Source organism: Camelina sativa, chromosome 16, assembly GCF_030686135.1.
Source record: "Camelina sativa cultivar CO46 ecotype springtype chromosome 16, ASM3068613v1".
NCBI classification, from domain to species: domain Eukaryota; kingdom Viridiplantae; phylum Streptophyta; class Magnoliopsida; order Brassicales; family Brassicaceae; genus Camelina; species Camelina sativa.
This window is the reverse complement of record NC_141895.1, coordinates 8584388-8644329: the sequence shown is the minus strand read 5'-3', so window position 1 is coordinate 8644329 and position 59942 is coordinate 8584388. Positions and strand designations below refer to the sequence as shown.

General features: G+C 39.0%; 4 protein-coding genes and 4 pseudogenes across 7 annotated transcripts; all 8 read right to left on the bottom strand.

The window, feature by feature from the left end:
* Nucleotides 1-6171: 6171 nt before the first annotated feature.
* Nucleotides 6172-10295, bottom strand: LOC147925311 (uncharacterized; annotated as a pseudogene).
* A 189-nt stretch (nucleotides 10296-10484) lies between these two features.
* LOC147925310 (uncharacterized) lies at nucleotides 10485-11708 on the bottom strand. Its single transcript, XM_087492569.1, has 2 exons — nucleotides 11544-11708; nucleotides 10485-11480 (listed from the first exon to the last, which is right to left on the bottom strand). Exons 1-2 carry the CDS (start codon nucleotides 11706-11708, stop codon nucleotides 10485-10487), a joined length of 1161 nt encoding a protein of 386 aa, XP_087348695.1.
* Nucleotides 11709-12576: 868 nt separating this feature from the next.
* LOC147925309 (uncharacterized) lies at nucleotides 12577-14906 on the bottom strand (annotated as a pseudogene).
* Nucleotides 14907-26719: 11813 nt separating this feature from the next.
* LOC147925308 (meiosis-specific protein ASY2-like) lies at nucleotides 26720-28814 on the bottom strand. The gene is made up of 3 exons (XM_087492568.1): nucleotides 28340-28814; nucleotides 27508-28259; nucleotides 26720-27433 (listed from the first exon to the last, which is right to left on the bottom strand). Exons 1-3 carry the CDS (start codon nucleotides 28812-28814, stop codon nucleotides 26720-26722), a joined length of 1941 nt encoding a protein of 646 aa, XP_087348694.1.
* A 1167-nt stretch (nucleotides 28815-29981) lies between these two features.
* On the bottom strand, nucleotides 29982-40662 carry LOC104750226 (DExH-box ATP-dependent RNA helicase DExH4, chloroplastic-like; annotated as a pseudogene). The gene is made up of 28 exons (XR_015584029.1): nucleotides 40248-40662; nucleotides 39960-40170; nucleotides 39820-39864; nucleotides 39431-39580; nucleotides 38945-39349; nucleotides 38448-38666; nucleotides 38050-38161; nucleotides 37447-37635; nucleotides 37265-37341; nucleotides 36956-37078; nucleotides 36757-36843; nucleotides 36499-36599; nucleotides 36109-36166; nucleotides 35440-35541; nucleotides 35201-35353; nucleotides 34742-34846; nucleotides 34069-34209; nucleotides 33879-33968; nucleotides 33745-33801; nucleotides 33388-33432; nucleotides 33191-33289; nucleotides 32968-33108; nucleotides 32742-32812; nucleotides 32378-32447; nucleotides 32110-32196; nucleotides 31771-31959; nucleotides 31463-31661; nucleotides 29982-30066 (listed from the first exon to the last, which is right to left on the bottom strand). The product of XR_015584029.1 is annotated as a DExH-box ATP-dependent RNA helicase DExH4, chloroplastic-like (transcript).
* Nucleotides 40663-41121: 459 nt separating this feature from the next.
* Nucleotides 41122-53262, bottom strand: LOC104750225 (DExH-box ATP-dependent RNA helicase DExH7, chloroplastic). 3 transcript variants are annotated; one of them, XM_010471992.3, is made up of 35 exons: nucleotides 52890-53262; nucleotides 52691-52796; nucleotides 52419-52612; nucleotides 52219-52272; nucleotides 51546-51696; nucleotides 51055-51461; nucleotides 50598-50816; nucleotides 50154-50265; nucleotides 49556-49747; nucleotides 49362-49438; nucleotides 49031-49153; nucleotides 48816-48902; nucleotides 48490-48590; nucleotides 48296-48353; nucleotides 47777-47842; nucleotides 47198-47283; nucleotides 46928-47111; nucleotides 46285-46431; nucleotides 46082-46183; nucleotides 45842-45994; nucleotides 45275-45379; nucleotides 44752-44892; nucleotides 44581-44670; nucleotides 44445-44501; nucleotides 44101-44184; nucleotides 43793-43891; nucleotides 43582-43722; nucleotides 43356-43426; nucleotides 42937-43006; nucleotides 42629-42721; nucleotides 42287-42496; nucleotides 42000-42092; nucleotides 41675-41797; nucleotides 41453-41580; nucleotides 41122-41341 (listed from the first exon to the last, which is right to left on the bottom strand). In XM_010471992.3, exons 1-34 carry the CDS (start codon nucleotides 53187-53189, stop codon nucleotides 41500-41502), a joined length of 4377 nt encoding a protein of 1458 aa, XP_010470294.2. In that variant the 5' UTR covers nucleotides 53190-53262; the 3' UTR covers nucleotides 41122-41341; nucleotides 41453-41499. The 3 variants fall into 3 exon arrangements, with proteins under 3 accessions (XP_010470294.2, XP_087346795.1, XP_010470293.2); XM_087490669.1 differs by having other exon boundaries at nucleotides 48490-48538; nucleotides 52890-53219; XM_010471991.3 differs by having other exon boundaries at nucleotides 41318-41580; nucleotides 52890-53230.
* Nucleotides 53263-56386: 3124 nt separating this feature from the next.
* On the bottom strand, nucleotides 56387-56901 carry LOC147925307 (uncharacterized; annotated as a pseudogene).
* Nucleotides 56902-56997: 96 nt separating this feature from the next.
* On the bottom strand, nucleotides 56998-59412 carry LOC104753521 (uncharacterized). Its single transcript, XM_010475765.2, has 7 exons — nucleotides 58949-59412; nucleotides 58870-58873; nucleotides 58665-58773; nucleotides 58454-58531; nucleotides 57906-58084; nucleotides 57049-57814; nucleotides 56998-57002 (listed from the first exon to the last, which is right to left on the bottom strand). The coding sequence occupies exons 1-7, from the start codon at nucleotides 59410-59412 to the stop codon at nucleotides 56998-57000; spliced, it is 1605 nt and encodes a 534-aa protein (XP_010474067.2).
* Nucleotides 59413-59942: the final 530 nt, after the last annotated feature.

Here is a 59942-nt window from a genome sequence, read left to right as displayed (position 1 = left end):
TACTTTAACTTTTAAAGCTTAATAGGCAGAAACTTAACTAATAAGTAGACATACCTGCCATATTATGAGTAATCATGGAGGAGGAGCTAGAGCATTCCTTGAATCTACAAAAGAAAGAATACATTTAGACATTCACATTTAAACAAACTAAAGAACATAGTGCAAAGAAGACACAGCAAAAGTGACTTACCAAGAGATTCAAAGAACTCTACTTCTTCCAACATTTGAACCAAGGTAGCCACATCTGCTTCTGTTTTGAATGAACACCTTAACCACTGTTGGGTGCATACCAAAACCTCCACCATGTAAGGAGTTAAAGAACTCCTATACGGATCCAACACTCGGCCGCTTGTACTAAAAGCTGACACAGAAGCAACAAATGAGGCTTGCGATGCTAGAACATCTCTAGCAAATTCAGACAAGATTGGGAAATTGGAGCTGTTACACCTCCACCAACTTAGAATATCATAAGTCATCCTTAGCCTATTCTCAACTCTGAGCTCAGGAGATAGCGTTGCAACTCATTGCCACTCTCGTCATTCACCCCAAACTGAAGCATCTTGCTGTAAAGAGACTCGATCCTCTCAAAATCATCTTCTTCATCAGAAAACTCATCCACGCCAATTTGTTGCTCTGCCTCTGCATTAGCTTGAATGTCAACTGGATTGCTCAGCCTTGAAGAATACTCTTTATACAACCTCTTCATTGCACTTGAAACATTAGCAAAAAGATGCCTACTCTCTATTGTATCTTTGCCATATAGCTGATCAAAGCAGAGGGTTGCAAACTGCATCTTGTTGCGAGGATCAATGACACTAGCTATGATGACAAGTGGATTCATGTTGTTCAATCCATCCCAATACTTCTCAAACTTGTCCCTCATGACATGAACTTGCTTTCTGGTCTCCTCATCCGGACTGGCACACTTGGCGATCAGAGCCCTCTCAATGTTCACAATTTCATTGTAACATACCGATGACAACACAAACTTTGAAGCAGAGAATACCAAAGTTGCCTTGTAGAATATCTTGAGGAATTTAACTAACCTTGACACTTCTTCCCATTCCACATCAGTTGGTAGACCAACTCTCTTGACCTTTGTCTTCTCATACTCTTCCAAGAAGTAATCATAGTACAATTTGTCCTCCATCAGCATCTTCTCAAAGGCAACCCGCAGCTTCAAAGCAGAATTCAACATAAGGTAAGTAGAATTCCATCTTGTGACAACATCCAGTGGCAAGCTGCCTCTGCATAGCTTCCCATTCTCACACCTCATCGCAAAAGGCCTTAGCCGAGTGAAAGAAGATCGGACATACTTGACCGCATTCCTAACAGCCCCAATAGTTGCTTTTACCTTCTTAAATCCATCACCAACAATAAGATTCAGGATGTGGGCAGCACACCACATATGCAAGAACTCACCATCTCTAACCAAAGAGTCGTCCCCTCTCAGCCTTAACTCATCTTTAAAAACACTCAATGTCTTGTCATTGTTCCTTGCATTATCCACTATCACTTTAAAAACCTTCGAGATTCCCCGATCTTCTATGCAGTCCAGCAACTGCCTTGCAATGGTGTCTCCTTTGGGATTTGTGATGACCTTAAAGCTAAGGATTCTCTTCTGCATTTCCCAGTTAGCATTGATCCAAATCCCAGTGATGACCATGTAGTTGTAGGAGGTTGTCGGAGATGTCCATATGTCTGTTGTTAAAGAGACCCTCTGCTTCTCAATAGCGAACAAGTTCTTCAAGGCAGCTTTCTGTTGCAGGTAGATCCCAACAATGTCTTTAGCGCATGTCCTCCTAGAGAATGTCTTGTACATAGGGAAGACATTGAAACAGAACCTCTTCCAACCATCAGATTCTACAAATGAGAATCGTAGCTCCTTGACTACTACCCTCTCATTTACTGACCTCCTAAACATATGTGGATCATACTGAATCACCTTCAAGTTCCCTTTGTTATCACCACTAATAACCTGCTGCTTTTCCTTTTCTACCCAATCCTTGTACTGCTTACATATACGTATGTGACCTATCATAGGACTAGTGCCTACTGTCTTCGAATCACAAGATATCTCTGCACCACAGTATTTACAGTAGCTCTTAGTGAGATCTTCATCTCTTTGCAGAAAGTGTTCCCAACAAGGTGCTCTTTTAGCATACTTCTTCTGTTCTTTCGGTGGCTTATCAACTCCAGAAGCAGGTGCCTTACGCTTATTCTCAGCTTGAGTTTGTTCTGCTTCCGTCACTTGCGGTTCAGGTTGAGGTTCCATGTCGATGTGCTCTTCAGACATCTACAATATACACAAAGAAGAAAAGAGATTACTATTTGTTAATCTCAAAATATTAAAACAAAACACCTAAATCTCAAAGACAATCGAAGTTTTAAAATAAACACTAAACCATATATGACCCAAATTAAAACAAATACACATGTTATGACCATAAACAAACAGTAGGACAACAAATAAAACAAACCGTATAATACTATAATTGTTTATGAAGAAATCCCCAAATTGATTTTAAAACCCTAACCCTAAAATAACCCAAATCAATACCATAACACAAGTTATGACCATAAACAAACCGCAACACAACAATTAAACAAGACCATAATCGTTTATGATGAAAGCCCCAAATTGATTTTAAAACCCTAACCCTGAATGACCCAAATCAATACCATAACACAAGTTCTGACCATAAACAAACCGCAAGACAACAATTTAACAAGACCATAAGCGTTTATGATGAAAGCCCCAAGTTGATTTTAAAACCCTAACCTTAAATCCCCAAATTGATACCATAAACATAACGAAAACCTAGAATAACATACAGAGAATGACAATTGATCGAAGGAAGAAGCGATTAGGAGAAAGAAGAAGAAGAAAAGCTTACGTTGCGGATTAGGGTTTGAACCCCAGACAAAGGCGAGAGGCAAGATGATGAAGATGGTGAAGATGATGTCGAAGATGATGAAGCTTAATCGGAGATGGAGAAGAGAAGATTTGATTGAGTGAATGAACGGAGAAGATGAACGGAGATGGTTTCTCTCTTTTATGCGGTAACGCGAAGGAGAGGAGACGGAGAACTCGAAGAAAAAAAAGAGAGAAATGAGCTTAGGGTTTAGATAAAATTATATATATGGCTGCCAATTTTCGGTTTAGGTAAAACCGATCGGTTCTGATTACCGAACCGACCTGAAACCAAATCCGAATTCTGATTAGAATCGTCCCGAACAGTTTGCTCCTCACAAACCCCTATTTGCCGATAACCGAAAATGTCGGGTTCCTCGGTTCGGTTTGTCCGGTTTTCGTCGATCTCCCAGGGCGAATATATATGATTTGTTTTCAAAAGTTAATGAAGAAATTGTGGTGGTCTGTTCGTAACATCTTTGTTATTTAACCGCAGGTACGAGGTACGACTCCCCTTTAAACCCCTAATAGTTTCAAGGAATATATTTTAGGGAGATTCTCAAAAATAGCACCAAAATAAGTTTTTTTCCAAACTTAGCACAACATTTCTAAAATTGCAAAAATAGGACAAATTAATCTTTTAAAATTAAATCCTAAATTTAAAATACTAAACTCTACCCCTCAAAACTATATCCTAAATGTGAAATTGAGAACCCAAACCTAAAAAAAATTCTAAAAATTAATTTTAAATATTTTAATATGTTAAATAGTGTTATTTTTAGAAATTTATGGAATGTGTGCTATAAAACTTGTTTTAGTGGTATTTTAGGGTATTTCTATATATTTTAAGACAGCCAGTATACCCCTAATAATCTCGTCATCTGGAGCTCTTCGGTTTTTTGTTTTTCTATGATTTGGTGCCTTTGGTTCATTACACATTATTTATGTGCCATGCAGAGCCAAACTTCAGGTAACATAGTGAGGAGTGTTCAGAGTGGGATGTCAAGCTCACGTGAAAGGAGATTAGGAATAGCTAAAGATGAGTTTATGAATTTGAGAGATGCCTTGGGAATGGTGATATGAGAGGTGATGTGATTGGCATGGCTGCTAATTTCTTTGACTTTTGTTTCGTTTACATATCTTCTAAATATTTATTTTTGTCGGGACTTTTTGTATTCCTTTGAACTCACTTTTTTAACCTTCTGAAGATGGCTGTTAACCAAAACTTCACTAAAGGGCGCAGAACTGAACTAGTACAGTCTTCTTGTCTCTACTTGGCTTGCAGGTTAGATTCTTAGTATCTTGGTGCACTACTATTTTTTTCCCCCTTATCTTGTCGTGTATGGTTACTAGTGATGTGTTTTATTCACCATATTTCACTAACATGGAAAAGTCAGATATTGTAAGGATGTGGTTACTAGTGATGAAAAACATTTCACTAAAAAGTCAGATATTGTAGTGATGTGTTTTATTCACCAAAAGTCAGATATTGAAGTGTTATTCACCAAAACGTCAGATATTGTAGTGATGTGTTTTTCCCCCCTTATTCACCAAATTTTTCTAAATATTTCAGGTAAAAATTGTGCATATCTGTGAAGCAACTCTAACCAAAAGATTGATTGAGTTTGGTGATACCGAGGCTGCAAGTTTAAACGTGAGTCTTCAGGATGGGTTAGACATCTAAGGCTGATGGTTTATAGTTTGTAGAATTATCGGTAACTGTCATATCATTATAGACAATAATGCATACTCAACATGGCCAATTCTTCTGCCTTATACGTTCCTTGTAGATTTATGTTCATTCTTTTTTAATGGTTGTACATGTGTGTGCTAGGTTGATAAGCTCACTGAAAGAGAAAGTGTATTGGTTGCCAAGAAACCAAATTCTGACAAAGAAGTGTTCTGTAAGCATAAGGATTGTAAACCTTTTAATTATGGATTATGAGAGAGCTGTTGCAATGATATAAGTCCCTGGTTTTATGCATAATTTTGTCTCTTTCAATCTTTTCTGTTTAATGGCTTGAGAGTTGACATTCATATGTTTTTTTTTCTAAATTTCTCTGCATGTGGTTCATAGTTATTTCTGGTGGAGTTGTTGGTGGGTCGGATCCTCCTGCTTTCCAGCGAGCAGAGAAAGAGAGAATAGAAAAAGAAGCTAGAGAAGAAAACGACGGAGGAATTGGTAAGCTTAAACCACGATGAACAACTATCTATCGAATTAGATTATTTTTGCTATTGTTTGAGCTCTTGAGAATCTTTCCTATGCTTTGTCTCAGAGAAAAGTGAAGGAGAAACATATTGGGATATATGATGGATACGCTGAAGCTTCCGATGAATCAGGCAATCTTTCTGACCTCGATGATGATGATGAGGTGTGCAATAATTTATCTTCGGTCTTTTTTTTTTCCCTTCCTATATAGTTTCACTTTACATTTTGATGGGTTGGTCATAATATTTCACTGTTTCGCAGGTGAATGACTGTTTTCGCAGCAAGGATGAAATGATCTAGACGAAGACTGTATGGGAATTAGAGAACGGACCCTATTTGTTACTTCTCTTGTATTCCTTCCGAGTTTTTGTTACTTATTTGCATAAGAATCTTACCAGATCATATTGTTTTGTTAGGAGCAAGCAGCTAAGAAGGCGGCTAGTGAAGCTTTAAACGCAAGCTATGCTAAAGCAGATGTGACAAAATCTAGAAAGGTGACTTGATTTGAACTTTGTAATTATGTTCATGTACTTTATATCAAGTATCTGACTATGTCCATTAGTGACCTATATGGTTTCTCAATCAAAGTTTTGTTCTCATTTCTCTTTTGATATATGAAAAGAGACAAAAAGAGGCTGAGGAAGAAAAGAATGCGCCTCCCCCAACCACAACCTTGGACTCTGTTCGCAGAACGCTTGACCGAAAGGTAAAAGTGTGTCTCTTCCATGATGCCATTCTCAATACTGTGTGATGTAATAGAGTTTTATATTCAGCAATTGTCATCTGTTAGAGCCCTGAAACTAGCTTTGAAGGAAACTTTTTTGGAGTATGTGTTTATGACTTTGAGTCTTGATTCTTACAGGGACTTAGTAGGTTAATCTTTTTTTTTTTTTTTTTTGTCATCTGGGTTTTTCATTAATTATTGATAGGATTACAGGTAGTAACTATGTAAAGTTACTAGAGGGATAGTGATTAAACAACCATCAACATATCCCTCCAAAAAATATAGCCTCAAAAACCTGCTTGTCCAAAAGGAGAGAAAAAATGCCTAAGTTAAAAGAGAGGAAGAAAATCTCTCATAATCAAAAAGTTCCTGCAACCACAATGGGTAACCGATGGCAACATACGATTGCACTAAGCCATAATCTGGAACGCTTTGAGCGATGAGATAAGCTCCTCTGTTTTGTAATGGCTTCTCTAACTGTACTCTCCATTCTAGAATTCTATTCAGTAGGATCAACATTTCTGATTGTTGATGGGCAAAGTTTGGCCAAGCTTTTGGTCTTAAAATTCCACCCACTAACTCAACAGATTCGGAAGCAAAGATGATCTTTGAATACCTATGACTGATCATGCTCTGAACTGCCCATAGAAAACCTTCCAAGTTTGCTTCAACTTTATTCCCGGATACTGTAAGGGCTTTTCTGCTATGAAGGATCACACATCCAGTATCGTCTCTTAGTACCCAGGCGACACCTGATTTCTTGTTCTTTTGGAGCTTAGATATACCGATATTGCATTTTACCCAGCCTGCAGGAGGAACATTCCAAAGGGAAGCTTGATGTAGTTCTTCAAGTTCTTCCAATTCGTCACATTCCAAGTCCACTTGTTGAGATTGACTCCAAAGAGTCTCATCTTCTCTTATCTTTGCAATTGTATCAAGGGGATCAAACATTTTGGCTTCGAAGAAGAATGAGTTTCTGTTTTTCCATAGACGCCAGAGGATCCACGGAAAAAGTCTTTTAGTTTCCAAAGGTACACTCGAAGATTTGGAGGAAGTGTACAAATAGTGGAAGTTAGAGTGAACCAACAACTCATCAAAACCAGAGGGGGGCGAGGGATAATCGGACATAGTCCAGATTTGTCTTGCTAACGTACAGGTGAAAAGGACATGGTTGATGGATTCTCCTTCATTGCCGCAAATTTGGCATCTAGTATCCAGCTTAACACCTTTTTTTGAGATTAAGTCTGAAACGGGAAGAGCATCATTGACTGCTCTCCAGAGAAAGGCTTTGATCTTGGGGACAGTTTGCAATGTCCAGACCTGACTCTTAATGCCATTCAGCAAGGGCAACATCTCCGCTTCTTGGAGTAATTCTTGATTTTTCAGGGTGCTAGCCAACCATCTACCTGATTTGACAGAATATTCACCACTCCTCGTGTGTTCCCAACACCAGAAATCATCCTTACCCGTAACTGGTTTCTGTTTTTTTGATGCAAAGGATATCATTGGGGGAAAAAAAGGATTCCAGAGTTTCAGAGTCCCAAGTTCTTGACTGAAAGTTGATTAGTGAAGAAACTTTCTGTGTCCAATCAAAGAAAATATTCTTCCTGTAAGGAGCTCTCCATTCATGATCAAAAATCCAGGGGTCCATCCACACATTGACTGAGTAGCCATTACCAATTTTCTTTCTCAAACATTTAACCAAAATGTCTCTCCCATGTAAGATGCTACGCCAACCGAAAGAAGGTCGATCTCCAATACCTGCATTCAAGAAATCACCATCGGGACAATATCGACTCTTGATCACACGTGAAAAGAGACAGTTAGGCTCTTGAAGAATTCTCCAAGCTTGTTTGGCTAATGATTAAAATCCTCAAGATCCTTAAACCCTAAACCTCCATTCTCTTTGGATAGGCACATTTTCTCCCAACTAACCCAATGAATTTTCTTTTTGTGCTCAACTGCATTCCACCAAAAATCTGACATACCACTGGTGAGATTGGAAAGAGTAGCTTTTGGTAACTTGAAGCAGGACATAGCATATACTGGAGTCGCCATTGCCACCACCTTAAGAAGAATCTCTTTACCACCAAGAGATAATGAACGAGCAAACCAACCTGAGAATCTTGATTTAAGACGTTCTTTGATGTAATCCAGCAGAAGGATCTTTGAGCCACTGAAACTTTCTGGGAGGCCCAAGTATGTGCCTGCCCCACCCTCAGCAAAAATACCTAAAGTCTTTTGTAAATCCTTCCTCTTTTCCTCCTCCACCTTATCGCCAAAGGTAACTGAGGACTTGATAACATTTATGCACTCACCAGTTGCGATACCATAAGCATTGAGAATGTTCTTTAGAGCTTCACATTGGGGCAAATCAGCTTTGCACAAAAACAAATTGTCATCGGCGAATAGAAGGTGATGAACAGATGGACCTTCTGGTGAGAATTGGATACCATTGATGAGACCATTGGATTCGGCTTTGTTCATTAAGTGGGTAAGCCCTTCTGTGCATAACACAAAAAGAAAAGAGGATAAAGGATCCCCCTGTCTTAATCCTCTTTTGGGGGAGATTAGACCAAAAGGTTGATCGTTGATGAGGACCGTATATGAAACAGTGGTTACACATCTCATTACCCAAGAAACCCATAGTGGACTAAACCCTAGAGCAATCAACAACGATTCAAGTATTTCCACTCAACCCTATCGAAAGCTTTTGACATATCTGATTTAATGACCATAAACTCCTTTGAAATGGTTTTATCAGTTCTCAGACTATGAACTAACTCATGAGCAATAAGGATATTATCGGAGATAAGCCTATCTGGAACGAAAGCTGTCTGATTTGGAGATACTATCTCATTCAGGAGGGGTTTGAGGCGCTTGATGATGATCTTAGAGATAATCTTGTATAGGACTGAACATAAGCTGATAGGACGAAGATTTGACATGTGCTCTGGGTTCTCCTTCTTTGGCAATAGACAGATTTGAGTATAATTCCATTCCTTAGGGAAGATACCTATAGAGATGAAGGCTTGAATCTCAGAAGTAACCTGAGCCCCAATGATAGGCCAATATTTTTGGAAGAAGAAACCAGTAAAGCCATCTGCCCCTGGAGAACTTGAGGGCTTAATGGCGAAAGCAGCTTCTTTCACATCCTCAACCGTAACCTTCATGCATAGATGGTCATTCATGGAAGCAGAGACTCTTGGTTGAAAATCATGGAAAAAGTCTTCAAAGGAGTCCGGATTTGTTGATGTGAAGAGATCTTGAAAGTAAGCAATTGCCACGGAGCCTTTTGAAGATTCTACTTTTTGAGCATTTCCATTGATATCTATCAATCTGTCGAGTCTGATCTTCCTCCTATTCGCTTTAACAGATGAGTGAAAATACTTAGTATTTTTGTCACCTGATTTTGACCATTTTTCTTGGGACTTTTGCTTCCAATAAGATTCTTCTTCTTTACAAGCAGTACAAAAACTTTTCCTCAGTCTACTCAGCTTAAGGGTGTCAGGAAATCCAGAGGATTGTTCCTCCTCCAAACTGAGTTGAAGCTGATTGATTTCTGTCAAAGCATTTGTGTTATTCTCTTTTTTTCACTGACTAAGAGCTTTTCTGCAACTGATAAGTCTTTCTGATACTACTCCATTTCTGCGAAAATTATGTGCATTTCAGGCACTTGAGATTGCTTGCTTGACATTGGGCTTGTTAAAGCATCTCTTGTCAAACCTGAAGTTGCCTCTGTAAGGTTCTTTAACGGAGGTAAGCTTGACTAGAACCGGCCTGTGATCAGATCCTCTTTTCTCCATAAACGTTTGATTCAATATAGGAAACCTCTTAAACCATTCCTTATTGCCAAAACATCTATCGAGTTTGCTTTGGATCCAAGAGGTTCCTCTCTTGCCTCCCCAGGTGAATCCATTCCCATAGCTTGTTAGCTCCACCATGTGACAATTTGCAATCATATCCTTAAAAGGTAAGAAGGAAGCTTCTCCCCTTAATGGACCACCAAGCTTCTCACCATTGTGTAGAATGTCATTGAAATATCCCATCATGCACCAGGCTTCAGAACGATGAATTCCTATTCTTGTGATTCTTTCCCACACAATGGCTCTATCACTGACCACATGATCGCCATATACAAAGGTAACAAAAAACTCCATTGAGCCGAAGCTGACTTGAAGGTCGATCATGTTCTTATCATAGAACTTAATATCTAATGACACTCCTTCCTTCGAGAACAGTGCCAAACCACCACTTAAGCCGAGTGGATTTACGGTAAAAACTCTTGCATAACCCAACCAGCTTTGAATATCAACTACTACATTACTATTATTCTTAGTTTCACACAGGAACATGATCTCAGGGAAGTGTTCTTTACGCATGTCCTTGAGACGAGGAATCGTCAGATCATGAGGCCGCCCCAATCCCTGGCAACTCCAGCTGATCATGCTCACTACCACTTGGACTGCCCCTCAATTGGGGCTGCCTCGTTGGTTTTGCGCTTAGCGACTTTTGATAATGATTTAGCCTCATCCGCAGCCTTTCGTTTTGTGGAGTGAATAATCAGCTTCTTGTCTTCTCCTGTTCCTTGTACGACCTCTTTTGATCTTTGAGCTTTGTATGGTCTTCTTCTTTGTTTAAGACTTTTTCAAAGTAGACCAGGAACAAACGGCTACAGAGAGGTCCGCATTGTGATCCGTTGGTAAACTTTGAGAAAGCAAAGAAGAACCATAAAGCCCTTGATCTACCCCACCATCTGACTGAGGTTCTCTTAAAGTTGCTCCCATTTCGAAGACATGTTGCGAAGAACTGGGACCCTCATCGCAACTCATTGACTGGTTTTCGTTGCCACATAACTCAGACTGGACTGGTTCGTGTGGATAGCTGAAAACGAAACCTTTCTGCTTGAGAACATCATGAGAAAGCAGAGGAGGCTTCTCCAATCTGAGGACTAATCGTGCAGCTGTAGGATCAATCTTCAAAGATTCAAGGGAGGATTTAATCTTGTCAATTTTTTCTAATCTTTCTGCCCCTACTGCCCCTCTCATGTACTTACGCATCTCATCAATAACTTCAGCAGCCATTCTAGGTCGACCCGTAATAGGATCAATTCCCACTTGATCATATCTTAGAACTCCAAAGAGAGGATCAGAGATAGGAATTAACCTGTTGTGAGCAGCTACGTCTTCTTGCTTCTTTAGAAGTCGGGTCTCTTTTTGTTGTGAGAGCTCTTTCTGTTTAACTGGACACTTGCCCTGTTCATGAGTAAGCCTTTGGCAGGTGAAACAGCGTTTCTGGACTCTTTCAAAATCGAAAAAAATCGTGACAGCTTCACCCTTAAAGGTTACGACCTTGGATCTCACAAACTCGTTTATCTGTGATTGGGACGGGTCAAAATCAACTTCGAGTACCTGACCCAGGATTTCACCCAGAGTTGTGATAGCCTGCGTGGTGTAGTGATTCATTGGGATGCTCCGGATTTGGACCCAGACTAGTAAATATTGGAGGAAATCCGCTGGAGGAGATTCCACCCATCTGTCGATTACAATTGCCCATTCATTGAAAGTATGTACTCCTTTCTCTAGGATTCTTTCAAGGTCGTGTTCATGTTGGAATATGAATTGGAAATGTTCCTTTGATAAAGATACCCCTCTAACTATGTGTTATAGTTGTCATTTCCTTGGGAGATCCCTGACCAGATTTGAGACGGATTGGCAGTCAGGATTAAGGATCTTACCCATTAAGCTTATGACATTGTTTTTGCTTGAGCAGAATTCTAGGAGATCTGGCATGATGAACGGGACATCTTCCTCTTCTTCCAGGGACATCCCTTGTAGAGCTGAATCTAGTTGATTCGACATATCTGAAGGAGACTCAAGAATTTGAGACTGAAAATAAAATTGGGATGAAGAACCCTAATTTTTCGGAAAGATAAAACAGGAACTGTCGGGATCTTTGGAGCAAAAAGATGTAAAAAGAGTACTAAACAGGTACGACTCTTACTCAGAGGGAAAGTTTACCCTACGCTAACTCTCAAAAGTTCAAGAGAACAGATACTCTAATTGAACAAGAGACTACTGAGCCCAAAAAAGGGAAACCGAATTACGAGTTTTTAACTTAGTAGGTTAATATACGACGGCGTTTTGGAGGAGCTCTTTAATCCATCACCAGTAAGTTTTTTTTTTTCATTAGTTCTCAATTGCTCATTGCTATTTCATGTCTATATTATAGAATTAACGCTTAAAATACTTTATTTCAAGATCTATATTTGAAACTTGTTTTTGTTAAAATATTATCTTCAATCATAAGGGTATATAATATATGGAGTATACAAAAATATAAAGCATGTATCGATGATACACGTAAGACTTAACATATCCACATTTGAAAATCGATTGGAAACTTTCAAATAACTAAGGTAAATTAATTTTTGAAAATTAAAAGCTACAGGTCATGCAAAAACCATGGATCAGAGGTGCCAGCCATGAGGCCAAGCAAGGCAAGCACAAGCTTGCGGCCAGTAAATAAACGGTCGTGAAAATGTAAGAATAAATGTAAGAATATCTTAGTAGTCTACAGTGGCGGACGCAGAAACTTATTTAACATGGGGCACAAAATAATTAATAAAATAATTAATTAAAATATAATAATAATATTATTATTAAAAAATCCAAAACCAAAAAAATAAAACATTAAAAAATTGTCATAACAAAAACATACGAAGAAATTCTACAAAACTATTCTACGATTTTCCATATCTTGAAATCTTTTTATTACTACCTCATTTGTCACTTTATCTAAGTGCTCTTTTTCAATAAAACAAACCATACAATCATTTAAAAACTGATCACCCATTCGGTTTCGCAAGGTAGTCTTCACAATTTTCATCGCAGAAAAGCATCTCTCGACTGTAGCAGTGGCAACAGATAAAGTCAAAACCAACTTCAAAAGTCGATAAACGAGAGGATGCGAAAGATGTTTTTTTGTGTCCATCATTACACGTGCAAGATCTCCAAGACTCTCCAAATTAGCCAACCTTTTATCTTCACGGATATTATCGATGTAAATACCAAGTTGATGCTCAAGAGATATCCACTCCACAGAACTAAAATATTCCGGATAAAACTCAGATAACCTCACAAGTTTCGACTGGTCAAACTCGTGGAAGGAACCAAAAGGGCTCAAAGACGCAGTGCAACTAAGCAATTCAGTGTTTACCTCGTCAAGACGATCATTAAACTCTTGAATTTGCATATCCAATACAGTGTAAAGACATTCCACCTGATAATGATGCAAGTTTGTCATGTTGGTTCTCCGTCTTGGCTTCTTTGGATCAACAAATTCTTCTTCCATGATGATCAACTCAGTTTTATGACTCTCACAAAAAGAATTAACTTTTTCAACCAAAGAATCCCATCCATTATCCCTGAGATTGTACAATTGTTGCTTGGTAGATTTCACCAGAGACATAGCATTCAAAATGTCTTGATCTTTCCTTTGCAGAGCCACCGATAGAGTATTTGTGATCCCGAGAAGAAGTAACATCAACTGTAAGTAAAACACAAAATCAAAGGTGTGCAAATATTTGATGAGACCATTAGCTTGCCTTCTTTTGACATCATCACTCCCTTCGCTCTGGACATACTCGAATACTTTCACAATAGAAGGGAATAAATCAACTAATCGTACTAAGGTATTGTAGTGAGAACCCCATCGAGTATTACCAGGTCTTTGAAATGAAAGCTCCTAATTCAGTCCCTTTCCTGTCTTAATTTCACCTTGACTAATTCCTTCTTCGATGATCCTTCGTTGGTCTTCTCGAACCATATCTTTCCTCTTAAAAGATGCTCCAACCACATTTAACAAAACCGAAATCATATAAAAAAAATCACCAACTTCAAAATGTTTTTTAGCAACTGCCACGACGACCAATTGAAGCTGGTGAGCAAAACAGTATACATAATATGCAGTACTATTTTCTCTTAAAATCAAAGATCTCAACCCATTAAACTCACCTTTCATGTTACTTGCTCCATCGTAACCTTGTCCCCTTAATTTTTTCATACTCAACCCCCGCTTTGCAAACAATGAATCAACAGCACATTTCAGAGTTGCAGAAGATGTATCTTGAACATGAATAAGACCAATAAATCTTTCTTTTACTATCCCATCTTTATCAACGAAGCGAAAAACCACTGCCACTTGCTCCTTAGTAGAAACATCTGCAGACTCATCCACCAACAACCAAAATACATCGTGATTAACTTCTTGAATAATAGATTCAATAACTTCCTCTGCAAAGCAATGCACTAGATCAGTCTGAATTTTGTGAGACACCATCTGATTATTTTTGGGAGCATTCTCCAACACAACCTTCCTTACAAGCTCATTTTGATCTGCAGTATATTTCACAAGCTCTATGAAGTTTCCCCTATTAGCTGATTCTACTGACTCATCATGACTTCGAAAAGGTAATCCTTGCCGTAATAAATATCTACAAACATCAATTGAAGCATTCAATCTGATTCTGTATTCATTTTTTGCAGCATCATCATGCTTATAAAAAGCATGAACAATTGATTGACCTTGTCTCATCAAATTATCAGCCATTTTCAATGCATTATTGTGAAAACTATTCACTTCTCCCACATGAACACTCAATCTCTTTGGATTTTTCCTTGTATCAAATCCCCTTGTTACAAATTCATCACTTCCACCTTTATTTTCTGTGTAATCTCTAAACAAGTAGCAAACCAAACAAAAAGCATTGTCTGTCTTCACACTATATTCCAGCCAATCACCATAAAGATCAAACCAAATTGGATTGAATCGTCTCAATTTATCTCCGGTTAGTGTTCTAGGAAATTTGTGACCACGAGGTTGATAAGGACCCTTAACTAAATATTTGCGTCTTACCTCATCTCTTTGGTTAGAGTGATATTCCACAATTCGTTTCCTATCAGCAGGGTCCACGGGTTCTCCAAATCATCATGAGAATGAGATGTACTTGTTGGTTTTTTTGGAAAATATTTTTCCATAGATCACCTAATAAAAAACATAGCATGAATTCATCAATATATATTTAAAGCAATTGAATGAGACTATCAATTTATCTAGAATAAGAAGAAAATCAATAGACAAGTTTATATGCTATAACACGTAAACAGAATTTTGTCCAACGACAAGTTTTGCATCAATTACTTACTGTTGTTTATATGCTGTTTGATAAAAAATAACCGAAGACAAAAATAATACTGGAACCAATCAAAAATAGAAGCAGAAGACTTTTCTCTCTCTATGGTGCAGTTGTATTGCTGTCGATGAACTCATGAAAACTAGGTATAAATCCCGATCAAAAAAAGTTTATAGACTTTGAGTTTTAGACTTTTAGTTAGTTAGGCTTGAATCATTAGCAGTTTTAAAATAGTTGGGCTTAACCTGTATTACTATAGCTTAAATTATGATACAATTTACATTTAATTTTAGTTTATATTATAGAAAGAGTTTCCGTTAGACTTTAGCATGTGGCACAATAATTAAGTGCTATTATTTTCTGAACTATGATAACTAAATCCCATGTAATTTTTTTTTTTTTAGGATTTAGCATGTGGCACGTGCCACACATACTAAAGCGTACGTCCGCCCCTGGTAGTCTAGGGGTTAGAGTGGCTTAGAGTCAAATATAGGTGCAATATCTTGCATTTGGTAATAAATTTTGTTTTTTCTTAACTAAAGATTTTTTTTTGCTAAATAGAAAAAAGAATCCAGGAAAAGTTCCTATTGGAGGAAAAATCAAAAGGTGCAAGCAAAAACAGCTTCTGAATCGAAGAAAAGAGCTCAAGCGGAGTCATCGTCTCAAGCTACCAGTGAACTGACTTTCCAAGAGGTGTACCATTAATTAATGGTTATTTTATTTTTAATATATAGTCAAAAAATTTAATACATAGTTACCTCATATCTTAGTTTGATTTTGTTGCAAATGTTAGGCATAGTTGACACCATATTAAAAGGCGAGTGCACGCGTTGTGCAAGCTCTTCGAAACATTGGACATCCAATCAACCAACATGTGTTGATTTCTGTTGATGATGAACTTATCAATCACATCAAACCTGATGAATCAGACTACTTCGGACTTGCCAATCTTAAAATTGCTATTAATCGCAAGCTAACAAAGTTTTAAAGTGTATAATTTAGTGTTGAGGATTTCTTAATATGTTATAACTATTTCAATAATTTATGGTCAAACCCCACACCATTACGTACATTTTTCTCTATAAAAAGCGATGAAGATTAGCTAGTTTATCCTTATCACTACACTAAGCAAAATATATTGTGATAACAACTTTAACACATGAACATTGGAATATTTGGAATAGATTATCGAAGTAATGCTGATCCCAACAAAAAACGATTATCCAAGTCAAAAAAAATTTATGTTTTTGTTTTCCCACGAGGGGATTTACCACTTGCCAAAGAAAGCAGCCATAACCAAACACACCCGTCTACACAACATGCTTCTCATTGGTTATGGAGTAACTACCGAAGGGAAAACTTGTTTCATTGGGCACAATTCCTTCGGTGAAAGGTGGGGCTGCAAGGGTTATGCGATACTCATCCAGAACAAATGTGACATTTTATGCCAATAAGACTATGTTGTCTTTTTCGCTTTTTCTTTCAAGGATATATATATATATATATATGGCTACCCATACAATACATAGATGATATGTATTTTTAATTATTTATATTATTTTATGACTATGATAAAATCATCTATATATATAAATTATTTGATTGTTTGATACATTGAGTATAGTTTACATTAAATTATATATAAATATAAATTGTAGGTGTAATTATTTATATATGGCAGAAAATTAGTCATTTTTTGGTTCTTTAAAATGTTGAATGGATATTAACAAAAAATAAGGAAAATATAAGTAAAATATAAACAAAACATAAGTAAAATAATTTTACGACTCTCAGAAATCATACCATCTATTTTTATTGTCATATTAACATTTTGTTGACTCTCAGATATCATATCATCTATTTTTTATTGTCATATTAACATTTTGTTAGTTCATTAAAAGTATTTTTTTGTATAAAATTTTAATACAAAATTATCAACTTTCATGTGGTTTTTCAATCTACTTTTAAATATCTAATACATTATATAATACTATATTAATATGAATAAAAGATTAAGATATATTAAATAAGAATGATTAATAATGATATGGATTTTAAAATAAAAATCTTAAAAACATTTTCAAACTAAATACATAACCTAACAAAATAAACATTTTCAAACATTTTCAAATAATGATATATGGCCTTACAATTTTTTACTATTTTGTGGCCTTGGACAAATGCCTACACATTGTTGGTGCGGGATTCAGCACCCCCGACATACCGAGCTAAACCAGAAATACTAATTGATTAGTTAACCGGGAAACCGGTTAAGGGCTCGATTAGGTCAACAAGAAGTCAGTTCGGCCAAAGTGTAGCCTTGAAGAAGAAGGAGCCGACTTCCACTTCGGCACGGCGGCCGAATGAAGCAATGAGGCAGTTTTCCATATCTCACTTCGTCCGATAAGGAAAGTGAATATATTGTAATCTTAGAACATGTATAAAGAAGGAGAGACTTCTCCATTGTAAGGCATCGAAAATAAAATACAATAATCGAGTTCTCCTTTTGTTCTTGGCAATAAACCCTAATTCCTTTGAGTTCTACCTCTTTACTTTAATTCGAAGGCTTAGATCTGTTTTCTAGAGATATAACTCTATTGAATTTGTTTCCCTCCTCAAACAAATTCATTGTGGAAACCTAGTTTCTACAATTGGCGCCGTCTGTAGGGACGCAAATCGTCTCTAGAAAACTTACTCTCTAGCCCCACAATAATGTCTTCCATCATCAACGAAATCCCCGAAGCAAACCGCACAACCTCCAGCATGCTCGATCTCACAGGCGTCGCATCCACTCAGGATGACGTCGCAACACGAGGTGGCGTTTCGACCAGGGCGGCCATCGCCGTGTACTCTCGTCAGCGCGTCAACGCAACGACAAACCCGGCCGAAACCTCCGCTGAACTCCCAGTCGGGATCAGATCCGAAGGGGAGACCAGCCAGGGAGCGGGGCGAACTCAAGTAGAGCTAGTCAACCTCGACACAGAGCTCACCGGTGAACAACACCGTAACGAGGAGGATGCGCGCGTCACGGAGCAGCAGCTCGACGCACAGAATGGAGACCTCCCTGTTCATGCCACACCGGCGGTCCAGAACCCGCATGTCATCTCCATGGAGGATTTCAAGATCTTGTTAGGCTCCATGACGAAAGAGATTTACCAGATGATCTCCGATACCAATCGCAGGGTCGACACCGTAGTAACCCAGACAACCCCATCGCAAGTCTCTGCCGGACAATCGCCTAACTTGGGCGGTCTCACTCGTCGTCTCGACTTTTCAGACGCACAATTCGACAGGAGGAATCATCCCCCTCACACCACGTCGAGTTTTCGACCGACGAATCCGAATTCGCGAATACACAAGAGCTCGGCCGCCCCGGTCGCCCGCCTCACAAACCCCGGAACTTGCTTCGAACTCGAAGAAATCAAGTCGCAGATTAGCGGCATGAACACACTCCTCCATCGGGCTATCAGCACGGCTCCGGAGATTGATAGAATTGTCAAGGTGACTCGGCAGTCGCCCTTCACTCAACGGATAACGCGAGCTGCCGTACCGAACGTCAAGCTGAAACTTCCAATCTACCAGGAAGACAAAGATCCGGTCCAGTTCATGACGTCCTTCATGGCGACCATGTCCAAAGCACGATTCACCGACGAACAAAGGGACGCCGGTTGCTGTCAGCTATTCATCGATAGCCTTCCCGGCCCTGCCTTGGTATGGTTCACAAGGCTCGAGCCGAACTCAATCGACAACTTCGACCAGTTGTCCAAGGCTTTCCTCAAGAATTACCGAATCCTCATCGAACGAGGCGTGACAAGTTTGGATCTCTGGGAGATGGCCCAAGAACGAGGAGAGCCCATCGCCAGCTTCTTGAACAGATTCAAGGAGAAGCTAACAAAGGTCAACGTCCCGGAGGACGCTGCAATGGCAGCCTTCAGGAAGGGCCTGATCCCTGGATCACCATTACGAAAGGACCTCAATATCCGGGAACCCAAAGACCTTGATGACGCACTGCATCGAGCTTCCAGATTCGCGCTCGATGAGGAAGAAGAGGCCCAAATAGCCGCGCAAACTAACGACGAACAATCGTCGCATCCCCCCAAGGCTAAAAACCGGGTCGAACATCACGAACCCCACAAGCACCACGAACCTCAAGATCGAAAAAAAGGCATCATCCACGCAGTCTCCGAGGCGGAAGAACAAGACAAGCAGCCGTCTGACCCGAAGGAACTTTACTGCGACTTTCACATGACCCCTGGTCACTCCACACATGACCCCTGGCGAAGTCGAGGCTGTCTTTCAGCCAAAAAGCGTTCGCGGAGGCAGAGGTCGCCGTGGGGGATGGCGCGGCGGACGATCTAACGGAGGCCGCGGTGCGGGTGGCGGACGAGGCTACAACGCACCACCTAACGCAGTCCAACAGCCGGTCAACCAAGCATTCGTGAACCTCCAAGAGGAGGCGCCCCAAGCAGACGAACTGCCCGGCCCTCCCAAGCGGCAGAGGGGGCGAAAACTGGAGCAGGCCAATTCCCCTCCCCGAGGACAAATAACCATGATACTTGGCCCACCGGAGGACTGCGCAGACTCCGTCCGCGCATTAAAGAAGAGGGCACGACAAGTTTGTACCCTTCGAACAGCTCCGAGCGAACCTTCACTCTGCTCGGACCCGATATCATTCACTTCGGAGGACGCTAAAGGAATCCAACATCCCCATTCGGACCCCTTGGTTATCGAGGTAACAATGGGCGACTTCGACGTCGAACGAGTCCTGATCGACACCGGGAGCACCGTCAACGTACTATGCTGGCAAACGTTAGAGAAAATGGGCGTCACACCAGACCAACTGAAACCCGAAACTCGAACGCTGACGGGCTATGATGGGGTCGCTAAGATGTCAATGGGCGACGTAAATCTACAAGTACGAGCTGGCGGAGTGACCCGGAAGACAAGTACGATCTACAACGCCATTTTGGGGGTACCATGGATATATTCGATGCAAGCCAAACCGTCGACCTATCACCTCTGCCTCAAATTCCCGACCAGCACAGGAATTTGCACACTTTATGGCGACCAAAGGGTAGCCCGAGTGTGCTCTGTTATCGAAAAAAAGCAGAGGACGGCGGAGAACGCATAACAATTACAGAGCGGGACCGTCTTACCGGTCCCCACAAGCCGGAGCGGGATCGCTTCAAATCTCCGGAGTGTCGAATCATACAGGTCAATATAGACCCCTCCGACCCCTCGCGGACCGTCGGCATCGGGTCCGAACGCATAAAGACGAAGCTGATCGCTTTTCTGCAGTCTCGAGCTTCCACATTCTCCTGGTCAACAAAAGATATGGTCGGGATAAGCCCCGAAGTCATGTGCCATAGGCTCAACATCGACCCCACATTCAAGCCGGTCAGACAGAAACGCAGGCGTTTGGGCCCGGATCGAGTCAAGGCGGTCCAAGACGAAGTCGAACGACTACTCAAGGCAGATCAAATAGTGGAAGTTCAGTACCCTGATTGGTTGGCTAACCCGGTGGTGGTCAAAAAGAAAAACGGCAAGTGGAGAGTCTGCGTGGACTTCACCGATCTCAACAAAGCATGTCCTAAGGACAGCTTCCCTCTCCCGCACATAGACCGTCTCGTCGAAGCTACGGCCGGCAACCAACTGCTTTCATTTATGGATGCATTCTCAGGGTACAACCAGATCGCCATGAGTCCGGCCAACCGCGAGAAAACGGCGTTCATCACAGATAGGGGCACCTACTGCTACAAGGTGATGCCGTTCGGATTGAAAAACGCCGGAGCAACCTACCAGCAATTGGTAAACATGATGTTCGCAGACCTGCTCGGCAAATCTATGGAGGTCTATATAGGCGATATGCTGGTCAAGTCTTTGATCGCAGAACAGCACGTCCAACATCTGACGGAGTGTTTTGACATCTTGGATCAATTCCAGATGAAATTAAACCCAACGAAATGTACGTTCGGAGTAACCTCCGGAGAGTTCTTGGGGTACATCGTCACTGAACGGGGAATAGAGGCGAATCCTAAACAGATTGAAGCCATCCTGGGACTACCGTCACCGACCAACAAGCGAGAAGTACAACGCCTGACTGGCCGGATCGCCGCTCTGAATCGTTTCATCGCCCGATCAACGGACAAGTGCCTCCCCTTTTACCAATTGCTTCGCGGAAATAGAGATTTTCATTGGGATGAGGAATGCGAGGTCGCCTTTCGTCAGCTAAAGGAGTATCTGACTTGCCATCCAGTGTTAGTCAAACCGGAGGACGGCGAGGCGTTGTACCTCTACGTCTCGGTTTCAAGCTCGGCAGTCAGTGGGGTGTTAGTCCGAGACGATCGCGGAGATCAAAAGCCCATCTTCTATACGAGCAAAGCACTTAACGACGCGGAATCACGATACCCCACACTGGAAAAACTGGCCCTTGCGGTGATCATCGCAGCTTGGAAACTACGCCCCTATTTTCAGTCGCAGTCTATCGTCATGCTTACTGACCAACCACTCCGAACCGTCCTCCATAGCCCTCTCCAATCCGGACGCATGGCAAAGTGGACAGTCGAACTTAGCGAGTACGATATCGAATACCGTTCTCGACCAAGTCTGAAGTCGCAGGTTCTGGCTGACTTTATCACCGAACTATCGCCTGAGCTCGACGACCCCACCCCCGCGGTGGAGCAATGGACAATGTTCGTCGACGGTTCGTCAACGAGTCACGGCTCTGGGGTGGGAGTCATCCTCCGATCCCCCACCGGTGAGATCCTTGAGCAGGCATTGAAGCTCAACTTCAAAGCGTCGAACAACGAAACCGAATATGCGGCCGTTCTCGCGGGACTCTGTTTAGCCCGGGGACTTGGAGTCAAACACCTGCAGGTCTACTACGACTCCCAACTCGTAGTCAGCCAATTCAGCGGAGAATTCGACGCCAAAAACAAGCGAATGGGAGCATATCAAAAGTTGGTCCGCACTTTATCCGGGGAATTTGCGTCTTTCTCTCTGACGAAGGCCCCACGGAACGAGAATGCATCAGCCGACGCCCTCGCAGCCCTGGCAAACCGCTCCGACCCCAAGTTACGACGTACCATTCCAATTGAGTGCATCGATGCTCCTAGCATTGATCCGGACAGCCAGATTGCCGTCATCAACGACGACTCAGTCCCGATGGAAGTCGATGAGCCAATAGAAGATATGACGGACGTCGCCAAACCTCCGGAGGATTGGCAACTTGAGATCAAACTTTACATCTCCGATGGTATCGTCCCGACAGACTGATGGGCAGCTCAACAACTGAAGGCCCGAAGTGCCAGGTATATCCTTTTGGACGGTGAGCTGTTTCGCCGAAGTGCATCAAGAGTATTCCTTATCTGCGTTACTCGGGACGAAGCCGAACGCATTATGATGGAGGTGCATGAAGGCGAGGGTGGCAACCATTCTGGCGGACGCGCACTCGCTCTTAAAATCAAAAAGGATGGTCACTATTGGCCTACCATGATGGCCGATTGCGAAACTTTCGCGGCCAAATGCGAAGCTTGTCAGCGCCATGGACCAATGCGGCACGTCCCGCCCGAACTGCTAAATACCGTGACAGCTCCATACCCTTTTATGCGCTAGGCCATGGACGCCATAGGACCCTTGCCGGCGTCCAAATCCAAGAAGTATGTCCTGGTGCTGACCGATTACTTCACCAAATGGGTGGAGGCAGAATCTTTCACGAGGATCCAATCCCTAGACGTGACCAACTTCATCTGGAAGAACATCATATGTCGCCACGGACTTCTGTACGAGATTGTCACTGACAACGGCACCCAATTCACCTCGATGATCACCAGACGCTTCCTGTCGAAGTGGCAAATCCGTCTCAGCACTTTGACTCCTCGGTACCCGCAAGGTAATGGTCAAGCTGAAGCCACGAATAAGTCGATCGTCGACGGACTCAAGAAACGACTCGGTCGAAGGAAGGGAGCATGGGCAGACCACTTGGACGGTGTACTATGGTCATATCGCACAACCCCGCGGCAAAGCACAGGACAGTCCCCCTTCTTTCTCGCATATGGTCTCGAAGCACTTGCCCCGGCCGAAGCAGGAGTCCCGACACTTCGCCTTACTATGATGGTCGATAATCCCGAACTCAATGACAAAATGCTGATCGACCACAACGACCTTGCCGAGGAGTTGCGCGATAAAGCTTTAGTTCGAGTGCAACATTACCAAGACGCAGCAGCTCGATACTATAATAAGACTGTTCGTCAGCGGCGTTTCAACGACGGCGATCTAGTTCTGAGAGAAGTTTTCGAGAACACCAAGGAAGTGAACGCCGGTAAGCTCGGCGCTCGATGGGAGGGTCCATACCTCGTGTCTAGAGCGGTTCGTCCAGGCGTCTATGAACTCGTAACCATGGTCGGGGAACGGATCAAAAACTCGTGGAACGCAGCCCACTTGAAATGTTATTACAGCTAAGTCGCTGTTACGATCCTACCCAGGAGTTTTCGGGACTCCGAACTCCATTTATCTTTCTTTTGTAGTACGAACTACGGTTGGCTTGATCCCCACTTCGGGGTACGTAGGCAATTCCTTATCTTTTAAAGATGAAGCGAATGCAGCTAATATATTAATAAAGTTTTTTCCGGTTGAAAAACTTCTTCTTATTATTCGAATACATTCAGTTCGGCGGCAAGCTGATGTACGAAATATCGACCATGGATTTGATTTCTCTTACACGGTTTGATAATTCCAATTAAAATAAAGTTTTTTTAAATAAGTCAATCCCCATTACATGCTTTGGAACGATGACCAACACAAAAAAGAAAACAAAGAAAAGAGACGCAAAGGGGGAAAATCCCTTCAACGACTGAGTTCTCCTAAAAACAAAAAAAAAAAAAAAAAAAACAACCGTCCGGATTCCGCGTTCGGAGCGGTCAGGGTTTCGCCGTCACTGTCTGGGGCAGTCCAGTAGACGAAGTGGAGGCCGCGGACTTGACAGATCGTCTGCCAGCGGTTCCTCTACTGTTACCTCATCCAGTTCGCTTCGCCAGAACTGACGAGCTTGCCTTAGGGTCTCCAGTCTCTCTCTCGGAACTTCAACGCCTCTTGAAACCAAGTCTTCCAAGAAGGCGCACGGGCCCTCGACCAGGTGCCTCTCACGGAAAACCGGACCAGCCGATTCCAGAAATTGGCGTACCGCCTTAACCTTTCTACGGAAGCCCGGTAAGCCCAGATATCCACGGTGAACGGGTGCGCGGTATCTTCGAGGGGCTGACAGTCGTCCTCAAAAAGGACAGGCACCTCCATACTCGCCACCAGTTCTTGGCACGCCGCACGCGCGGCAAGCAGCCCGGTCATACGCCACTTCTCCAAGAAGAAGCCTTCGGCGATTAATTCGTGCAGGACCCGAATAGTCCCGTCCAAACGGTAAAGCCGACAGACTTCGGCCAGTCTACGACGTCTCGCCAAAAGGTGAGCCCCCAGCCTATAGCGGCGAGCCCGATACCTTCGGAGTTCTTGACACACGAGGCTCCCTTCTACACCCGCCATATCAACAGGTGGGACAGGTGTGCGTACTCAGAAAGTCTCTACGCCCTCTTGGGCAGAGGAGTCATCCGACGATTCGGTTCGGTTGGAACCGCTCGACGAAGCGGCTAACCTTTCCAGAGCCCGTCTTAGCCACACAGATCGAGTAGTCACCATCTCTTTCTCTCAATATTTTGGAAAGTTGTGGAAGTTAGAATGATCTCCCAAACTCTCAATCCTATTTATACAGGATTACGGGAAGTAACCGCCGCTGAATCCACCAATTAGAGTGCAGCGTGATTTTCGCGAGGTCCCGAGAATAATTCTCAAAGACCGCGCAGCGCATTTAATAAAGCACGTTCATTATTTCCAGAACGGAAAAAGGAAAATTTTCAAAAAAAAAAAAAAAAAAAAAAAAAAACTATATACTCATACGTATACCTTAGCCCGACTGGGACTAAGTATCTATTAGTTCGTACCAAACTCACCCCTTGTTGACACCCTGGCCAGGTGATCAGCTGGTATAACTACCTACTATTTTTCGGGATAAGCCGGACCCAGAGTCGTTATTTCGCACCCGAACTTTCAATCATTGGGATAAGCCGGACCCAAAGCGTTTATTCCGCGCCCAATCTCTTAATTGTTGGGGTAAGCCGAACCCAGAGTATTTATTTCGCACTCAACCTTTGGTTCGGACGGTATGGTAAGCCGAACCCAGATAATAATTTCGCACTCCGGCCACCGAACTAAAGTAAAAGGAGATAAGCCGAGCCCACTATCTCGCTCTCCGACCAAACACACTTCGTTTAAAATTCATAGACTGTTTTTGAGGCTCTAATCGATTTTGTCTACCGTCACTTAATAAAAATTGCCTGAAGTAAGCCGGGAGACGTCTCGCTTCTGGCACATTTTTGAGAATAAAGTAGCAAAATAAATCTCTTATTATTACTGAAAAAGTTTTATTGAGATTTTACAACAAGCAAAGTTCAAGTTCGCCTGCTATATTGCAGTTGTATTTTATTATCAAACGAAACATCCTAATTCTGAACTGGTGCGCCATTTGCAGCAATCTCGCGAATGCTCGTCTTGAGTCGCTTCGGCATTGGCCATATTAGTTGCAACCCAGTCTTTTCCCATTCCTCAGGACGAGTCTCCAATGCTCTGGCCTTCTGTTCGGATTCATCGAGCAGGTCAGTAGTGCGATCTCGGACTCCAGAGTCGATCAGCCGTCGATCGATCCTGCCTTTCTTCATATGAAAGTACTGAAGATCTTGAGTCAGTTCTTGGTGCGTACCCTCAATCTGCAAACGCAAAATCAACAACGGGTTAGTACGAAGAAGACAAATTTCGATCGTTCATAAGGAAAGCAAAAAGGAAAAGAGGGTAGTGGCTACCTGACGGAAAAAGGCGTCGGCCTCGGCAAGCTCGGCACCGGTTGCACACCGGTTAATGTAGAACGGCTTAACGTTGCCGGGAATGAAGTCACCAATCAAGACAGGGTCCGTATGCGTCGGTCTCCGATCTGATTCCCTTCGGCATTCGTCGCAGTACGCAACAAGACATGGCGGCAAAGCAGCTATCTTGTCGAACCCATTCTTAATCCAATCCTTTGGGTAAGATTCCAGCATCTCGAGTTTGAGTAGCAGATCTCGCTGTACTTGTTCCGATGCGGCAAGACGATCGCGATATTCCGTATGGCGATCTTCCACCTCATGAAGAAATTCTTCCAGTTCGCGCCTTTCTTCCGGTTTGACGCGGAACATCAACATCCAGGGAGCTCGGATGTTCGGGTAGTACGCCATCCCCCTTTCGATAGCTTCGGCATTCGAGAACGTCGGCACATCGTTACCAACTAGTGGGGATTCCACGCTGCTAACCGAGCTTGACATTGTCTTGATTGAGAGTTCTTCTTGGGATGTTTAATTCGTAGGCAGCGCCAGATAGATTTATACGAGTATTGGGAGGAAAATCCCCTTTTTAAAAAAATGGCAACTTTCCGTGCAAAATGGTAAGAATGCAAATTTATCAGTTTTTCCTTTTATGATAAAAGAAAAATTTCGGTAATTAAAAAAGAAAATGGGCCGAACAAGTCGGCAATGTTTCACAAGGGTACTCAGACCCGTAGGATTAACAACAAAAGAAAAAGAAGAGAAGGAAACGAAAATACAGCTAAGTATCATAAGCACCGGTCAAATCGGCCTGAAAGCTATCGGCATTGGAACCGTGCGGATGTTGGACGGAGTCTGGAGCCGTCGTTCCGGGGGGGGGGAATCCATAGCCAAGTTGATCCGGGGACATGTTGAGATCTTTTTCAGTCAGATCAAGGACATCGATCGCCTTGACAGTCTCCTCGGCTTCGACCTTTTTCTCGTCAATCTCCTTGATTCGTTCCGCCGGAATGATGGCCCCATTTTCGACCAGATATTGTACAGTTTCCTGTATCCCGGAAGCTTGGTTTAGCAGATCCTCCAGGGGACGAACTTTCTCCTGTTCGAGTAGATAGGCCTTGACCTTATCAAGTCGATTCTGCGCTTTCATTGTTGTTTGCTCCACCTTCTCCCAACGATCCCGCCGAAGTCTCTTGACTTCAAAGTTGAGCTGAACCTTTAACCCTTCGCATGATTCCTGCAGTTCGTTCTTCTCTTCCTCGAGAGTAAGCGCTCGGGAGTTCAGTTCACTAATCCTCAGCTCGGAGCTGGCAATGATACCATCATTCTCGGCAACAAGCGCCTCGAGCTCTTTGATCCTCGCATCCTTGGCGTCGCTGGCAATCCGGATTTGCTCTGCGCATTCTTTCACCTTTTCGAGCTCCAATCCAGACTTCTTACTGGATTTGGCACGTCTATCGTATAATTGAGTCAGCGTGTTCATCTTGGCGGCAGTCTGTAAACCCGAAGAACATATGTCAGTTCATCCGCTGAAATTTCAAGCAAATTAAACAAAATGATAAGGCATACCATTAGGTGGCACTCGGCGACATCAAGGAACGTCTGTTTAAATTCAAGATCATCCGCCGACGGAAGGATTCGACTGGAGGTCTTCAAGGTCCGAAATAGTTTGCCTGAGGCTTCACGATTGGTCACCAGAGGGTAGTCGCCGAAGTAATGATAGGAGAAGCGATCTGTTTTATCATTTCTCCTTTCCAGGCGAAATCGATCGGCAGATTCCAGTCCGGCTTCTTCCGCCGAGCGTTTGCGGTTCACTACCGGCTGTGGCTCAGCGACTGGGTTATTTCTGGTTTGCTTCTTTTTCTTCTTCCTTCTTTTGGATCCAGCTTCAAGTTGCGGGACATCCTGTTCTTCCGTCGAAAGATTGGCATTCTCTAAGGCCAAAGGGAGATTATCTTCTTCCGCGACATCGACTGTGTTGACGTTTTCTCCAGAAGCCTGAGTAGGGTCAACGTCGGTCTGGTCTGGGATGGGATCGACTTCAGTTCGACCCTGAGATGGGTCGATGTCAGCTTCAATGGCAGCCTGAGTGTCACGGCGAACTATCTGGAGATTGTCCGATTCAAGGACACGTGCCCCGGTAGGTTCCGCAGTTCGTCCTAGTGACCTAGCAAAACTTGGGAACGTCGTCCTGGGTTTGCCCATCGCTGTTTCAACACGGATACGGGTGATGAACTCCCACTGACGATTGTTTCCGGTTAATAGAGCGTCTCTGACGGGATGGTAGTTTGGAGCTAGCCGCGTCGCGCAGAATGGACGATCTGGAAACATGACACGAAAAAGTTAAAACTGGTTAGAGGTGCCGAAGTCAATTAAAACGTGCTGAAAATAAAAAGTCTACCAGGATTTTCATTCCACACTCTCCGATGGAAACCCAATGGGTTAGCGAGTGAGTACTGATCGACGCGGACATAGAAGTAGCGGTTCATCCACTTCTGGAATTTGCTCACTCTTTTACCGACAAGGAAATTGTGCGCCAGCCTCATATTCACTTCCCAGCGGTGTAGACTCTTCGATAACTTAAAATTGGATAGCTGTTCGAAACATTGAACTCCAATATTGACCCCGACTTCGGCTGCTATAGTGAGGGCAGCCATAAAGTTACAAATAGCTCCGGGGACGAATTGGCAGATCGCTATCCTGCGTCTTTGGGCGTAGAGCGATATCAACGCAGGGATTGGGAATAAGAGGCGACATTCGGTAAAGTAACATTCGTATAGACATATATACCCTTCCGGAGGGTTCCAAGGGCGTTGGTCCTCTCGAGGAATCAGAATTGTGACTTCGCTGTTGAATAAACCACATGAGTTCAGCATGTCGTTCACGGTTTTGGACGAACCCAAACTCTTTTCGCCACCAATCTGTCCTTTATGGTCAAATAAGGGATCGATATCCTCGATCTTCCTCTTGTGACAGTACGCCTTGAGTCAGTTCGGTGCTTTCCTCTTCAGGACGAACTGATGGCAACGGCAATACTTGTGAAGATGAAGTTCCTGCAGAACAGCGAACAAGGCGTGGTGGGACTTCGGAAGCCGATCTACTCGACTCACCGATCTGCGTGGTACGCTCTGGGTCGAGAGTTTTCCGCCTGGAAGATCGACGAATTAGCTGTTCGCCCTCGACTTCTGGCGAAGAGATGGGTTCTGATGTGCTTGCCATATTCTGAGTTCGGAGAGTGCGGAAGAAAATCAGAACTAACAAAATAAATAGGAGAGAGATCGGAGCAGATTACCTTTCGTTGTTGACAGAAAATGAGAAATGACGAAAGGGGAGGCGTATTTATAGAGTCGAGCGGGTGGCAACCCTACGCAGAGCAATTATGACCTATGCGACTCTTCGAATTCCGGGCTAGCTGATGTGATGCAAACGACACGTGTCGTCCGAACAATTCGCGGCGAGATGACACGAGAATCCGGGTAAAATCAATTAAGTTTTTATGGATTAGATCGGATATTCTCTTCCCATAGTTCGAAACATTCGAATTGAATCTCGAATATTCGGAACTGGGGGGGACTAATTGTTGGTGCGGGATTTAGGACCCCCGACATACCGAGCTAAACTAGAAATACTAATTGATTAGTTAACCGGGAAACCGGTTAAGGGCTCGATTAGGTCAACAAGAAGTCAGTTCGGCCAAAGTGTAGCCTTGAAGAAGAAGGAGCCGACTTCCACTTCGGCACGGCGGCCGAATGAAGCAATGAGGCAGTTTTCCATATCTCACTTCGTCCGATAAGGAAAGTGAATATATTGTAATCTTAGAACATGTATAAAGAAGGAGAGACTTCTCCATTGTAAGGCATCGAAAATAAAATACAATAATCGAGTTCTCTTTTTGTTCTTGGCAATAAACCCTAATTCCTTTGAGTTCTACCTCTTTACTTTAATTCGAAGGCTTAGATCTGTTTTCTAGAGATATAACTCTATTGAATTTGTTTCCCTCCTCAAACAAATTCATTGTGGAAACCTAGTTTCTACACACATGAGGCATGGCAACGCTAGTTTGGATATTTATTGCTAATTATCAGAAATAGTCTTAAACAGTATTAGAGCATCTACAAGAGAAAAATTCTTCAGCGTTGCTAAAAATATATATATATATATATATATATTTTAATATTTAACTAATGAAAAGTGGACAAGTATAGAAATAACCTGAGCAACAATTTTACGTAATCATTTTAAGCATCAGTTGTCTCTCTTTCTCTCTCTTTCTATTATTTTATTAATTTTTAATAAAAAAAATTTGGGGAAGTAACGCAGAGCGGAGATGACCTTAGATGATGGAGTACTAGCATCAATTATAATCATAAATATATACTCTTGAAATATTATTATAACCTTCATAGCAGAAGATAAGAATTGGATTACGTACGAAACTCAATCAACAAGATAAACTTAAGCGACATTCAGAAAGATCTAGGGTAATATACACAATCCTACTTTATTCTACAACTGCTTTATTCCATCACCTCAGGCTACCCTCTTTCACAGTTTCACTTGATCTCTTTCAACTAGCAAAAAAAAAACAGCAAAATCGGATGTTAATTGTAAGTTGTTATGCTAAACGAACCAGCCATAATTCACCATATCTCTATATTTAAATTATAATTAATCTACAAATATACATCTTTTAACACTTTTTTACATAGCTTTCGTGTTTTACACTCTAAATCGAGGATTAGGAAGAAGAATCCATTTACATGTTTTTTAGGAAGCTTTTGTGTCTTTTGTATATGCGTTATCCAAGAAATTGAAAACGATGACAGACATGGAGGGAGAAGAAGAAGCAAGTGAAGAGCAATGGACATGAGAAGAGGGAAAATGAAGACAATGATGTAGAGATGAGCGTAATAGTTAAATTGAGGTACTTAGAGAAAAATTATGCAATACGAGTTTTTTCCACCAGTGTCGTCGCTGTCTTCTTGACCATTGTATCGAAAATGTGATACAAAACAATCCTAGAAGGACACTTAATTTACAGTTGACGAAACAGTTAGATAGTTGAGCAAGGGAAGTCAAGTAGTATCCAAATTGTGCTTTCTTACAATTGTTCACACAATTCGAACTTCATATATATTTAGTTCATGTGTGTTGCGGTTTGCCTTCTTCTATTAGAAGATGGACCATAGCTTTGACGACTTCATTGTGGACAATACCTGATTTCTGAAGACCACAAACGTGAAGAGAGAGGAGAGTTTAGTCCTGAGCTACTTGCTTAACCAAGTAGATCAAACAAAAGGATTGAACATGTAACCTCAGGTTTTCGGATGAGATCCTTGAGAATGGAATGGAGGGTTAACCGGAGATCTTTCACCAAAACCGCGGTTTGAGCCGGTGCTGTTAGCTTTAACCACCCATCAATGGTGACTGATCCACTCTGAAATGAAAGGGTAAGACTTAAGACGTAAAAGATCTTTCAGCACATAGGAAAAACCTAAAGCCATATATAGAGTATCAATCAGACTTTGGCAAAGAGTCTTAAGACGTAAAAGATCTTTGAGCTCAATGACATGGTTCTCGACGTTTGAAAAATGGATTCGCTCACAGCAAGACATGATTAACAGTACCTGATGATGAACATTGACTGAGCCGCCAAAAAGTAGAATGGAGAACGGAGAGACAACGGTTGTATCTTTTAGGTATACCAATTTCTTTGTTTCGACCTACAAGAACAAATGAACGTTGAATGAATTATCTGTGATTAGCTATGTTTACAAATCAGAGAAAGATAAAAACTAAACCCAAATGCTCTAAATGAAAAAAAAAATTCACCTTCTCATGGAAGACAATGAAAGGGTATTGAAACGCTTTGCAGTTTTTGTTTATAGAGGTTTTATCAATATGAACTTCTCGTTTGCCATCATACCATACTGCATAACGCTGTGTTTCTTTTGCTGGCTTTGTTAAACAGTTAGCTAATCCCTCTGCAATATTAGGACATAGTCCCGCGCATAATATAGCCTGTACAAAATTGGAAACTTAACTCAGGTACAACATTTTGAACTTTGATTGCAACCAGTAATAAAATCATAGATGCTTAGTAGAAACTACAACAAAGAAAAGTGTATTACAAGGACATATCCGAGCAGAAGAGCACCAGATGTACTTTACCTTAACAACTTCAGGTTCTTGTGAATACATATTGAAAGGTTGAGTTTTTTCAGAAAACCAAACATCAAGATTCTCCTTCATTCTCCCCTAAGAAAAAAGAAGTTCACTACTGATCATATCTCATTAGACAAACATGGGCTCTACTGCGTTGATGGCATTGTATTGAAAACTTGAGAACAACCCTAATATTGTTTAGTGCATGTGTCTTCCATAAAAAATCATCAGACACATGTTGTTTAAGCGTATGCGATGTTGTAAGATAACTTACCTCGCCTGTATTAGGAAGATTGATGAGCCCGATGTCCGCAAGTAAAGTGCCAAACTCTATTCTCAAGTCACTGTTATTTGTGAAAAAGCAGTAAATAAGACGTCAAGGATGAAGACAAATGATGTAAGCATTTTTTTAGTCTAAAAGGAGTTTCAGCGTCCTGTTGACTATCCTAAGACGTATGTTTAAGTTATTGGACAAGAAACGAAAACAAGATAGTTTCATTTTCCGTTTTTAACAAATAACACTACCCAAGATTGAAAGACAGTGAAAAGCATGTTAGATCATGAACAAAGTGAATGATGCGACCTTTATCCCATCCCATCAAAGTACTCAGAGGTTACAGGATCTAAGTACAATGTACCTTATCGACTGCATCACTGAGCTACTTAAAAAGTTTGAATCGCAGAACCTCTGTGCAGCTTGCATTCCTTGCTGAAGACATCAAAAACACATAAAGATGGTTAGTTTGGAGAAGATCCTAGATTTCTTTTACTTCTTGGTGATTTCCATGTATATATATATATATATATATATATAACAAACTTTGGACAGTAAGAGGCAGCTTGAGATACCCTTTTATACCATACCTCATGCAGTATCTTCAGCCATTTTTCGTATGAAATCATCATAAGGAGGTGATCAGATTGTCTGTCATTGTTGTTTAAATTACTCGAACTGTCCAGCTTATCAGACAAAAGAGCAAGTTTCACCCGATCGACATTTTGCTTCTAAGAAAAGAAAAGAAAAGATAGAGTCAGTTACGAACCTTCTTGCCAAAATAGGCAAGTTTTAGAAAAGGAAAAAACTTACCTCATCTCTGGGATGTAAAAATGGCGATTTGCAGCTCAAGAAAGCAGCAATGGAGAGAATAGGTGATAAGCATCCAAAAATGGCACCATATAAAAGCATCTGCATTATTTTAAACGTGTAGTGATTATATGAGGCTAGATGTTGACATAGGTTTGAGAGGCCTCTTTTCGTTCAGCAATAATGTTTCTGAAGCAAACCTTTCCAATTGGTGTCAACTCTTCATCCGCATCAAGAGCACCGACCTAAAAAGTCAGGGTTTCATAAAGAAAGATCAGCACAGGAAACTCCAAAAGGTGTCTTACACAAATAGTTTTACTGAGTGGTACTAAAATTAGAGGTTGAGAAAACATAAAGTAGAGGGAATTATAAGTGTAACAAACTCTAAAAGACTATAGTTTAACAATGGAAATGTGGGATTGATTAGCCACACTGCAGGACAATAGCAACACATCAACTATATATCCAAGTGAAAGGTCTCATAACTTTTGGATGTATCATGAACTTATACCGCTTACAAAAATAAAGACTTCTATTTCAATACAAGTTCAAGGTACCTTGTGCAACGATGAAATTGCAGAGTTTATAGCACCTTCACTAGGAGGTTCCAATGCCTAAAGACAGTAAGTGACAAAGAGTAAAGACGATGATATTGTTACTTCTTTTGGAACTAAAAGTTGGTGTCACTTGCCTTGTACAGAAAAGGCTTAATGTGACCCAAGCCAAGCAATTTGATTTGTAAACACAGCTCTACTAAAGGCATCCGCAGAATCTCAGGAACCTAGCCATCAAGATGGCACCGGTGAGTTTAAGGGCAAAAACCAAGTGGTTGAGATTTGAGAAACCAGAGAAGAAATGTCTAACGTCTAAAAGAAAGACACCTGGTAGGGACGCATAAGCTTCTCAAACCTATGTCGTGTGTACAACGAAAAGCAATGTCAAGGTTTGACACGTCCAGCTCTTCCCATTCTTTGTCTTGCATTTGCTTTAGATATCCAATCTTCCACCATTCTTGACAATTTCTGTGATAATATAATAATTGAGCACAAAAATATGACATTTCAGAGACAAAACACAATAAATTAATAGATTAACAATGTGTCATAAAAATAGAGTTTATATATCTATGTCATTTAGAGATACAAACTAATAGATTCTTAAATACTGGAGATCAATCTTACAAAACGGTTTCACAAGGAAAGGGAATTTGTAACTATTACTAAAAATGGGAATAATTCATTTTCAGCAAAAGTTATTCAGCTTAAAGAGGATTAAAAGGAAGGTTTCTCATCCTTCTAGCAGTATAGCTATATTCATCTATCATTAACTTACTATACAAAAAGTGACATAAATCCACCAATAGAGAGTAAATTTGTATTTCCCCATAGAAAGTGTTAGGTTCCTAAGCTTTTTCTGAAAAAGTGCTAGATAGCCCATCATCTTGATACTTTTGCAATTTACTTAAAACAGGAAACAAGCGTAATAACATTGGATGATAGTACAAACATAATCATAGAAGGAAAATGTTATCTGATTGACTAGCATTTGGAGTACCTTCTGTGGATTATAGCGTTTTTCCTTGTGTTTTCCACTGTCAATCACATATACCACATCTTCAACTGTTAAACTGGTCTCGGCAATATTTGTAGCTACGATAACCTGAACATAAAAGACGATGCAAAAGGAAAAACAGATCGGCTTTGTGGGGTGTTATGGAAAAGATCTTTCACAAAATGGGATGCAGCACTCTTATGATAAACAGTTGTATTTTTTTTTAACTGTAACCACCAGTGGTGTTAGTTATTTTGCATATCACCTGATTCCAACTAGTAGTGGAGTACTAAGGAAACAAAACAGTTGCACAGTAGATATGCAATAGCAAAAGCACTAAAGATAAAGCCATTAAATTTTCTCATGTGGAAACAAACGGATCAAAAGTGACTGCTAACACAGATTCAAAGACCAGCCATAGAGGAAATGAGAAGTACCACAATATATGTCAAATGATATTACCTTCCGTATGCCTTTAGGGGGGTGCAGAAACACCTTTTTCTGTTCTGAAGATGCAATAGAAGAATGTAGAGGAAGAAGCCAATCTCCAGAAGGTCCACGAAAACGATAGGAGGCAGCTAACCTATTGAGTAGCATGTTAATTTCTTGCATTCCCTGTAATTAACCAAAAAAAATGTCATGCTGAAAGCGATAGATGATTCATTCTCGTTCAACAGAAAAATATCTCAGTATCAGCTTACAGGCAAAAATACAAGAATGGCTCCTTCCTCACAAGTGTCGTCAATGTGGCATATCAACTCTTCAAGTAGCTCGTAGTCAATAATATCCTCATTCAAACTTTTCTGCACAGCACTTGCAAGTTATTTGGACTTAGGATAAGTAGGTGGATCAGAGAAACAAAGGATCCAACACGAAAGATACAGTACCAGATTTTTTCGAGTTTGGTCACTGTAAGATTCATAATTACTAGATTCATAAGACAAGTTAAGACCGTCCTCTGAAACCAAATAATTGTCTATCCGGCCAGCCAACATAAGATTTTCAATTAGCATTGTAATGTCTAAGTCTCTAAGAACTAAATTCCAAATTCTTTTAGAACCTTTTGTACCATATATCCTTTGATAGTACCAATGATAAAACAATTCATGACAAGTAGTATCTCAACTAGTGGACTATCAATGTTACCTTTTCTAAACAGAGACTCTATTCAGGTATTGCAATCTGTCTACAAGTTCAACTTCTCTAGAATTTAAACTATCGGTAATTCAGTTATGGTATTTCACCTCTATTTAAATCCCAGAACTTGTGCAACAAAAATGTTACTATTTATCTGAATCGTAGTACTGCAATAAAAAGTAAAAAGAATTGATTTCTTGCACAAGAGTTTACTAACAAAATAGGGGACGTACCACAAGTTTTCTCAGTAGAATTCCAGTTGTACAAAACAGCAGCCTTGTTTTGTCACTCCTGAACAAGTACACAAGGAAATAGCAATATGTCCAATGAAAATTTTCTTCAACCAGATTTGAAATTATACTAACAATCCATACTGTAGTGTCGCAAAATGCATATGTTACTGAAGCCAAAAACACAGTATAATGATGATGATGCGAGATTATGTCGCAAAAGACATCATGAGGTTTCCACACAGAAGACAATAAGTAACATTCATATATATACTTTTAATTCTATTCCACCAAAACATAGACCAAAAAGAATAACTTTTTTCGTCATCCATTTGAGGCCCAAAACGATAAAAATTCATACAATGAAATGGGAGTTCAATTAAAGAGGCAAACCTTGCACTTTGATGACGAACTTGATAACCAACCAAGGAGTCATTGAAGCCTGGAGGAGGTTCACAGCGTTCATCAGCAACTCTTTGAGCAACAAAGATAGCCTAAACCATATAACCAGTCACTTACAGAAACAAATAGGAAAAAGAATATAGCGCTAAGCTAATTGATTAACAAGAATCAACGGATCACATTTTATATCAGTATAAACCAAAACAAGCAATTCCTGAAAACATAATGTCTTAACACCGAGATACTCACTGCTAACACCCGAGGTTGTGTGCATATAATATTACAGTATCCACCTTGCCCTGAATCGATCATATCATCCAATATAAATTGAGGAACCTGAAATAATGTATCAATTAGAAATGACTCATAGATTATAACAGGATATACATATTCAGTAAAATAGGAAGCAGCGACACTACATATCAGGGCGCAACTAACAAGACCAAACCTGCGTAGTCTTTCCAGAGCCTGTTTCTCCGCATACCACCAAGACATCCTTTTCTTTCAGATTTTGTAGTATGTCATTCTTCACTTCTGATATTGGAAGAGCAGCTCTAGTTTTCAACATGCCCTACAAAGAAAAAAATAGGATTACTAATGAAAGTTGCAGTAACAAAAGTTTTACCATGCCGATAAGATATCAAATTGCAAACTTAGGCTTTAAGCATATAACTGCAACTTATAAAGTTAGCTATGTTAACTACATTCTTTAGCCAGGGCCAAAACTCGTGTTCAACCATAAACAATGATATATTACCTTGTACTTATGCATCTTCTTCTTGTTTTCTTGTTTTCTTTTGAGAGAAGAACATTCAGCTTCCATGGAAGTGTTTCCTGTAACATATCATACTATAGATTATACTTCCTGAGTATGATTCTGGCAGTAAAATCCAGTGTTATATTAGACGATCTGTGACAAATTGAATCCAAGAAACATACTTTTACCTCGATGGTTAGATTTAAAAAGATCAATGTGATCATTCTCTTTGACACAGGCGTCTACCATTGGAAGTGCACCATGTATGCCACTCGAAGAAGTGGACAAGCTGAAATTTTCTGCCTCAAGCAATCTGTCAACAAATTTTGCTCTCCGTTCTTCTTCTTTGCTTTGTATTCCCAACGATTCCGCTGTTAAAGCTCAAAGCAACTCTTTTAAGAGGTTATCATAGTATTGCAACCATTTAAGGCCAGAACATATGAGTGCTGACACCCAATATATGTCTAAAGAATTAGCACATAATTATGTCGTTCTTCATCCACTCCAGTTCATATGTCCATACAATTTCACTCAAACTGATGATCTTTTAAACAGACGCAAACTTTGAGCAAATAAAATCCAAAACTCCAATTCAAACTATAGTTTCTGTAGAGTTACCATGGTTTATTTATAGTCCCACAACTCCTGAACTAATGAGAATCAAAACATAAACCTAAGCTATAATAAATTAAGTCAATCAGTTGAATCTTTTATGGACATTGCTGGAAATCACAGTGCAACTTTTGTTTAAATTAAAAAAAAAAAGAGCAACTTAAGAAATTCACCTTGTTTCCAGACCAAAACTAGAGAGGCATAAGGCTCAGTAATTGCAAAGTGAACAGGCAAATCGGAAAAGAGCTTATGGAGAGCAAATGCCGCAACTCTGTTTTGTGCATCCTGTCACACACACGTGCACAATAATTAGCATGATGATTAAATGGTTAGTATATAAATGGACAAATTATTATTTCCAATCAACAGAGTCCAACTTAGATAAGGCTCATAACCAGATCCAAAACTTTGAGCAACGTTGTTAACCAAAAAATAGTGCATTGTACTTAAGGAATTAGAACTATCTTTCCAGTAGATATTTCCTAACAACATTTACTTACAAGAGCCTAACTCGCACTTATTTAGCATCATAAAAGATTATCAAGTGTTCAAGTAGAGATCAAGTAAGTACCTCTATTGATTCGAAACCCTCAACTTGATGAGGAAGTAGAATAGTTACCAGACCCCCGGCTTGTCTGCTTTTACCCAATCCACTGGATTTACGCATAACACTTACGGTATATGAGATATTGCTTCCTTCCCCAGTTACTTTATTGAACTTTGGCGCGATCCACCCTAATCTTTGACACATCTGATGGAGCAATGCCTTTGGGATCCTTTGCGCTTCACCCTATTAAACTTATACATGTTATAGATATAACCTTACAGAAGAATCAATCATATGTGACAAACTGACTAGAACAAACCAAGATGAGAAGAGCGCAGCACAAAAAAAAGTTCAAACTTACAAAATGTAAGTAGAGAAGGAAAGTGACAAATGTTAGAACTCAACTGCTTGATCATAATGGCAAAGTGACAAATGAAAAGCATCAAACACCTATTACTTGCAATAGTATTTTCTAAGCTAAACGGTATATCTCCATAAGATCTTGTTAGGTGAAGAGTTACCTTCTTCCAGATACCCTCTAGTTTCCCAAGATTTTTCTCATTGCATAGTTCTCTCATAATTTCCTTCTTCTGTACTTCCAGGAGTTCATGTGGAGAAGGTACATAAGACGGAGCATCTTCTATGAACAAATCGCCAAGGTTTATGTCATCTAAAATATCATTCGACACAACTGATTCTTGTTTCGAAGAAGTTAAAGGAAGAGCTTTAGGTTGAATTTCCTCAGATATACAGCTCCCAACAGGATTTGCATCCAAGGTCAAGTCATCAAACAGCTGAAATAAGACAGTATCATCATTTACTGACTCATGAACGTCATCAGGCATGGAGGATGTTACTTCTTTTTCTGTAGTCTTCAAAAGCTTGTTCGCGTTGAAACTCAGATTCCAATATTGCTTCTGATGGCCCTGGAAAACAAACACAGATAAGCTCATGACATACTGCACCAAGTCATTGACAGATTAACAACTAAATGGGTTAAACTCAACCAAGATCATTCATCTCTTGCTTGAGCTTGCAAATGGCTAGGCCTGCTTGTCTCTGTCCTTTTTATCACCCTTCCTCTTTGCTTTTATAGCATTTAATCTTTCTAAACAATATACTTCGGAAATCACTTCGAAAGGCCTTGGACCAGATACCTAATACGGTAAGCAACAATGTTGGTAAGTGCTCAACTAAACCTAACTAATATATATCACTACACAGTGAGACAAATAAATTAATAAAATATCTCCAAGACTTGTAATGCCAAAACAGACTAATCATTAATTAATAAGCTTCACCCACGTGTCACAACAACAATTCATGATCCAATTTCAAAATCCTCCAGATGTTCATAGTCTACTAAGTAGCCTGATAAAGAGTTGAGTTGAGTTACCTCCTTGCTGGAGCCAATGTTATCTTCCTCATCATCCGATTCTTCCTGAAAATATAGTTCAATGAGCAAATTTTTCCAATCCATGAGATCAAAGTAAAAGGCTTTTGGAAAATGATTGAAGCATTCTATGTTTTGGTTACCTCTTCCAGTCTTTTCATGTACTGACGGATCCAATCAGCTTGAGATGATTTGCAAGAACTAAGAGTATCTTCATCTTCATCTCGCTTGCTCTTTACTCGAACTAAAACTTCAGGTTCAGGCTCCTCCTTCGTGACCTGTACTGATGATGATTCAGTAGAACAGACATATTCCAATCTTTCTTTGATTTCGATATCACCTCCACAGAACGTCCTGAAATACACATCAACGGGAAGTTACAAGCGTCAATACAGCGTTTAATTTCCCCGAGAGTATTACAAGAAACATACCTGTGTTAGGAACTCGAGAAGCTCCGTTGGAATAATTCACTGGTAACTCGTGACTCGGCAAGTTCAAACAGAACCAATCAAGAGCAGTCTCAAGCGTCGTCGTTCCATCCTTAAAAAAAAACAAACAAACCACTTTGGTATTACAAATCGCCTCAAAAAATAAAAATAAAAATGGAGAGATTCTCGTGTATGTTATTGAGTTTCTTTCTCTTCTGAGTCACGGAGAGCGACGCCGTGACCGGAGAAGGGGTCCGGCGAAACTTGAGTAAAAGTCGCCGTAAATGGTCTTCGTTTTCCGGCGAAATCAGAAGCTTTGGGGCTTTAGATGGTTTCTTGTGGCCTGAATTAGGTATTGAAGAAGCGAGCTCGTTGTTGCTTTGTTTTTTTTTTTCTGAGGTTTCTTCTTCGGAGCCATTTTTCTCTTCGTCTTCCCCGATCACTAGTGGAAGAAGAAGAAACTGTTCATTTTCCAATTTTTTTTTTTGAGTTTTCTTTCTTTTTTTTAGGGCTTTTTTTGTTTGGAGCCAAAATTTTAAAGAGCTTTTCAACTTTTGCCCAAATTTTATGACTAATCTTTCAATTTGCCAAATAGTTTTAGAAAGTAAAATATGCAACCCAATCAAAATAGGGTGTTATATTGCAAAACAAAATTCTGCTCGACTCAAAAAAAATATCATGAATTTTTGTATTTAATTTCTTCGTGAAGTAGTTGTTAAATTTTTTTATGTATAGAACATAATATGCTTCATTTTGTAAACTAGAACTTTGTACGAATTTTTTTTATAATTGTAATTTAACATTAGATTGATTATATAGTCTATCATAATTGCCAGAATATGTAATGATTTTAGCTTGTTTTATAAAAGAATATGAGTCGTCTATAAAATGATGATTTTTTGTATTATATATTTTTCATTACACCAGAGTTTGCACAAATAGCTCTAATGTCTAGTGTATAAGAATTAATATACACTTTTATTTGCTAATTACTCCATTTAACTGATATTCCATGCATCTAAATGAAACATTAGACCACCTCCAGTGGGAGTTTGTAAGGGGGCTTCTTAAAGTAATCAACGAATGTTTCAGGTCATCTTTAACCATTTCCCCGGAGAAGATATTGTACACATTGTAGTATTAGTAAGATATTATTAAATATTAGCTGCGGAAGTCACTGTACTATCAACATTGTGTGTTATGTTCACCTTTAAATCTTGGTGAGTTACAGACAATTTGATCTTCCTTTTTAAGTTCATGTCTGTTGCGGTTTGCCTTCTTCTATAAGAAGATGGACCATAGATTTGACGACTTCATTGTGGACAATACCTGATTTCTGAAAAACACAAACGTGAAGAGAGAGAGGAGAGTTTAGTCCTGAGTACTTACTTCACCAAGTAGATGATCAAACAAAGGATCGAATAAGTAACCTCGGGTTTTCGGATAAGATCTCTGAGAATGGAGTGGAGGGTTAACCGAAGCTCTTTAAACAAAACAGCAGTTTGAGCTGGTGCTGCTAGCTTCAACCATCCATCAATGGTTACTGATCCACTCTGTAACAAAAGATACAAGTTTTAAGGTAAAGTGGACATAGAAAAAGTATCCAACAGAGATTGTATAGAACAAACCAAGAGCCATACATTACAATATCCAAAATGCATCGTCAAATCGTTTCCGAGACATAGGTGCCAAGAATTTTCAAAGAGTTTTAAGATGTAAAGGATCTCTGAGACAACACAATATGGCTAATTGTACCTGATGATGAACATTGATCGAGCCGCCAAAAAGTAGAATGGAGAAAGGAGAAACAATGGTTGTATCTCGCAAATATACCTTGTTCGTTTCGACCTACATGATACAATATTTTCCTATGATTAGATGGTTACAAATTCACATCAGAATCTGCCTGGTAACAACAATTTAAATAGCAAAGTACCATTCTTGTCCAATACATACAAAGCTAAGTCTGAAATTCTGAGGCTCGTAGATCATAAGTAATAAAAGTAAAATCAAATGATTCACAGATTAAAAACTCAGATTACCTTCTCAAGGAATACAAGGAAAGGGTATTGAAATGCTTTGAAGTTGCTGTTTATAGAAGATGGATGGATATGAACTTCTCTTCTGCCATCGTACCATGCCGAGTAGCCCTTTGTTTGGTTTCCTTGCTTTGTCAAACTGTTAAACGCTGTCTCTGTAATTCCTTTATCACTGGCTGCTATATTAGGATATAGTCCTGCGCATAGTATAGCCTGTACATATTGACAGCTGAATTCAGTTACCCACCAAATAAATAATGACATAGACCCTCTTTTACAACTGTAGTATAGATTTTTGGCAACACGAGAAAGAATCAGAGCAGAAGAGCAGCAGATGTACTTTACCTTAACAACTTCAGGTTGTTGTGAATACATATTGAAAGGTTGAGTTGGGTCAGAAAACCAGACATCCAGATTCTCCTTTTTTCTCCCCGAAAACTATGATAATAAACAAAGAGATTCCTGATCAGATTTTATAAAATAAACCTACAGCCTTCTTTCTGCCCAACCTTACAAATATGATGAACCTCATTGAGCTGTACCGTAAACTTGAGAACTATCATTTCAATGTTCTTGTACGATCAGACTCTCAATCACATACACCACAATCACATGCATATGCAAAATGTTTCAGATGGGGTTAGATAAGTTACCTCTACTGTTTTAGGAAGATTGATGAGCCCGATATCGGCTAGTAATGTGCCAAATTGTACTCTCATGTCTCTGATAATTGTGACAAAACAATAAGAAGATTTGAAGGATGAAGACATAAATAGTGTAAGCCTTCGTTCAGTTTAAAAAAAAAAAATACAGGACTCGTGCATATAATGAAAAAATTTCCACTACGACGTAGGTTAAGATACTTTAACAAATGACTACTATCTTCCGTCAAACTACTTATACATATTAAATCATATTAAATTATGTTTCGATAAACATAATTGTTTAGCTTTCTAAATTTTCCAAATAGTGAGTCAGGCGACCTCAAAACTGAAGGTTATTACCATAAACTAGGATAAACTTCAAATTTCAACAATTTTAAGGAAATCTGTTGTAGAAAATTTAAATGTACCTGATCATCCGCATCACTGAGCTGCTCAAGAACTTTGATTCACAGAACCTTTGTGCAGCTTTCATTCCTCGCTGAAGACATCACAAACACATAGAGCATGTCATTATTGCTGATAAACGCTGTGCTAAAATAGACCGGACATAAACTCAGTATCAGTAGATTTCAATCCATCCATGCTTTATTCAGTTGTTCAATAAACAGCTCATTTATCCCTTTTATCACATACCTCTTGCAGTATCTTCACCCATTTATCGTATGCAACCATCATAAGGAGGTGATCAGATTGTCTGTCATTGTTGTTTAAATCACTCGAGCTCACCAGATTGTCAGACAAAAGAGCAAGTTTTACCCGGTCGACATTTTGCTTCTAAGAAAATAGAGTTAGTTAACAAACTCCTTGTCCAAATCAGCCAAGTTCTAAGAAAGTAAAAATGTACCTCATCTTTGGGATATATAAACGGAGATTTGTAGCTCAAGAAAGCAGCGATCGAGAGAATAGGTGATAAGCAACCAAATATTCCACCATATAACAGCATCTGCAAATTATCAAACATATAGTCATAATGGGTGGAAAGAATTATACGATGCACTCTCTGGTTACCGAACGATGTTGAAACCTAGACAGCCTTTTTCTTAAGAAAGTGAAAGAGAACACATGATGAGATAAAACATATATATGAGAGTCAGTGACCAAGGCCTCCAACTCGGGAATTTTTAGTGCAATAGTAATGTTACAGAAGCAAACCTTTCCAATTAACACATCAACAGGAAGCTTTGCTAAATGATGCCCAAGTGGTGTCAACTCTTCATCCCCTTCAACAGCACCAACCTAAAGTATACATGGTTCATAAGAGAGAGCTTGCACAAAAAACTCTTAAAGGTATGTAAAAATCTCTTTTTGATCCTCCATCAATTGGAGCTAAAATGGGGGTTCAGAAAGCATAACATAAACCCTAAGGCTACCAATGGAATAAAGATTAATCAGACACACGAGAAGAAAACCTCAAATACATTAGCTATATGTCCAAATGACAGGTTGGATGTATCAAATATGACTGATTCAGGAAACTTCAATCCATTACATATTACCTCGTGTAACAATGAAATTGCAGAGGTCATAGCACCTTCACTGGGAGGTTCCAACGCCTGAAGACAGTGAATATAAATCAGTATCAGATGGATGATAATGAGTATCTATTTTTTTAGCAAAGATGCCGTCACTTGCCTTGGACAGAAAAGGCTTAATGTGACCCAAGCCAAGCAATTTGATTTGTAGACATAACTCTACTAATGGCATCCGCAGCATCTCAGGAACCTTAAAATCAGTGTGGAACAGATGAGTTAAATGGCTAAAACCAAGTGAACAAGATACCAGGAAAGGACCTATTCAAAACACCTGATAGGGACGCATTAGCGTCTCGAACCTATAGCGTGTGTACAGTGAAAAGCAAATCCCAGGTTTGACGCGTCCAGCTCTTCCTGTTCTTTGTCTTGCATTTGCTTGAGATATCCAATCTTCCACCATGCTTGACAATTTCTAAGATAAAAATAATAATTGAGAACCAAACTAACATCTCAGAGACAAAACATAATGATCATGAGGCAATCATGCAGATATATACAAACTGTAATCAAACAGAACTTGTAAATCCAGGGAGCTTTCGGTTTCAATATAGAGAACTAAAAATTAATTCCAAGATACAGGTTAATTCATATATCAAAATACCGGACACCAATCTTAAGACCAGGTTAATACTTAAGGGGAAGCAACTAACTACAAAATGTGCATACTGTTCAACTCATATTCAGAAAAAGTTATGGAGTTCAAAGGGGGAAAGGAAACAAACACAAAAGATTAGATGGTCTACAAGCATCGTTATAGAAGAAAAATGCAATGGATTCACTAGCATTCGGAATACCTTCTGTGGATTATAGCGATTTTCCTTGTGTTTGCCACTGTCAATCACGTACACCACATCATCAATTGTTATACTAGTCTCCGCAATATTTGTAGCGGCAATAACCTGAACATAAGAGATGACGCAAAAGAAGAATCAGATTAGCTTTGCAGAGGTCCATGACTCCATGATACCAATACTGTATACTATATACACATAATACAACTTTCAACAAGACCAATACTGACGATGTGATTCTTTTGTTAACCTGAAGAAGGTAAGGGAAAAAGTTGTCTCTGGAACATATCACTGAAAATTCATATGCTAGTGGAAATAAAGGAAATACGTAGTAGCACGAAATGAGATGAAACTCTTATAACCGAAGTAAACAATACATCAATATTCAACACATACAACCTAGAACGCCTTACAACTTTACATAGATTTCCAATAGAGAAAATGTAAAAGCAACGCATTAAAAATAAAACTGAAATGGATGAAAAGTGACTCACTTCCTAGTGAGTCGACATCTAAACCAGAGATAGCAATAGTGCAACAGATAATAATATGGATGTCACATGAAATTACCTTTCGTATGCCTTTAGGGGGGCGAAGAAACACCTTTCTCTGTTCTGTAGATGCAATAGAAGAATGTAGAGGAAGAAGCCAATCTCCAGACGGTCCACGAAAACGATAGGAAGCAGATAGCCTATCAAGTAACATGTAAATTTCTGACACTCCCTGTTATTAAACAAAAAAATATCAAGCCAAAGCGATGAAGAGGATGAGCGAATCTCATTAACATAATATATCTCAGTATCAGCTTACAGGCAAAAAAATAAGTATGGCCCCTTCCTCACAAGTGTCATCAATGTGGCATATCAACTCTTCAAGAAGCTCGTAGTCAATTATATCTTCATTTAACCTTTTCTACACAACACTCACAAGTTGTTTGGACTCAGAATAACTGGGTGAATAAGAAGATCAGGATAACTAGGTGAATAAGTAACAGAAGCTCAAAGTGGCCGTACCATATTTTGTTGTGTTTGGTCACAGTATGAGTTGTAATTACTGGAAACATAAAATGGATTAAGACAGTCCTCCGAAAGCAAATAATCGTCGCCCCAGCCAGCCAATACAAGATTCTTTTTTCCCCTACGGTCATTTACAGAACCAAGCTGCAGATATCAAAACCATTTATTAACTACACATAATCATACCTTTTCCAGTGCAAGCTAAATGAGAGTACAGTATATCAACAGTATAATCCAAATTTTAAAATCATAAAACACAAATGTGATCAAAAGGAATGCACATATTACAATCATGGAAATGTAAAGGCCATTCAATGTGAGGCCCCACAAAAAGACGAAGAACTTTGTACAAGTCCTTCAACCTGGACGTATACGGTATACTTTTTCTGAAAATAGAATACGATTATCCATATGAATGAAACACAAAATCGGAAGAAAACTCATTAGTCAAGGAGTACAATTTTCTAAGCAGCTACATCGATCTATATTTAGTTCTGCTAAGGAAAAGCTCAACTGATGCAGGCTCGTTAAAGCAAGTGAATGAAAGAGATGTCCAAAAAACATGGGAGTTGCTGGTGAAAGTGAAAAGGGGATCACAGAAGTATACAGATGATGTGTCGGATACGAATAACCCAAGTACCTTTCCTTTCATAGATGTATCAGATCTTAGCGCAGCAGGAGAATCTGGAGCAAGAAGGTAGTTAATTCTCTCATAAATCTCTTCCAGGAAGTGGGTAGTGACTGGATGTGTTCGTCCTTGAGCAGTAATCACAGGACAGTGACCAAAATATCTTGAGAATAGATCAGCGTCAACAGTAGCAGACCTGAACAGGATCAAAAGCAGAGATTAATATGAATTTTACTTAACTATTTACATCTGCCTTCAAAAATAAAAGCCACGAATACGTACATAAGGATAACTTTCAATTTACGTGATGTATTATCGCATGATTGCTTCTCAATCAGGCTCTTCAAAATAATGAGAAGAAAATCACCCTGAAATGGAAATACGAAAAATGCTCACACCCACAAGTTGATTTTAAGAAAAGATTGAAAGGCAGTCTCCTGTCAGATTGTCAAACGCTTGCAAAACGAGAAATACAAATCTAGCATTTTTTTTCTTTATGGAATGAGGAAACTGAGATACTTAAAATGGTTAACAGCACAAAAATTAATTGGAAGCAAAATGAGTGGCTCTATTCTTAAGTAGGGTAAAAAGAAGCCAGAAGAGAGAGGTGGGGAAAAGGTATAGACCACCAAGGATACAAGCTTTTGGTCTTCACGTTGTAAAAGTTTAAATACGTAGTAGAGTGTCACTATAAGAGCATATTTAAAAATTTAATACTAAAATCCCGGTTTCCATTGGTAAACAGGTACTTATATCCTAGTGATGCATTAGATGATGTTGTGTAGAACCTTGTACTGTGTATCTATTATTCTTAACAATGATGAAATTTATGGCTTAGAGTCTGAGCTAATGAAGACTCACCAAAAGAGACCGCTCATGCACTTCATCGACTATAATATGTGTAACATCGTTCAAGGTTTTATCCCCCTGAAAGGTGTGCACAAACGAGCAAACAGAAAAAAAAAAAAAAAAAAAACAATAAGTGAGAATGCTGATTATTATCTCATAAATGTGGCTTCTTTCATTATGCTATACAAAAACAGCATTACAGTGTCTCAGCAACTGGAACACCAATTCTTCAGCTTTGTTTTGCAGGAAAAAAAAAACTCTGATAAACTAATGATGAGCCAACCGCATCAACTATCGGACTTCTAATGTCCCCCTTAGTTAACAGAAACTATTTACATAATACTTTCTGCAAAGGTCGTGTTCTCTAAAAACCATATTTCTGTAATGAAGCGATGATTGTTCACCTTTGTCCATATCAGCAGAATATGTGTGCAGCATAAAATGTTACTCTTTCTCAGTAGCATAAAACACTATAGCACGTACGAGGAATTATTTGCTTGCAAGAGCTTAATGATAATATAGGGGACTTACAGCGAGTTTCCTCAGTAGAATGCCAGTAGTACAAAACAGCAGCCTAGTCTTGTCACTCCTGAACAAAGATATAAATATCCCAAGGTAAATTTGCTTAATCCACAACTCCAATGAATATTATTGAAAGTAAAAACAGGAAAACCATATAAGCTCGTAAACCAATACAAAAAAAATCTCAAAATTAAGGGGCAGACCTTGCACTTTCAAGACGAACTTGATACCCAACCAAGGAGTCATCTGAGCCTGGAGAGGATTCACAACGCTCATCAGCAACTCTATGAGCAACAGAGATAGCCTAGACCATATTACTGAGTTAATAGCAGAAGCAAAAAATTAAAAAGAAATCTGCAGGGCTACACTAAATGACATCATTACGCTTTGCAGAAATAAAAGGATCAACAAAAATAAAAGGGATTGTAGTTTACGTCAATATGGACCAAACAAGAAATTAAACCATGCCCCAAATTAATAATATCGTCTAATATATAACAATATCACATCTGAACACCGAGATACTCACTGCTATACGCCGAGGTTGTGTGCATATGATATTACAGTATCCACCATGCCCCGAATCAATCATGTCATCCAATATATATTGAGGAACCTGGAATAATGTTGCACAGTTAGAAATAACTCAAAGCTTTAAGGTGGAAGATAAATTCAGTAATAAAGGAGCAAACAGCAAGTATTTTATCAACACTAAGTAACAGGGAGAGGCTGGCGAGACCAAACCTGTGTAGTTTTTCCAGAGCCAGTTTCGCCGCATACCACCAAGACATCTTTTTCTATCAGATGCTGCAGTATGCCATTCTTCACTTCAGATATAGGAAGCGCAGTTCTAGTTTTCAACATGTCCTGCAAAAGAATAGTAGGATGACTGTAAGAGCTGCACTAACACAGATCTGACAATGCTGACAACACAGTCCTATACTTCTTACTGCAACAAACTAATCTAATCTGGTAAGCTTTATAAATATATAACTGTAAGGCATAAAATTAGCTACATGAACGACATCTTTACCATCTAGAGCCAAACTTCTGTGCAAACATAAGAATATTCTACCTTGTACTTCTGCGTTCTCTTTTTGTTTTCGTGTTTTTGTTGGAGAGATAAACACTCAGCTCCTATAGAAGATTCTCCTGTAACACAGCAAATGGAGGATTATATATCCTGCTAATAAATTTTTGGCAGTAAAATCCAGAGTTATATTATTTTAGTAACTACATGAACCACAGATGTATCTGTGACAATCATACTTTTAGCTCTGCGGTTAGATTGGACTAGACCCAAGTCATCTTTCTCCTTGACATAGGAGTCTACCAATGGAAGTGCATCCTCAATGCCACTCGACGAAGCAGGCAAACTGAAATTGTCCTCCTCAAGCAACCTATCAACAAAATTAGCTCTTCGGTCTTCTTCTGTGCTTTGTATGGTACACAACAATTCCTCTGTAGAAGCTCAAAGCAACTGTATTAGATTAATAAAGATATGCCAAACAGAACCTATTTATGTTACATTAGAATGGTCACACTAGATATACGCAAAATCTTTAGCACATGATTATGTCGTGTTCCCTCCAGTTTATTCATATGAGGTAAAACTTTCAATTAATACTGATGCTCTAATTGACATTCAAAATGTTTTGAACAAATAAATACCAAAACTCTCATGCAAAAATAAATGTTGTAGAGTTACAATTCCAAAAATGTTTATAGCCCCACATTTCCTGGACTAGTGAGAAAAAAAATTGTTTTCAAATAGGATATGTCAATGTCAACATAAATAGAAGGGGGTAAGACATGTTACTGCAAAGTTTATTGGATGAAACAAAAGAGACGAAATAAATGAAATCACCTTGTTTCCAGTTCAAAACTAGAGAGGCATAAGGCTCCATAATTGCAAAGTGGACAGGTAAATCAGAAAAGAGCTTATGAAGAGCAAATGCCGCAACTTTGTTTTGCGCATCCTGTCACACACAAGTTCACAAGATATTAGTACACTGATCATATGGTCAACATATTTATCAGGCACCAATGAATATTTCCAATCAACAGCTTACAACTTGGATAAAGTTCATAATCAGACCCAAAACTTTGAGCAACGTTGTTAACCAAATAATAGTGCACTATAGTTTCTTGTTTACTCAGAAGTCGGAACTTGGCAATCAAGAAATTAAACTGGAACTTTCTTCGGAGAAGATATATCCCTAACTACATTTAGTCACGAGACCCTAGCAAGATACACTTTCACATCTTACTAAAAGAATATAAATTTTTAAAACATGGATTAAACGAGTACCTCGATGGATTCAAAGTTTTCATCTTTACGAGGAAGTTGAAGAGTTACCAGACCCCCGGCTTGTCTATTTTTACCCCGTCCACTGGCTTTGCGCAGAATACTTACAGTATAAGAGAAATTCCTTCCTTCACCGGTTACTTTACTGAACTTTGGTGCTTCCCACCCTGATCTTTGACACAATTGATGAAGAAATGCCTTTGGGATCTTTTGCACCTCACCCTGTAAATTTTGTATGTTAAATAGATAGTCGACTAATAGAAGCGGCCAGTATTAAAGCTACCAAGCCTACACGTTAAAACGAAAGAAGGAAATTCCATATCTATCATTATGTCAGCATATGTGACAAAATGAAAAATTAAGAAGCAAGCAGATGAGCAATAAATGCATTAAGCACCTTTACTTGCAATAGAACTTTGAAAGTAAATTATCCTAGAATCTTGTTTGATGAAAGAGTTACCTTCTTCCATATACCGTCTAGTTTCCCGAGATTCTTCTCACTGCGTAGTTCTCTCATCATCTCCTCCTTCTGCAATTCCAGAAGTTCATGGGGTGAAGCTTCAGAAGGCGGAATTTCTTCAAAGAATGTACCGCCAAGTTCCACGTCCTCTGAATCCTCATCCAATGCAACTAAATCTTGTCCCGGGGAACTTGAGGGAATAACTTTAGGTTCAATTTCCTCGGACTCACGGCTCCCTGCAGGATTGGCATCCAAGGTCGAGTTATCTACCAGCTGAACAGAGGTATTGTCAGCATCAACCGACTCATTAGTGTTATCGGGCATTGGACAGGTTAACTCTTGTTCTGTAGCACTTTCAAAAGCATGTTGACGCTGAAATTCAGATTCCATTGTTGCTTCTGATAGCCCTGCAAAATAAACTCATATAGATCATGACATGCTGCACCAGGTCAAATGATAGACTGATTGATTACTAAAAGATTGAACTTAACCAAGATCAGATATCTCTTGCTTGAGCTTGCGAATGGCTAGGCCTGCTTGCTCCTGTCCTTTTTTATCACGCTTCTCCTTTGCCATTATAGCATTTGATCTTGCCGTATAATATTCTTTGGCAATCACATCAAAAGGCCTCGGACCAGATACCTAGTGTGATTTTCGAAATAAAGATATCACAGTAGAGAGAGACATAAAAACAAGGAAGAACGACTAATATGGTATTGCAAAATAACTGATAGAAGTCTGTAATTTCACATAATCATCATAAGCAGATGAATAAAGGTTCCACTTTTATTAAATGGCAAAGAAAATCTATTATTGATAACAGGTTGCCACAACCAGAGCCGCAGTAAATCCGAAAAAACGAGAAAAATAGCTTTACTAAACTTATGCCATGACGGATAACCTAAACCCACATAATACCGTTTTCAGAAAAACAACAATTCATGATCCAAATTCAGGAACGTACAGATATTCACAGTTTTGTAATAGTCTAAAATCATTGAGGGAATATTTACTCGTGAGCAAGATGCGTGAAAGCTAACATACAAGGAAATTGCAAAAGTGTAACCACATCACATCCATTAAGGAACAGGTCTCACTAATAGTCTACCATATTCCATTTTGGTGATATAATGGAAAAAAGGGCCTGGAAACAACTTGATTTACCTTCCTGTTGGAGTCAATACCATCAACCTCATCATCCCAACATTCCGGTTCTTCCTGCAAATTTGATTCAATGAGCAAATTAATCTGTTAAAATAAGCTTTCAGGTTATTTACTAACTCTACCGAAGACTTTGTGGCTAGAACTATCATGTATTAAGCTTAAACAAACCGCTTCTTGATTAAAGCATTCTATATGAGTACCTCTTCCTGTCTCATCATATACTGACGGATCCAATCAGCTTGAGATGATTTACTAGAATTAAGAGCATCTTCTTCATCTTTCTTACCCTTCACTCGAACTAAAACCTCAGGCTTCTCCTCCTCTACCTGGACGGAAGAATAAGCAGAATCATTCCAATCTTCCCTGGAGATCGATATCACACCCACAGAACCACCTGCAACACCAATGGGGAGGTACAGGCATCAATACACAACAAGTGTAAGCGTTTACGTGTACGCAATCTTATCCATACTTGTGGTAGGAAAGCGAGGAGCTCCAGTAGAAAGCTTCACTGGCAACTCATGACTCGGCAAGTTCAAGCAAAGCCAATCAAGTGCAGCCTCAAACGTAGCTCCATCCTTAACATATACATAAACCTCAGACATTTCCAAAAGTGAAAAGCTAAACTAAAATTGCAAGAAAGACGAGAGAGAATGGTGAAAGAGTTTTACTCTAAGAGAAGAGAGAGCGAGCTCAATCTGATCATCAACGAAGCCTTCGCAAGAGAGCTTCTCATAGACATTAGTGAGTTTCTTTGTCTTTTGAGCCTTGGAGAGCGAATTACTGATAGGAGCCGGAACCGAAGGACCGGAGCGGCCAGAGTTGAGCAATAACCGCCGCAAACGATCTTCGTTCTCCGCCGAAATCTGAAGTTTGGGACCTGAAGAAGGTTTCTGATAATTCGATTTCGACGATGAAGACGAAGCAGCAGCTTTGCTGCTTTGCTTCTGAGGTTTCTTCTTCGGAGCCATTCTCTTCGGAGTTTGCCTCTGGTCCCGTCCGATCAAAACGGAACCTGGAAGACGGAGAAGAATATTTAATTTTGGGCCTAATGGGCTCTATATTCTATAGACCCAAGTAGTATCGTTGTATGCTTTTTTCTCTCTCTCAAAGATAGTTATCGAACCGAACGATCGTTAAACCAAACCATAATCGCTATAACCAAATTTAATAATATAATTGAAAAGTATATAATTTTTTTTAAAAGAAAATCAAATACTTTCATATCTACAAAAGTTTTAAAAGTATAAAATTAAATAGAATACAAAAATACGGGTTTACTAGGGAGGAACCTGCGCTTAAAGCGCGGTATTAAAACTTTAATAAGAATTGTCTTTTTACCTTATGATAAGTAACTTTAATGAATTTATATGTAATAATTGACATATTTAAATATAGTAGTTTATATTTTTTTAAAGTGTTAAATGTTTTATTGAATTATCAAGAATTTATACTAATAAAAATTAGAAGCTATAAACTCATTAAGTCGTCCACCTAAGCTTTAAAACCACCAATAGTGATTAGCCACCTCACTAATTAACATTTTTAAAATTTCTAGAATAAACTATATTAAAAATTATTTTAAACAACCTATCAGAATTTAATATGTCATTCATTAACATTTTTTAAATTTCCAGAACTTTTTAGAAAAAAGAAAAATTTTGAATTTATGGAAATAAAAGAATTGTATACAATATCCCACATCGGCTAGAAATTTTTTAGACAGTGGTTCAGAACCAGTATAAATAAGATTAATATGCTACCAACAAGCAACAACGAATGAGCAGGAAAGCTTGATTTATCAGGCGTCTAAGTTTAAAAGTTTTATATTCGGTTTGATCCAGTTTTTTATTTGATCAAATTAAAACTTTAAAAAGTTTCAAAAAAAATATATTATAATATTTAAAATTTTTAAAAGTTTCAATATTTATAAGTTCTTAGCTTTTAAAAAGTTTTTAAATATTATAATTATTAAATTTTAAAAATTTAAAAAAATATAAATATTGAAACTTTTTAAAAGATTCAAATTTTATATTTCGAAACCTCTTAAAAGTTTAAAATATTCTAAATATTGATGTAAAACTTAAATTATTTTATTTATCTACGTTTGTGCTTTTTATTTCTTATGAGCTGTAAAACATATTTTTGTGTATGATTTTATAGATGAGTTGATATTCTTTCATTAATTTTTTATTTTATTTTTTATTTTTGTGTATAATTTTTTATTTTTTATCTAAACCTAGTTTTGTGTAATACTTTCAATGTGAAATATTAACCGAGTCTTTATAATAAACTATTAAACTATAGAAAATATATATTGAAATTCAATAAGTAATTTCCAAATTTTTAAAAGGGTGAGGAATTGCCAATGGTTTAAAATTATATATTATAATGTATCATCTTAGTTTCAAACCAAATATAAGAGTAATACAAAGTTGGATTTCAATTAGCGGTTAATACAAACTTACTAAATTTTATAGACATTACAAAAGATAAAATTAGTCGACCAACGCTCCATTCTTTATATTTGAGTGTCTGATCTTTCACTTTGCTGCTTGATCACATGGTTAATGTAATAACGTTCAGCAAATTCAGTCTTGAAAATATATTAAGTGTTTTAAGAAAATTTAGTTAAACATAATACCGAACTTGATTTCATATAAGTCAATACATCTTACATAGCCTGGTGATGCTCCAGTCCTTCGAATTCTGGTTTTATAAAGATCTTCGAAGAGTCCAAAGTGGTTTCAAGACATGGTGCACCTATGAACATTTATAATTTTAGATGAATTCATTGAATACCTTATATGAAAAACTTATGTACATACCTTCGTATTCTCCAACCCTCATAAACCGCATTACACGGAACACAGGTTCGGATTTGTAAATGAGATGGCACCCGCTCGATTGCCATATGGTCATGAATTTGAATGCGTATTGTCTTTGAGACGACACTTCACAGTTTCACACCTACATGTTTATCAAATCAATTTAAATTTCAACCAAGACAGCATTAAAACATAACAGTCATAAAGGTAGAGTTAATATCTTTTACGTGCCATTCAACAATATGAGAACAACTTCATCATTATCAATGATACTTGCAGGTTTCCTTCTATCTTCCACATCCATTATACACGCACAAACATCTAATAAGGGTAAAATAAATAGTTTAGGTTTACAGAGTGTTTCTAAACTATTTTTGGTAAAGTGTTGATCGCTTTTTTTTTCGAAGCACCATTACACAAAATGACATAAATCCTAAAAAGAATTTAGTTTTCCGAACACAAAGATACCCATTAACTACATTGACGGATTGTTAAAAAATAAAATAAAATCTATTTAAGAAATTCTTACCGAAAGAGATGTGATGATTTATTCTTCCACGTTTTATATCATCCAAATCCTCAAACCGAAAGTAGTTTTTAGGACTCAATGATTCGAGCAGCCACATCTTGGTTTCACCCGTAAATTTAATCTGATAGGGATGATGAGTATTCCTTTCCTCCATGGTTGGATTGATCACTTTGAAATTTCTAATACTATACCACTCACCATCCTCAATATATTCCAGGAGATTAGTGAGTGTATCAGGTAAATAAGGAGCTTCAATTATGTCTCCCTTCACAGTTTTTCAACAATTGTGTAAGAGATATTATATACAATAACTATTAGAACATCAGATTTCAATAAAATCAATTTAACTAACGACACTAACCTTTTCATCCACAAGAAGCAGAACTCGTTTGGTAAAGAACTCTCTCACTTTAAGACCTTGGCGTTTACACACCAATTAGTTCTTCGGGGCAGCAAATCAGCAATATAATCGAACCTCATAGTTTTCTCAAATTAGGTTAATTCTTGATTCTTCTCTGTTATAAAAAACAAAAGGGGGTTTTTGGTTTGTAGGAATACAAAGAGTCACGACTAAACGCTGTTTGTTTATTAAAAATTCTAATATTATATAAATAATTACAGTTTAATATAAGGGTTGTCACACTTGAAGATGTTAACTTATTGAAGATATTTTCATGTTTTCATTTTTAAAAACTTAAGACTTTGATATTAATATGATAAAGGTAATATTATTAAGGGGTAAAAACTGAATACCGGATGACAATAGTATGAAATGAAACATTATAGTAGATATTAGATGCTTAAAAGGAAATCATATATTTTGAAAGACTTCTTTGAAAACCACATTAAGGGTTTTGTTCTGACATTTTCCTTCTTCATCTGTAATCAAAATCTTCAAGCATTTTCTGCTTGTTACTCTAGAAAATGCAATATATAGTTGCCCATGCGTAAATACGGGCTTGGGTAGATACAATCCAACTTGTTCCAACGTCTGACCTTGGCTTTTGTTTATAGTGATCGCAAATGCAAGAGCAACGGGAAACTGACGACGTCTCATACGAAAGGGAAACTTTGCATCCGGTGGCGAGACAAACATCCTAGGAATAAGAACTCTATCATTGACGTTTTTTTTTTACCTGTTACAATCCTTGCTTCGATAACATGATTAGCCATTTGCGTAACAATCAACCTCGTTCCATTGCATAAACCTCCCTTAGGATCAATATTCCTAAGCAACATGATAGGTGCTCCCTTTTTCAATGTGAGAACATGGTTAGGTAATCCAGAAACTTGAATACTGTTTAAGAATTCCTGAGTGTAGATCATATCGTCATAAGCACTTGTATCAGAAGTCTCGACACTATCTGAACTCAAATATTGTATCTCTTCCCCTAATTATTAAAAATTAGAATGAGAATCTGTTTACACTGAAATTGAAAATAAAATTGAAAAACAAAAATACTATTGATATACCTGGAATTTGAGAGAGCATATATTGATTTATCTTATTGACATCATCATTCCTAGGACTCAGGATAGTTCTTTCGCAAAAGAATTTTGCATCGTTCCTTGTTGCAAAAGATGTACCGTATATCTCTTTAACAATAGCTTGTATAGGATTATCACATTCTGTAATCAATAAATCCTTGGGTATGTCTATTTCTGCCTCACCATTGTTAGGCTCGTTGATTTTGCCATCCCCAATATCGAGAAGCCATTTTGAAAACGTAGAGAGATCATTTGCATCGCTACTGTTTTGAGCCTTACGGAGTCTCATATTTTGTGTAAGTTGAAGTACTTTACAACTATTTACCAACTCTACCAGCTTTTGGCACAACCGGTAGAATCTGTCTAAAATCACCCCCCCAAAACCAAAACCCTTCCTCCAAAAACCCGATCCCATACCTTTTCTCATAATATCTCGCAAACTCCTATCCAACGTTTCGAAACAATACTTGTTCATCATTGGAGCCTCATCCCATATAATGAGTCTTGCTTCTCTAATTAAATCAGCAAGGTGAGAATTGACATCTATCGAACACGTTGTATATTCGTTCACATGGATGGGTATACTAAATCTAGAATGTGTTGTCCTACCACCTTCCATAAGCAAAGCAGCTATACAACTTGACGCAACATTAAGAACAATATCACCCCTAGAACGAATATCAGCACCAAGAATACTCCATAAGAATGTTTTTCCAGTACCACCAAATACATGAACAAAAAACATACCTCCCTTGTTTCGATTCACAGCATTAATAATTTCTAAATAAACGTTTTTTTTGCTCATAGGTTGTCATACATAATAACCTGTTGTAATTCTTTACTTGTTCATCACGTTTGTAGTTTCTCTCTATGAGAAGCCTATTCTCATTATTATCCATCACAGATTCATCTCGTTTAGGCATATTCACAATAGTTGACAAAGAGCTTCCATTAGACCGCATAATCATTTCAATCTCAGCTAGACATAGGTTTGTTATCTGTTCTTGACTTAACACTAGACCTGCATTATAAAGTAGGTTGATTTTAGTTGACATAATTTTATTTATGAATAATAAACGTGAACATTGTCAGATTAGTATATCTTTATATTATTTTAATAAATTTATAAAAATAACTATATATGTACCGTGGTTGTTCGTACGGTTCCTTTGCAAATATAATATATCTTCACACAATATATCCTTCGTAGCGACCCAGAGATCGAGAGGCACTGAAATACTTTTTGAAAGCAATAGAATAGCAAACAACTTCCTTAGAAACGGTCCAAAAGACCATGTACTTGCTTCCTTTATAGCTAAAATATATTCTTTGTCGTCATCCAATAATCCCAATGCAAAACATGCATCTTTAAATTCTTCGTAAAGTTTACCTTTAACCGTCTTTAAGAATTCAAAACTTGTGGTTCCTGGGACAGTATTAAGTAGAACTCTCAAGTAATAGGCCTGCCCTATAGAAGGTGGTACATAAGTAACTCTACCTACTGCAAAACTCTTTCTTTTCTTAGATCTTGGTTGCCAGATTCTTTTACTCTTAACCCACACAAACATGTTAGGAGAATTCAGCATAAGTGAGACTTCTACCTTCCAGGTATTTTTTATTGCATTCCATCCAAGCCAACAATTTGGATCTTGTGGCAGAACGCTTCATAACATCTGCGATAGGATCATCTTCGTTGTAAACAACCAATTCCTGTCCAGGAAGATGAAACGGAAGTTTTTCTACGGGTGTAGTACGATAACAAATCGGAAAAGCCAATATTCGCCAAGCTGCTTAACATGCGGAGACATATCTAATAAAAATAACAAAAAATTTACGTAAGCTCAAATTTATCTTACATTTTTTAAAAAATTATAAATATACATACCTGCAGCTATAATATTTCTTGATCTCATTATGCTCATCCTCCTCTTCTACAGTAGCTCTAATGTAATCCGGCCCTTTGGTGACGTACTTGAAAAGATATTTCACTGAGCGTGACTGATTACACCACTCAACATTAATATGAGCACGATAACGTATGGACAAATCCCGGTTATACGGAATAACGAAGCTGTTATCACAATCAAAACCTCTTTTATGCACAATTCTTCCGTCTTGTCTCCGTTTGTATATTGGATAACCAGCGTCGTCGACGACAATTTTTTCCATGAATGGTTTTGGAAAAAACTTAGTGCACTGACCATTATTCATGCAAACATTTTCTCTGTGATGAATACCACAAGGTCCATGAATCATAACATCTGAAACAACTTCATATAAATACTTATCCAGTTCTTTATCAGGAATCTCAGCGCTTATGAATCGATCAATATCTTCTGGTGTACGCATTTTATAGTCTGGGTGCAGGAATAAGATCATGTGTGCATGAGGCAGACCTCTCTTCTGGAATTCTATTGGAGATATTCTGCAAGATCTTCGTTTCCTTGGTTAACAGCTTCAACTATTTTATCGATTCTTTCCGTCCGAAGTTTGTTTTGTTTAGCCAAATAAAATTCAACCTGTTAGATTCTATGGTTGTGAACGTGTCTACCAAAAATTGCTAATATAATTTTCCCGACATTACAATCGCTGAAGACTCTTGATATCTTTCGAATATTCGGAAAGCATAAAATTCTCTCATGGAAACTGTTTTCCTTTTTCTTCCAACCGTATCTATAAAACCAATGTCAATGCCTAACCTGTAACCATCCTCTCCATATGGAAACAATAATGGATATTGGAGAGGCAAGTAAGTTGGATGGAGTTCACTTATTCTTTGCAAACCTCCGGAACGATTTTCTATCACGATGTCACGATTAAATACACACGAGTTGAAATCACCTGGTATCAAACCAGCAACCTCATTGCATGTAGGCAAA

What these genes read in the sequence shown, in the direction of transcription:
- LOC147925310 (XM_087492569.1), bottom strand. Translation starts at nt 11,708, where the DNA reads ATGTCGAATCAACTAGATTCAGCTCTACAAGGGATGTCCCTGGAAGAA. An exon ending in GCCAATCCGTCTCAAATCTG is followed by an intron (nt 11,481 to 11,543) that starts GTCAGGGATCTC and finishes TCTTTATCAAAG; the next exon opens with GAACATTTCCAATTCATATT.
- LOC147925308 (XM_087492568.1), bottom strand. Translation starts at nt 28,814, where the DNA reads ATGCTGAACTCATGTGGTTTATTCAACAGCGAAGTCACAATTCTGATT. An exon ending in AGTGTGGAATGAAAATCCTG is followed by an intron (nt 28,260 to 28,339) that starts GTAGACTTTTTA and finishes TCATGTTTCCAG; the next exon opens with ATCGTCCATTCTGCGCGACG. An exon ending in TCGCCGAGTGCCACCTAATG is followed by an intron (nt 27,434 to 27,507) that starts GTATGCCTTATC and finishes TCGGGTTTACAG; the next exon opens with ACTGCCGCCAAGATGAACAC.
- LOC104750225 (XM_010471992.3), bottom strand. Translation starts at nt 53,189, where the DNA reads ATGGCTCCGAAGAAGAAACCTCAGAAGCAAAGCAGCAAAGCTGCTGCT. An exon ending in ATCTAACCGCAGAGCTAAAA is followed by an intron (nt 49,439 to 49,555) that starts GTATGATTGTCA and finishes GCTGTGTTACAG; the next exon opens with GAGAATCTTCTATAGGAGCT. An exon ending in ATCGCTATAATCCACAGAAG is followed by an intron (nt 44,893 to 45,274) that starts GTATTCCGAATG and finishes TTTTTATCTTAG; the next exon opens with AAATTGTCAAGCATGGTGGA.
- LOC104753521 (XM_010475765.2), bottom strand. Translation starts at nt 59,412, where the DNA reads ATGCGTACACCAGAAGATATTGATCGATTCATAAGCGCTGAGATTCCT. An exon ending in CAATAAAAAATACCTGGAAG is followed by an intron (nt 58,532 to 58,664) that starts GTAGAAGTCTCA and finishes CACCTTCTATAG; the next exon opens with GGCAGGCCTATTACTTGAGA. An exon ending in ATTCTTAAAGACGGTTAAAG is followed by an intron (nt 58,085 to 58,453) that starts GTAAACTTTACG and finishes TTTATAATGCAG; the next exon opens with GTCTAGTGTTAAGTCAAGAA.